The sequence below is a fragment of the Haliotis asinina genome, chromosome 10, assembly GCF_037392515.1.
Source record: "Haliotis asinina isolate JCU_RB_2024 chromosome 10, JCU_Hal_asi_v2, whole genome shotgun sequence".
NCBI classification, from domain to species: domain Eukaryota; kingdom Metazoa; phylum Mollusca; class Gastropoda; order Lepetellida; family Haliotidae; genus Haliotis; species Haliotis asinina.
Window position 1 is genome coordinate 16,873,258 of NC_090289.1, and position 63,302 is coordinate 16,936,559.

The 63,302-nt window shown below is 40.2% G+C and overlaps 3 protein-coding genes across 3 annotated transcripts; 2 read left to right on the forward strand and 1 right to left on the reverse strand.

Moving 5' to 3' along the window:
- Positions 1–23,712: 23,712 nt before the first annotated feature.
- On the forward strand, positions 23,713–41,115 carry LOC137298562 (chitinase-3-like protein 2). The gene is made up of 8 exons (XM_067830862.1): positions 23,713–23,770; positions 33,407–33,484; positions 34,056–34,498; positions 35,248–35,372; positions 35,825–35,948; positions 36,668–36,853; positions 38,335–38,457; positions 40,399–41,115. The coding sequence occupies exons 1-8, from the start codon at positions 23,752–23,754 to the stop codon at positions 41,113–41,115; spliced, it is 1,815 nt and encodes a 604-aa protein (XP_067686963.1). The 5' UTR covers positions 23,713–23,751.
- A 1,460-nt stretch (positions 41,116–42,575) lies between these two features.
- Positions 42,576–43,736, reverse strand: LOC137298846 (FMRFamide peptide receptor frpr-18-like). Its single transcript, XM_067831172.1, has one exon. It carries the CDS (start codon positions 43,734–43,736, stop codon positions 42,576–42,578), a length of 1,161 nt encoding a protein of 386 aa, XP_067687273.1.
- Positions 43,737–54,319: 10,583 nt separating this feature from the next.
- Positions 54,320–59,899, forward strand: LOC137299033 (uncharacterized). The gene is made up of 7 exons (XM_067831507.1): positions 54,320–54,488; positions 55,284–55,435; positions 56,130–56,199; positions 57,100–57,207; positions 57,550–57,669; positions 59,202–59,312; positions 59,620–59,899. Exons 1-7 carry the CDS (start codon positions 54,371–54,373, stop codon positions 59,832–59,834), a joined length of 894 nt encoding a protein of 297 aa, XP_067687608.1. The 5' UTR covers positions 54,320–54,370; the 3' UTR covers positions 59,835–59,899.
- The last annotated feature ends 3,403 nt before the right edge of the window (positions 59,900–63,302 follow it).

Sequence of the window (63,302 nt, forward strand, 5' to 3'; positions counted from 1 at the left end):
AAATACCGGTGGAAGACATTGCGTCGACATATTGTGAGTGTCGTCTAACACAGCGAATATAATGGAAGCAAAACGTAATTTAATCTGGAAGTACATTATAACTGTAAACGTTATTCTGTTTAGATAAAGGTCACTCTGCCAGGATGGAATAAAAATTGATTATTGTTCAACGCGGGCGATTCCCATCGGCGTCAAGACTCGTGACGCCATGACGTCTTGACGTCTTGACGTTTTCCATAGACCACTAGTTCAGTCATTGGTAATCGGTGTCATTGTTTCCTGAAAATCAGCTCACATCTTTTATACGGAAGGGTTCGGTTTGTCGTAATCTGACGATCAGGTTGGTCCTGAGGTGTTTAATAAGCCCCAGAAGCCAGGAGCTCGCCAACCGATGCCGTGTTTAACCTGTTCTTCCTGATGGTGGGACGTTGGATTGTTGAAGTAATAGGCTGCCCTATAAGAAGTCTCAAAACTGGACGCTGAACCTCGCCGTTAAATCGTTGTATTGTGAGATTAGTTGTCAGCAATACCAGTTTTAATGATCACACATATTCAGTCCATGTCACCATGCTGACACATTCTCCTGACAATCCGGGTTCGAATCCATCATCGGTAACCCATGCTTGTCGGAGAAGATGACTAACATGATCCGGTGGTCAAGCTCGCTGGCACATACTATCGTATCCCAATTGCGCAGATCGGCCATGGTGTTAATCACTGGATTATCTGGTCCAGGCTCGATTTCTTACAGACAGGAGCCATAAAACTAGAATATTGCTGAGTGCGGCGTAAAACTTATTTCATTCACTCCTTGTCACAGTCTCCTGGACAATAAACTGTTCGTTCTTCTGCAACCTACTCTCATCGACAACGTTATTCTCTGTCAATTGCTATTCTGCCATCAGTTTGTACTTTACGCTCACATGAGTTTGAGACGTCGATGTCTACTATCAATGAGATTCTCTGTAAAAGTCTACAGGACCAAATATAAGAGGGCGACGCAGTCGACTGGGTGATGTAAAAAGTCTCGCGAGGCCACTCGCCATTTCTCACAGTTCAGCCGATAAGGGTGGCGAAGGTCCTGTTCTGACTAACATAAAGCAGACAAATCGCTGTTTCATTTACATGTCCAGTCAGCCAAAAATAGCTCACCCACCTACCTAATACCCGAATTGTGTTAGACACAATAAATATCAATCCCTTAGTATTCATCATATGTGTGGCTGATCGTTGTAATGATATCCAAGTACTTGCATTGATTAATATGTGGAAATTTAGATGCATGTTTTCATTTTTCTTTTTATGATGGATTATGCGTGACGTATGAACCTGCTCCTGAAACCCGTGGTCAAATCAGAGCCTTCAACACATGGCTATTTCTAGAATCCTGGTCGATTATTCTGAGCTGTTTATATGTCCATGTATCTTAGGGACCGTTCATAATTTATCACCAGGGGGAGGCGATGAGGATTTTCGGAAGGGGGGCGGGTCATTCATTTTGTCCACATAATATAGGAATATAGAGGGGTCAGCTGTTTGTACAGACATCTTGGGGGTGGGGGGGGTGGTGGGGTCATGTGTTTTGTACGTAGAATGCGGGATGGGGGTGGGGGATTGCGGGGCTATTTGTTTTGTCACTATATTTCACAGGATATTTCACAGAACCCGACTAGAGGCAAATATTCTCGATTATTACTCAATAGGCATTCAACATCTAAACCCACTGGAGATCCAGTTTAGAACTGGTCTTCAGTAACCCATGCCTGTCGAAAGAGGCGAGTACTGGGATCGGGTAGTCAGACTCGCTGACTTGGTTGACACCTCATTGTATCCCAATTGTGTAGATTGATGCTCATGCTGTTGCTGTTGCTGTTGCTGTTGCTGTTGCTTATGTTGCTGTTTGGTCCAGACTCAATAATTTACACACCGCCGCCATATTGCCAGAATATTGCTGACATTGTTATTGGGAAACTAAGCGCACTCACTCACCCCTATTTCCAAGCCGAGTTTGAGATCATCATCGCAAAATTCTGAGCAGCAAGAGACACAACTCTGTACGGATACTTGCAATGGTTTGTACAAATGGGCCATCCGTGTTCCGTTGACGATAGACGGTTAAACAGTGATGAAGTTTTGTTTGGTATATTGTTTCATTGAGGTATCATAGACATCGAACAATTAATGTTCTAAACTGAGACAAGCTTTGAGCATACGGAAGTTCCATTCAGTAATTTTGTTGGGATTGTGTCAAACCACTTCGGTCTTTCATTAACCTATAACTACTCAGGCAGTACGCATGTTACGGAACTAGTAATGTAACTCTTGCATAGCAGACCTTAGAAAGCAAAAACGTTCTACTATAAATTTCATTTCTACATCGGCCGCGTTGTTACTGTGACCCTCACTTCAGTACAATGTTTACTCACCAAGTAATTAATCCAGTAGACAGGTCTGGATAATTACCCTTAAGTAAATTTCATAGATGAAGGTTGAACCTTTGCTAGATTTTGGGTAACGCGCTCTTTCTTGTACACGGTATCCTACATATGCAGACGTCGATGGTAAACATTGGGCCAACGCTGGGCCAATGTCTGAATGCTCCCTGGGTAAATGCAAACAAACCTTATCCCAGTCTCAGAGAAATGTCCGCCTATAACAGAGTACATTGTGACTCTCGGACGGTATCGTGTGATAATGAACCCAAACAAGCATGAAAACAGCAAACCATGAATGCTGGAAGGACGCTGAAAACATTAATGCTTCTTTGTAGACGGATTTCTTGACTGTATCCCTATTGTCAAACGAAGTCACACTCTACTTGGTCCAGGGATTTTGTTTGTCTAGTAGCCCCTTTGTACAAATTCCTCTTTAAGAAGCAAATATTGTTTGACTGGTATTTCCTAGAAGCAATTGGCAGATGACAATCTCGAATCATGTAAGTTGTTGCTTTCCATGATTATTTAGTTTACAATGGGAAGAATAGACACAGCGTTTAAACACAGACAGGATCTGATTAGATTTAAAAATGAATAGGGATGTGTTTATATCCTCAGGTGTTTAAATCACCTATGGAGTGTAAACACATCCAAGGATTTAAGTCTTTAAATTAACTATCGTCCCAACTTATATACATATGTTAAAGGTGACTAGAGAAACTGGCAATGAGCATTGCATTACATAAGACCTCCTGGTCATCCTTTGTATTGGCGAAACGATCAAGTCGGCCTCGTGTTTCTAATGAGGAGAAATAAAATTATCCAAATACGGAACAAAAGCAAATAAATCAAAATCTCCTGATTGAACACCCATTAATGTTCAAACAAAGTATCGATGATGTGCAGTGTCTAGAGCGTAACGTTGTCTCTTTCAAAATCCAAAGCATCAGTTACAACTACAAAATGTTACGGCATACCAGTTTCTCCCGCACCACCAGTTCAGACTGCAAAAAAAGTTTCTGCTAACTTAACCTTGATGGGAATGCCAACAAATCCTAAGCGAGTATCCCTTTAATTTTGTATATATTTCAAAAATCAACAACACGTTTGTTTAAGAAATTAACATTTTTAACTTACCAAGAAATAACACTAACCAGACAATGAAAATCCAGTATTTACCGTATTTACCAACTCATTCGATAATGTGTTCTAATAAGTCTGATTTCAGTACTGCACTACGTTTCAGAAACGAATGGGACTCATATTCGTATGACTACAAAAGTAGTACATTATCTGATACAGACGAGCGGACCAGGAATCCATGGCTTGAAATCATTGCCAATTACGACATGCTGCAAAGTAGGAGCATTCATTCCTGAAGGTGGCTGCCCATCCAGGATCATATTGCACTATGTATAACACTTTGAACAGGTGTGCATAAAGAGTACCACTAGTTAGAGCGTCCACCCGCAGAAGGTGAAGGTCGCTGCTTCGATCGCTGGTCGTGTACCAAAGACGCTAAACTATGGTACTTGTTGGTCCCTGCCTGGCGTTTGGCATAAATGGGGACAACAAGGACGAGTCGTCTCGGAGTTGGTATAATGTGTCTGAGTGGGGTATTCACTCTACACTGCCGCATGGTATCTCAGTGAGATAGCACTATAAAGCCAGCTTATGTCTGGTCTAGTGCAAGCAGCATGCACGTCGTCATATGAGCGAAATATTCTTAAATACGGCGTTATACCCCATTTCACCTCCCCTTAACGACTCAAAGCTTCCTCTGTCTTATCCGAGTATCGTATGCAAATGATACTGAATACACCCAAGGATTAGCACATGTAACATTGAATTGAAGTCAATCTCATGCTGACCCACAAGATGCTTTTGAAAATGAGAAGAACTTCATTTGACTAGACCAAAAGAATTGCTAGCTACATAAAGCTGAATGCATAGTTATGTTAAGTACTTGAATGCCACTTTTTAATTTTAATCTGATTTAATCCTGCAATACAATTTGGATCGGTAAGGATAAATGTTTAACGCATTGAACAGTAAGGTAGGCGTTCCAGTAGGCACCAAACGCAATTGTGCCAACCTTCTAGATGATTTGTTTCTTTTGCATATGAATCAGGATTATTGTACGGGTTGGTGAGAAATCCAAACTATAGAATCGGGCGAAGAGATGTGGCGAAGAATATTCCATGCACTTGCACAGACTGACTGAGTGACCAGTAAAACATGATGTCAGTTAGTCAGATGTTAGTGATTACCATAACTGATTAATGGGGACAAATGCAAAACGTGTTAGGACAGTGACGTCAATTTCCAGTCATTCCACGTACGAAAAAACTCTACAAGGCGAAAAAGGTCGCCTGGCTCCGATGGCATAGTTAATAAACATATCAAATATTCTGGAATACCTTTTTCAGACCATACGATACAATTATTTCTCATGATTTTCTACCAAATGTTTCAATTTTTGTATAATATTATCATGTAAGTGAAAGTAAACGTAAAGTTGACCTTTGTAACAACAGAGGTATTTCCCATCCCTGTACTGCATTACGTAAGTTGTCATTGAAATCTAAAGGCTTTCCTCAGTTTAGTTTTGATTTCGGAGGAGGACTGTAGGTCTGCGTCAGAAGCAACAACGTTTTGACTGTGTTTCATTTATTGGTCGTTTTATCTTACTTTGGAATACACGGAAAACCATTGCGATTTTTACGCACAATATATATCAACATGCTATCGTATGTAAGCATTGGTGGCGTTACGTCAAATATGTTTCATGTTGACGAAGGTGTTGGTCAAGGTAATATTCTGTCAGCATGACTATTTGTATCAATGACTTCAACTGTTGATTCAAGGTGTGTCTTATGTCTTCCTATTGTAATGGACCCCAAATAATCTTAACAGATGATACTACGTTCTGAAGTACCTAGCCTGAAGGATTATAGAGTCTGCATGCCACCAATACTAATGCGAGTAACACGTGACATTAGAAATACGTGTGGCACGCAGTTACATGACAGTAAAATGGGTGTAACACGCTCTAACGTGACTGTAAAAATACGTGCAACACACAATTACATGACAGTAAAAATACGTGTAACCCTCAGTTACATCACTCAGCAGCAAAAATACGCGTAACACGACTTAAAATGACAGTAAAATGGGTGTAACACGCAGAAATATGACACTGCAAATACGTGGAACACGCAGTTACATTACACCAAAAGTACGTGTAACACGAAGTAACATGACAATCAAAATGCGAGTTACACGCCGTAGCATGACAGTATATATGCATTTCTGTAGTTTGGTAATATGTACATATATTTTCATACAAGTATTACCTGAAAAAGAAAAACGAATTATGCCTAAATGCTTAGAAGCGTATCTAAGAAACCATAAGAACGTATCCGTTATTAAAGCGTATCTAAGAAACCATAAGAACATATCCATTATTAAAGCGTATCTAAGAAACCATAAGAACGTATCCGTTATTAAAGCGGAATATATCAAATGAAAAGTATATAAATGAAAAAGTAAATACATGTCAGGTTAGAGATTGTGATCTAATGGAATCGCAGATTCTACCAGTGGAGATTGCTATCGGAGTGTCTACTGGTAGAATTTCCGATCCTACTCGTAGAGATTGCAGTCGTAGTCTCTACTAGTGGAGACTCTGATTATATAGAATGACCTATACAATCACAATCTCTACCAACAGGAGCTCAAATCTGTCAGCGTAGAGACTGCAATTCTACTCTTAGGTAAGCAAGTGAATGTTTAAGAAAACAACATCTGTTTTCATACATTGTAAAATATAAACATAAAACAATATGTCACACCTTCTTACCATGCTGGTGTTAGTTGTAGGAAATCTGTAAATAAGTCCTCGGTAAAAAAGACCTTTTGTAGTAAAAACTGATTAATTAGTTATATTTACTTGGCAAGACTAATTGAAAAAACATGAAGAAAGCCCATTTAATGACAGATTACTTTTTAGGTTGTTGTTTGATCTTTTAGTTGCCAGTAAAAGCTTAGTTATTTACTTTACTTGGCGTCGCACGCACGATTAAGATATTTCGGTCACGGGGTAGTACACTTATTAAGAAGTGAGTTGAGTTGGGTTTTACGTCACATCGGCGTTATTCAAGCCATATAGTGATGAGATCAGGTTTGCATTTTTTACCATTCTAAGTTCATGGGCCAAAAGAATTCTGTTTGAAAACATATATTTGCATTTCACTATAATTTAAAAACAAAAAATGTCACAGCACCAAATACAAAGGCAAGCTTATCAAGAAATGAGGGGAGCAACAAATAGAAATTCTGAGTGGTGTTACTACTCAAAAAAAACCCCAGAAACGGACTATTCAGGAAAATTCAAACGCGAGGCCAAATGAAAAACTAAGTAAAGAAAATATTAAATAAGTAAAGCGTAACAGAGATTTGGAATTTAATATAAATGTAGTATATGATTACACAATGCCATTTAGAAACAATGATAACACCCATACCAAGTCGGGCAAAATAGCAATATTCACACCTTCATGGTATAGCCAACGTAACGAGTCATGATAACAAAATGGGGAACAACTATGCAGAAGTCTTCAGTTAAATGACGTCGGCTGGCCTGAAAAGTGAAACAAGGGCATTCTGTTTGTCAGTCAGTTCCCACACTTAACTGGCAGTGTGTGATTTTACGAAATATAGACTTTGCAATGGATATAAGGAGACTTCCAACACCTTGTGAATGGATTGACGTCCAGCACTAGCGGGGAAATATTCTGACACTGACATTGTTTTGGAGAGTATCCATATGCTCTGGAATGATCTTTGTGGGCTCAAATGGGCAGAGTATTGTGTGAGAAGTCCCATTCGCCGTCCGGGCTGCGTGTTGAGGGGTATCTGAGCTGATGATGAGCCTTACCAGCCTGACTGTGCCAGGACCACCTAACTTCTCTCAGGTACATTTAACTAACTCTGTAAGGCATAATAATACAAATAAGATAATAACAATACCCAAACAGCTTCTTGATCACAATATAACTCACACGTGTCATCACAGCAAAACTAACACGACAACAGCGACTGAGTGAGTTTATTTTACACCGCTTTTAGTAATATTCCAGAAATATCACGTCGGGGAGAGTCAGAAATGGTACCATGACGGAAACCGAACCAGGGTCTTCGGTTTGATGAGCGAACACTCCAAGCACTAGGTTATCCCACCACTCCTCATAACAACAATAGCACTTGCATACAGTCACGGTGGAAACAATTATAACAACCGTCGGCAATAACAGATCAAATATAACGTACTATGTCATGATAACAATTACATTTACGTCACTGTGTGATTAAACAATATGTGGTACAAAGAAACAAACATGTTCATCAAGTCCTGACAACAAGAACACTCACACGACGTCATAATAACAACAACATTCGCATCGTATTATGACAATAACAATAACACAGTTTGTCATGATAAGAACAAGTATACTCACACCATGTCGTAATAACAACATTCGCATCGTATTATGACAATAACAATAACACAGTTTGTCATGATAAGAACAAGTATACTCACACCATGTCATAATAACAACAACATTCGAACCGTATCATGACAGTAACAATAACACAGTTTGTCATGATAAGAACAAGTATACTCACACCATGCTAAGCCAAAACAATAAAGTGAACAAAAAAAACAGTAACACACTCACCATGTCATAATAAAAACACGAAACAGCACATCTTGTTATGATAAAAGCAATGACACCCAAATGTGCACGTTATAATAGAACAATAAGTAGTACACTTCGTGATGATAAAAACAATAACACTCACGACACGTCATGATAACAACAATAAATTCTACACCTCGTGGCGAGAAAAGCAATAATATTCAAATCACAGAAGAACAAAAAATAACTTAGCTATCTCGTAATGATATTAACATATAACGCTCACAACGTCATGATAACAACGATAACACAATAACACTTTCAAAGTTTACCACTACAATTGGTATTGTTGTCTTCGGAAAGTTTTACAACGTGCTCTAGCAAACAAATAACCTTTCGACAAAAAAAACTTTTGTTTCTTCAAGCGAAACTGATTTGTTATTGAATCCGAAGGTGTGTGCAACATCCTTAAGTGCAACCTCGATTTTATCTGACGCTGGTTAATATGTGTGTCTGCAACGCTTGAAAGATATTGAAAACAGGTTGAACTGCACCTGTTTTTAAGGACTTGCATCAGTTGAATGGAGTATGTGTAACTGATATCTGTCGATGAGAAGAAAACATGTTTCATGAATGATCCCATTGTCAGGCAATATGCACACATTTGGGTCGTTCCAGACGCTTACTGGGGAATGCATTCCCTTCACAGATACTGTCATTGTTTCATTGCAGCCCTAATACGGGTCACTACGTATATCTTGTGTAAAGTACCCCTGTGAAGAATTACTCGACCAAACATAACACGATCTGATTTGGGTTACGTCAGTGCAAACAAGCAGGGACTTTAAGGAATGCAGGTCTTCTTAACATATGCTACACATGCGTCTAACACATGTTAACATACTTGAAACGTACATACTATACTTAGATGGTCGTTATCCATGTTCAGTAAACCTAACGTGTGTCTACCAACTGGTGCGGAAACATATCATAGGGCGCTGATTGTTCTGCAATGAGAAATGATAACCCTATAAAACTATAGCCTCCATGGCAACACTGTTGGGGCGAGGTATGTACTTCAAAATACCCGCTCCACACTGCTCATTGCCGTGCGCGGTTAACTTGCAACCTTAGGGCGTTAATTGATACGACAAATGTCACATCGCCTGTGATACTTAGAAAGTGCTCTTTCTCACCACTAAGAACCTTTAAAACATAATAAAATAATAGTTAAAGATGAGTAGTCGCTGATGTAGTTTCCACAGTTTATTCTGGAACTTTTAACTTAACAATTAAACCCAACTACGTGCTTTTGTTAAACAATGGAATGAATGAATGGAGAACTATGAAACAATAATAATTAATTGAATTGGCGGTGGACTAGGTGAGCTATATTAATCACAAGCTGTTTACCTGGCAACTAGATGTTGTTACAAGAGATTAACGGATTAGCGTCTGCCAAGCTTGAAACTTATGACAATGAAAGTGGACAATATAAATATATACATAAATTATATTAAAATATTACAGTAAAATACTCTAAAATACTTGATATCAAAATATGAAAACGGTACCCATTTTGTCACTGGGACAATACCCGTATGAAACACATAATGATATAATAACCATTTCTGCCATCTTGCATTGTTAGTCACCATCAGAACATGGGTATACTTTCTTTTGTCAAGCAGTTTATTAAGGAAAGTTAATCAGAAACGAAGGCTAACAGATTACAGTGATGCTTTATCGATCATTTAAGTAGGAAAGAGCGAACATAAATAGAAGAAGAAGATGGTGAAGAGCGTTAACTCACAATTCCCTCGTTTCTGCTGATGACGATGGGGGATGAACAGATTCTAGGGACGCCTCTCCAGAAGAGTCTCATGGTCGCCCTTGTCCAGGTGGAAGAACCCCTTCTTGAATGCATACACCTATAGTTCCATTGTCCTTCAGCCACTTGAGTGGAGACGCTGTCGTTTGTTCCACGAACAGGTTTGCTTTCGGGCCTTCAACAAAATCAATGACTAACCCTTTAGACGTTGCTGCCCGTTCCAGGAACGGATTCAGGCATGAGCATCCATCTTGTTTTGGTAACTGAAACGAATACACGAAACTAATTCCGCATCTGTTACAGATTGCATTATCGCATAACACATATCTGCTAAATTAGAATCCACAGATTGTAAATGTCGTGTCCAGGACAGCCTATTGAAAGCGAAGGCAATCAACTTTTATATGCTTGTTCACACGACGGTATCACTAAAGCAGTAATACACTTGTGTGCTGTTGGGGAAACATATATAGATTTGCACTTAATGCATAAAATATGGCATGACAAATATCCATCAATGACTAAGGTTTGGGACTGCTTTCTAAACTTAGACAAGCGTGCTGTTCACATCAGTAGACAGGCGGTTCTGAAACATGCTTGGGTGACAAATTTACAAAGAATTTCTCTGATGTTATGAAATGGTCGTCTTTCACAAAAGCACAGTGAAAAGAACTATTATATAGGAATGTTTGTTTTCACTGTTATTCCAATCAATTCAGTAATATTACTTTGCTTGAATAGGATACTTCAAAGCTACCTTTTCCAACCATTTGTATAAATTAAAACCTTGTTTATCACACCTATATCCGTAACGCGTTTGTTCCTATTGCACGCGTCTTGAATAATGTCTCACATTCTTTCAAAACGTAGAAAATATGAAAGATCATCAGCAGCAGCAGCAGTAGCAGCAGCAGCATCAACATCACACGTTTTTTGTTTTAACTGTTGGGCTCTTTTAGTTTTTTTGGGGATTTTTTAAATTCATTGATTAAATGTTCTCATTAACACTGTTTATGTCTTTTGATTAGTGTCTGAAGCATTGTATTGCCTACATCATCATCGTCGTCGTCATCTTTATCATCATATGTTTGTTGTTTTAACTGTTGGACTAATTTTTGTTTTTGTTTGTTTGTTATCTCTTTATTTAGGGTTTAAATGTTCTACGTTCGAAAGCTGAGCAAGCTGAGCTAAGGTTTGTTCGTATATACCTTACATTGAAGTCTTTCATTCCAGTCTGGCCAGCGTGTAGCAGTGCCAGGAAGGTTCCAGTTGAAAAGGCTGATAAAGAACATAAAGCTGCAGCCAAAGTGATGAAGAGGCTCATCGCATCATAAAATACAAACCCACTTATTTCAACGCGGCAAACCCTCCCAGACCTTTCTCAATATGAAGATTTATGGGAAACAGTGGCACAAATCGTTGTTTCGTGCGGTATCCTATGAAATATCTTAGTGTGCCCAAAGCCTGTCTCCCAGGCCAGAGACAGTGTGTCTGGATGACTGTGTGATGACGGCGTTAGACATTACTCCCACGTTGATCTCTGGTTATCATTGCCCAGATTTGAATAATTACAGTATTACAGTTTAGAGCTGAAACGCTAAAAGTATACAAATAACAACTGGTCTACTACCAATACAATATCAAAGGTCCACAGAATATAAAATAAAATTAAAATAGGAAAATAGGAATAGAATTAAGGAAACAATTAAGTCTACAATGGAAAATGTTGGTCCAGGTGTATGAAGTCTATAATGGAAAATGTTGGTCCAGGTGTATGAAGTCTATAATGGAAAATGTTGGTCCAGGTGTATGCAGTCTATAATGCCAAATGTTGGTCCAGGTGTATGAAGTCTATAATGCCAAATGTTGGTCCAGGTGTATGAAGTCTATCATGCCAAATGTTGGTCCAGGTGTATGAAGTCTATAATGGAAAATGTTGGTCCAGGTGTATGAAGTCTATAATGGAAAATGTTGGTCCAGGTGTATGCAGTCTATAATGCCAAATGTTGGTCCAGGTGTATGAAGTCTATAATGCCAAATGTTGGTCCAGGTGTATGAAGTCTATAATGCCAAATGTTGGTCCAGGTGTATGAAGTCTATAATGGAAAATGTTGGTCCAGGTGTATGAAGTCTATCATGCCAAATCTTGGTCCAGGTGTATGAAGTCTATCATGCCAAATGTTGGTCCAGGTGTATGAAGTCTATAATGCCAAATGTTGGTCCAGGTGTATGAAGTCTATCATGCCAAATGTTGGTCCAGGTGTATGAAGTCTATAATGCCAAATGTTGGTCCAGGTGTATGAAGTCTATCATGCCAAATGTTGGTCCAGGTGTATGAAGTCTATCATGCCAAATGTTGGTCCAGGTGTATGAAGTCTATAATGCCAAATGTTGGTCCAGGTGTATGCAGTCTATCATGCCAAATATTGGTCCAGGTGTATGAAGTCTATCATGCCAAATGTTGGTCCAGGTGTATGAAGTCTATAATGCCAAATGTTGGTCCAGGTGTATGAAGTCTATAATGCCAAATATTGGTCCAGATGTATGCAGTCTATCATGCCAAATGTTGGTCCAGGTGTGTGAAGTCTATAATGCCAAATGTTGGTCCAGGTGTATGAAGTCTATCATGCCAAATGTTGGTCCAGGTGTATGAAGTCTATCATGCCAAATGTTGGTCCAGGTGTATGAAGTCTATCATGCCAAATGTTGGTCCAGGTGTATGCAGTCTATCATGCCAAATGTTGGTCCAGGTGTATGAAGTCTATAATGGAAAATGTTGGTCCAGGTGTATGAAGTCTATCATGCCAAATGTTGGTCCAGGTGTATGAAGTCTATCATGCCAAATGTTGGTCCAGGTGTATGAAGTCTATAATGCCAAATCTTGGTCCAGGTGTATGAAGTCTATAATGCCAAATGTTGGTCCAGGTGCATGCAGTCTATCATGCCAAATGTTGGTCCAGGTGTATGAAGTCTATAATGCCAAATGTTGCTCCAGGTGTATGAAGTCTATAATGCCAAATGTTGGTCCAGGTGTATGAGGTCTATAATGCCAAATATTGGTCCAGGTGTATGCAGTCTATCATGCCAAATGTTGGTCCAGGTGTATGAAGTCTATAATGCCAAATGTTGGTCCAGGTGTATGAAGTCTATCATGCCAAATGTTGGTCCAGGTGTATGAAGTCTATAATGCCAAATGTTGGTCCAGGTGTATGAAGTCTATAATGCCAAATGTTGGTCCAGGTGTATGAAGTCTATAATGCCAAATGTTGGTCCAGGTGTATGAAGTCTATAATGCCAAATGTTGGTCCAGGTGTATGAAGTCTATAATGCCAAGTGTTGGTCCAGGTGTATGAGGTCTATAATGCCAAATCTTGGTCCAGGTGTATGAAGTCTATCATGCCAAATGTTGGTCCAGGTGTATGAAGTCTATAATGGAAAATGTTGGTCCAGGTGTATGAAGTCTATAATGCCAAATGTTGGTCCAGGTGTATGAAGTCTATAATGCCAAGTGTTGGTCCAGGTGTATGAGGTCTATAATGCCAAATATTGGTCCAGGTGTATGAAGTCTATCATGCCAAATGTTGGTCCAGGTGTATGAAGTCTATCATGCCAAATGTTGGTCCAGGTGTATGAAGTCTATAATGCCAAATGTTGGTCCAGGTGTATGAAGTCTATAATGCCAAATGTTGGTCCAGGTGTATGAAGTCTATAATGCCAAGTGTTGGTCCAGGTGTATGAGGTCTATAATGCCAAGTATTGGTCCAGGTGTATGAAGTCTATCATGCCAAATGTTGGTCCAGGTGTATGAAGTCTATAATGCCAAATGTTGGTCCAGGTGTATGAAGTCTATAATGCCAAATATTGGTCCAGATGTATGCAGTCTATCATGCCAAATGTTGGTCCAGGTGTGTGAAGTCTATAATGCCAAATGTTGGTCCAGGTGTATGAAGTCTATCATGCCAAATGTTGGTCCAGGTGTATGAAGTCTATCATGCCAAATGTTGGTCCAGGTGTATGAAGTCTATCATGCCAAATGTTGGTCCAGGTGTATGCAGTCTATCATGCCAAATCTTGGTCCAGGTGTATGAAGTCTATCATGCCAAATGTTGGTCCAGGTGTATGAAGTCTATCATGCCAAATATTGGTCCAGATGTATGCAGTCCATCATGCCAAATATTGGTCCAGGTGTATGAAGTCTATCATGCCAAATGTTGGTCCAGGTGTGTGAAGTCTATCATGCCAAATGTTGGTCCAGGTGTATGAAGTCTATCATGCCAAATGTTGGTCCAGGTGTATGAAGTCTATAATGCCAAATGTTGGTCCAGGTGTATGAAGTCTATCATGCCAAATGTTGGTCCAGGTGTATGAAGTCTATAATGCCAAATGTTGGTCCAGGTGTATGAAGTCTATAATGCCAAATGTTGGTCCAGGTGTATGAAGTCTATCATGCCAAATGTTGGTCCAGGTGTATGAAGTCTATAATGCCAAATGTTGGCACTCTTAAATGAAGTCTTCAACTGTTGTTAGTGGTATATGAATTTAATGGCAACTGTTGGTACTGGTATATGAAATCTATAATGGCAACTGCTGCTTCTGGTATGCATCGTCTAAAATGACAACTTAATAAAATTTAAACGTGAACGACACGAGTGAAACACTCACAACATGGATGTAGCCTGCAACATTGCAGCACAGCCATCAGTTTTGTATACACCCTTAACAACATTCCTTGAACTGCAGAGTTTATGCGACGGATTAAAATGGCCCTTTGAGTCCCTAGATGACTGGTATAGCGGTCAAACTTTCCAAGTCAGCGGATAAAGGGCTCGGGTCTTCGTTTCATCCTTTTGAAAGTCGTTCGAACTGTGGAGAGCACAGGCTTCTCACCAAACGGTTGACTGCTATTCTATTCAGGGCCATTCATCCGACTCTTGTCCTCTCCACGCTTCTACTATTTTCCTTCACAAGGAATGATTAAACACAGGTTTGGAAGTCCGCAAGGTACAATGAGTGAGGCTGGTATTTCCCTGTATCGTCTTCTGTTAAGTGACTAACTATATGGTGTGATACAATGATACTCATTGACTCGTGGTTTCTTAATGGCTTTTTGTCTCATTGGGGTTCAACTAATTTTTGTATGGGTATCATTGTAAACGATTAATGTAGCCGGGTCACAACGGTTCCTGAGAAAAGAATACTCATGTGAGGAAACATTCCAGAACATTCCGGCGGAAATCACAACCTTGGAATAAATGACTGCTTAGACAATTTACCAAGGATATCTCTTCCCATGTACACAATCTGTCTACACAGCCAAATACATTTGCCCATTCAAATACACAAGGAGACTATATTCAAGCAATACTATGCCTGTTCGCCTAAGTTTGTACATTATTACATGTTGATTTATGGTAGTCCTTGGCTCCAATCTGGACAAGGCAATCCAGCTGTGTACAGAATGAGTAGAAATAACATCATAACATCTGTTATACCAGTGTATAAGTTATATCATACCATTATATCATTCAGACGACGTTATGGCAAGCACTGCCTGCTGAGAGGGGTTTTATTATTGCAGGCGGGATGTTTATCACCATTGATATCCAGAGATGATTTCTATTTCTATTGGTTATCTTGAATAATCGGATTTATGTTTAATCAATATGAATGTGTCATGTGTTATGTTTGGATGTGACATTGGTATGTAGAGCTTGTATGAAGCTTGTGTATATACAGTACTAAAATATTTCGCTGCAAAGGTGAAAGATAAAGATGCCCGTGAATATGCAGAGACGTATTGTGTGTGCGCTTCAGGGACTAATAGCTTAATGGGTAGTGAACGTTAGCGAGAAACTCCATGAGTGTTGATTTCACAGCTGGCATGTATTGTTTTAAGCTGTAAGATTAAAGCAATGTGAGAACTGAATGTGCCATAATGTAAACTGCATAATGTAAACTGGTTTTCAGTAACCCATGTATATTGTAGAAGGTGACTAACGGCATCAGGTGGTCAGGCTCGCTGATTTGACTGTTACATGTCATCGTATCTCAGTTGTGTAGATCGATGCTCATGTTGATCATCACTGGATTGTTTGGTCCAAAATCGGTTATTTACAAACGGGAGCCATACAGAATATAGCTGAGTGTCGCGTTAAACCACCAACCAACAAACAGTTTCTAAAACTTCTATATGAAGTCGGCATCACATTGTGACATCCTCTCAATGATCACTTCGTACATCGCCATGAACTCAAGTACTCTTGAAATAGTAAATCCAGTTCACTTAAACTAGTTTTCAAACACATTCGGTGCCGCTGTCAACTGTTCAGGAGTGCTTAACCCGGAAGCGTCAGCTTGACATATCAGTTCCGACAATCACCCTGACTGTCATACTGGGCCTATATTTTCGAAGCTCCTTTAGCGGTAAGAAAGTGGTAAGTGTCATACATTAACATAAACTTACGACTATCATAGCACTAAGAGAGCTTCGAAAATCTAGGCTCTGGTTGGTTACACACGCTGATCAGTGTCCACTGCCTGCGGGTTTATTCTCATAAAGTCACCAGCTTGGAAAAACGCTAATCCCTACTTGGTGACTTCGTGCGAATTTCGCTAAATAGTCCATTCATTCCAATTACTGGACACAATAGTCAGATTAAATTTTCTAATCCGGATTAGAACCGAAAGTGACTGGGGTCGACAGGTAATTGGAACTACGGGAAATGAGAAAACAGACAGACTTGCGTGTGACTTCGTGCGAATAGTGTTCACCCTACTGGTGACTTCATGAGAAGACGTGTGCCGACGTGTGAGTCCACAGCTGTAACAACAAATTCATGATGCGAGATCATTTAGTCGCCTGTACCGCATGGCCAAATCACTGGTTCCAGAATCATACATGTCAAAGTGATTTTCATTTTATTTGTGAAGAATAGTTTGTTATTGATGTATGTCAGTTCATAAGGCAGTGCTCGGGGTTGTTGGAAAATACGGAAAATCTGGGTTCAACAAAAGGTTAAAATGTTTACATCGTCACCCCACGGCTTGTTGTGGTTTAGTTCACACGTGTGGTCGATAACATCGTCAGATATCATCTGGACGCTAACATATATGTCTTGACCGCTAACGTATGTCAGGCCGCTTATCTGGAATCATGAATCTCACACTGGTTTTCTGATTTACATTACACTATGGGATTTGACTGTCACATTCCACATTGTGTGAGATGTAACGGTTGGAATTCCTTACGTATCCCCTACCTCGGTCAACGAAATGCTCACTGTGGTTAACATTGATATGTATGTAGCCCGGAAAAAGGCGGAGTACATAAATTCTTTCCGATGTACCTAAATGTCCCCAATGGAGAATCGTCATGACTGTTGCTTTTGATATGAGCGAGTTTATTTTTACGCCGCATTTAGCATTAGTCCAGCAATATCACAGCAGGGGACACCAGAAATGGGCTACACACATTGTACCCATCTAGGGAATCGAACCACGGTCTTCAGCGTGATGAGCGAACGCTTTAACCACTAGGCTGCCACAGCGCCCCGATTTTTATATGAGACGTATCAGCAGGGTCTTACTCACGAACGCAATGATGCCGCGGATGAGCTCGGGATTAATGTTGATGCTTATCGGTCTCACATTGACGTTTCCCTTTTAAGAAACAAATCCGTCAAAATTAACATACAAAACTTATAATAATGTTACCAATGCATCGATACATATTTTTTATACCAAAATAACCCAAATATTTTCAATAACTCCTTTTTCATAAATTCATTCTCTGAGAAATGTTCCACAGATTATTTTTCAAAAGAACTGAACAGAGCTCTGAGAACTAATCCGACGATTCTGTGCTATTTGAGTATATAGTTGGTTCACTCATGTAACTTTCGAATAAACCCGCACTTGGACAAAACAGTCCGGCTGTCTAATTTGCATTTGCATGTTAGTGGGGAACAGACGTGTGTTTTGTGTGTCAATGCTTTAGATAAATGATTGTTCATTCGCATTGATTTGACGTGTATTCACATACAAATACGTTCGTCCTCGTCGGTCAAGAGGGATGGAGTGGTGAACAGGTGACACCAAGTTTAAAGCGAGGAAGTGGACGTGGGTTTTCTTTGTGACAAGCCGACAGTTGTAATCTGAATTCTCACTACTACTGATTGAAAGCATTAGAAACTAAGAAACGACTGCACACAGCCGACACATGGTACATTCAAATCATGTATACTCACTCATCAGTGACTGTACTGATCCTACATGGGAATGTACTTTATTATGTGATGTATGCGCTATCAAAAAAGGACATGTCCATGCTGTTGATTATCATATATCTGGAATCTTGCTTTATGTGGCGTTAAACTAAACTCACTCACAAAGTCTAAAATAACCTGATGCAACGTGTGGCTTTCAAGTACATGTAGGTTTGTTCGATCGAACCCCACCCGTATGTTCCTGCGTCTCAAAGTATGCTATATACTGTTGTACGTGGTTAAAGTTGACGTAAACAAATCCATTCATACACTGACATTAGGAATGCTAGGAATGAATACTGCTCGTGCGAATAATATATTTATCATTCTCATTAACACTAAATCACAGGGACATATTCATACTGAAGATATCGACTGATCGAAGCAGACGTAAAAGTGTAGTTTACTGTCAGCAACAGTGACCCTGTAATGACCTCGTTCTCGATACACATGAACTGCAGGTATGTATCCAAGGTACATTTCTGCATACTGTCAATTGTGCATCACGAAAAGGTCGTTTTTGTGTATGCTCATTTCGTATATCTTACGTTGCCCATTCCTCATAACGAATAGTCAGTTCCGATAGAGAAAACGACACATTACAGAGTGGACCCATCCCATGGTACGTTTCTACATTCTGATTTCGGCTTGTAGTAACCGTGCCGACAAAGATAATTTCAACTACTGAATGTGTGTTGTTTTGATATGCATCGCTTTTTAGAAGCGATATAATGTGTGCCCCCTGCAGCTAAATGTTAACTAGTGTCATTCGGGGCTTCAGCGTTCCAAACGGACGCTCCAGGTTACCCCTCACCTAAATACAACGTAGAATGAAGGGTACAACAAATGACACAACATATTTGAAAAAATACATGGCGGCATTTGAATTTAAAACCGAGGCATAAAACATCTTCAGAAGAAAGGTCGGTGGGGTAGCCCAGTGGTTGAAGCCTTCGCTGGCCCCACAGAGGATTCTCCACATGGGTTTCCAAGTCGTGAGCGAGTGAGTTTAGTATTACGCCGCATTCAACAATATTCCAGCTATATGGCGACAGTCTGTAAATAATTGAGTCTGGACCAGATAATCTAATGATCACCTGTGTGGGCATCGATTTATGCAATTAGGAACCGATGACAGGTGTCAACCTAGTGGGCGAGCCTAACCACTCGATCCCGTTAGTTGCCTCTTACGACAAGCATGGATTACTGAAGATAACTTTTAACTCGAATCTTCGTAAAACAAAACTCGATGACTCATTCACTCTTCCGAAGAACAATGAAGTCGGTAAACTACAGAATCGTTTTACCTTGGTTCATTTAGGCTGACACTTTCACCCATCACAACAATATAAATCAGGACACGCTTATAAGTAATTTAGGCATGTCTGTGGTATACTTGTTCTTTCAAAATGAAGTATTTAGGTCAACATTTACCCTTGATGGTTGTTCGATCGTCGGGTTGGCGTAGGATGACAAACAACCCTGGAAACCTGTGAAGCGTCAGAAGGTTAACATTCATATGACTTATCCCACCGGGTATCCATTTTCTGCTTGATGAATAGAGGTAATTTTGAACCAACTCACTTGCTTAAGGTGAGACCATATATGGTGACACGTGAGCCTCGTCGTGGGGTAGAAGTTCTAGAAACTCTCAGGAGTCCAGCTGCCAAACACGGTCATCCACCCAAGTACCCCACACCCTACGTTGCTCAGCTTCACCTGATTGTGACCTGAGCTACATGCACAGGACCACACAGCAGTACGAGGACATACTGGACAATCTGGCTGAACCATCGATGTGCAGTTGTCGTACACGGGACAACGGATGTTAAACACATGCTGGTGATTTCAAAGTTTAATTATTTTCTCATGACCTTTCACCAAAGTACCTGCGCATATGTTGAAGGTCACGGTCACTCTTATACGGTTACGTTATTTATGCAAACAGGTCAAGGTCTAGGTCAGGTGTTAGATCAAGGCAACAACATCCAAGGCCTCAGTAAAACTCTTATAAAAGTGTTATGGTAGACCTGAGGAGGATATTTTCAAATCTGACACGTCAGTGTCAAGGATGATGTCTGGTGCAATTCCTTATTTTGACTTGTATTAAATGCAATTTTTAATTTTTCTTTTCATTTGAATAATTGACAAGCCTTAGTATTTGTTTATGACGGGTGGGACAAGTAGAGCAGGATTCGCTGAGCTTATCGAAGTCATGTACATGATGTAGTGGGAACCATTCAGTCGACCCGTTTTTCGGTTGAGATTAGGGTTTTATTGCAAAATACTTCATTGTTGTTCGGGGGTTTTTTTCAAACAAAAATCGATACCGATTCAAGTGAAACTACCGACAAATCAAAGAGGCATATAGAATTCCTCAAATCAGTTTGAGAGTATGTGGGTGTTCAAGTGCTGCAGTTTTTCGATCTATCCTTCTGTACCGTCGTATTTTAAGCGCTGAAAGTCTGATAAAAAACTTCAGTCTTTGGCTGAATTTGACTGAGTACTTGTTATTCGTGAAATATAGTACAACATCCTTGTGAATGAGGTACCCTTATGGGTACCATAGACGAACCATTTGTCTGGTCGTTATGAAGTGAAGTTTACAGCCAGAGGAGAGTGCGGCGTAAAACTAATCTCACTCAGTTATGCGAGAGGCATCCTCATCAAGGAACCCTCGTAAACTGCATTTGTTCAAGACAGTCCGTCGCGTATTTGCAATATTTCCGATGAGCCAAACACGAGCACGGTAATCAGTCATGAAGCTCAGTCATGAACCTCAGGCATGAACCTCAGGCATGATCGACTTTCGTCCGATCAGTGGACACTTCCTCATGTGGTCAAACTCCAGTGACGTCGAGCATGACGCCAAGTTAGTCGTGCTGTTTTGTGCTTGTTGTGGGGATAAGAACACACGCCTGATAGGACGTATAGCTCTACACCTGGCTGACGAGAACGGACAAACGACGGTGTGAAACCCTGTGTCAAAGCGCCACATGACGTGATTCTGAGAAGCCCTGTATCCTGGTGCGCCCAAAAGAATGACCAAAAATCCAAATCAAAGCAGTATATGATGGACAGTATTCATATCGAAAGCAAAATGTCATGTTTGTCTGGAATTAGGAACATAATACTCGTGAAGACAAGTGTTGATTAAGTGAAGAAATGCCGGGCAATGTCTCTTTTGTTCCACTATTATTCAGCTGGCATTTAGGAAATCATGCTACCAAATAAAGGCAAGAGTTGCACTCATACAATATGAAAACAAACAAAAAAAACAACAACAAAAAACAAAAAAAACCACGTCAAACACACGCACGAATTGCAAGCGAGCGACAATGTTATTAGATGACACTCCTCTCATTATCAACATAATTTGTAAAGTTCTTAACAATAACGTCATTCATAACAATTGCGTTATATATTTCTTAGTTATTAATTAGTTGTTATTTTAAGACAATTAATTTTTACCTTAAGTCTTGTCCATGAAATACATTTCATGTGTGAACACACCTGTTGGCAGTTTTAGTGCAGATAATCAGGCACACTGTTATCTAATCACACCTCGGGGTCTTGGAGGATGTAGTGTTTGAAACCCAAGTCGAAATTCATGAACTTTCACAGCTAGTTCCGTCTTAAAACACTGAGGCGGAAAACCCTATTAAAAATACGTGGTATATAGGAGTCCGCTGTAGTCCGCTGTAGTCCGCTGTAGTCCGCAGATCATAGGCAAAGCATCTCGATTACATGCACCAACGGTAAGTTGCTTCATGTGTTCGTTCTTTAACGCCACACCCAGCAATATGTAAGCAGTTTGTTCGTGGTGTTTAGATACTGTTGTTTGGACCCAGTGATTGATGTTATGAGCATCAATTCAAACCGTCTGTCTGTCAAACAATTACAGACCTCAGCGATCTGATTTTTATATCACGTCGAATAAGAAGCGGTTGGCGAGAATAATGAACTGAATGTCTGGCTCATCATTTTGAACATACACAACGACGATGCCTCTGATCTGTTATAACATATCTGATCGTGATATTGATAGAATATTGCTAAAGGCGCCGTAAAGCAACATTCACGCCCTGAATTACTTATGGACATTACATAATTTAACATGTATGTTCGAAACATATACTAGTATATGCGATATCAGAAAAATTAAATGACGAAGAATTTGCAAGCATTTGTAAAATATGTCTCTGAACAATGAGGAATCAATAGCGAAAATGTTCCATTATGGAATTCTGATTACATACTGTATAATTTCAATACTACATGGCTTATTTGTTTAATCCTTGACCAGACTTTTGTCTGATGAAACATTCTCCATCCAGTAATGAGTACTGCTAATACCAATGGTCAAGTCATATGGGAAACCACATCAATGGACTTCAAACCAATGTTTGTTCCAGAACAGGATTTCTGCACTGCCAACGGGAGTTTTAAGCTCTAGGGTTAACATACTTCCATAGGAACAGGGACATAATTTACGAATGATATATGATACGCCACGCGTTTTACAGACTTGACAAACAAACCCTGCATGCACAATGGTACGATTATATCTACACTTTTATTAAGAATGTTCTGAAACCAAAGGTAAACTTTGAAATTCATCATAATTTATTGTGCGTCGTTTTGAACGTAATATTTTACTCATTCCTCAAATTATGTAAAGGTATTATTCTATTAGAACAGGAACAAAGCTGCTGTTTCTGGTAATTAAACCATCTCATGTTGCGTTAATGTGCATGTTTTAGACGGAGACAGCTGTCTTATGAAAAAGCTAATTACGTTTATCATGTTACCATGCTTTACCTTGAGGAATCCTATTATCCCATCACAATTATAGAAGGCATGTATGTATGTACATTTTGAGCAAATAGCAATATTATTTATGCCGATTTCGGGATAAACAAGGTAAGTGAACATGCAGGGCTATTGTAAAGGTACTTAGAAAGGTGTTTCTGTATATTCTGTTTTCAAAAGATACATTAAACCACTACCTGGCATAGTTTCTTGCTTGAGACCTAATTAAGACTTCTATGGCAAATGCTATAGCATGTGTGTTTTTTTTTGTATTTTTTTTTAAAAAAAAACTAACGGCTGTCGATGTGTTACTGAAGTACATGCAGTGACCCTCTTGATACAAAAAGGAAGGGTCACAGGAGTTTGTTCTTCGTCAAAATACGCCAGGTTATTATTGTTAAGATAATCGGGAGACAGATTTCGTTTATGTGAATTAATCTCTTGTTTTCGCGACGATAGAAATATGTTCGAATGGTGTTTGTGAACACCCACTGTGAAATCAGAATTAATCAAGTTGTTTTATTTTTATATTTCTGTTGTTCAAAAACTGTTGTGGCTGTCAATGCAAATCCCCATTAATGTTTACAGAGTCAATAGGAGGGAGCAAATATACTGACAAAATCACTCCCCCTCAAAATGAAACAACAAGGTGTGAGGTGACAAAAAACGCACCTGACAAACGTGTTACGCTATGTGCCGAGTTGCGGATGTCCAGAGTTAAGCTGGGTATGTTTGCAAGAAGCTCTTTTAGCTTATTCGGCATGGGAAATTGGTGATGCTGGCCATTTGACAATGGATGGTGTTCCATTAGATAAATGTCGTTGTATTTAGCCTCTGTTCGGGAGCTTGATACAATGGGCGTAAGCACTAGTACACGGCCTTCTCGGTAATCCCCTTTCTTCTACTATTACGAAAGACAATGTCATTCCCACTGAGCGTTTAAAGCCCTTACACTTCCATTCTGCGTTTGCCGTTTGCACAAGACTTATATTTTCTTTATACTGGTTTGAAATCATTAAAAACATTCTTTAGACTTTCTAGCGCAATGCGTCATGTCAACAGAGTTAAGTTTTTTGAAAGGCCCAGGCGTGTTTCCATCTCTGTTTGCCGATTTACTGGCCTCGGTAGCATGCGGGCTACGTAAACGCCACGAACAGCTGGGGTTAGAAGTGACGAACTTCAAATAGTCTATCTTGCTTCAAACAATGTCAATCGGGATCCCAAGTGGCGTGCCGTGGTGACAAATACAGCGATCTGTCTCATAACGGACGTAGGGTTAGGCCAAGGTTATAGCTTCACTTCGTTCCTCTTTACGGAATTTAGAGGCAAATCCTTATTTTTCGGTTGATATAGGATGGGTCATGTTTCAACATACATGATCAGAATCTGAGGAGAAATCTTGTTCTGTGACAACTGATATGGACGTTTATTTGTGTTTACATAACGCCATTTCTATTCAGTGATCCCAAGGTAAGTGACCATCAATATTTAGTTTGTAGACGACATGTACATACATTTTACGAGGATGTGTTTATACTGTCAGAGGAGTTATATGTGGACTTAAGAAACAAATAGAAGACTTTCGGCAGCTTTTTTGGATCCATCGGGTAAATTTCTTGCCACGCAGTTACGTGTTCGCTTGAGACTATATATTGTTTATGTTGGTCTCATCATACTACGGAGGAACACACGTGTTCGCTTGAGACTATGTATTATTTATATTAGTCTCATCATACTACGGAGGAACACAATAAGACTGCAAACATATCAGCTTGCACACATGGTGATGTCACTATATTACAATGCAAAATCCATATCAAGTACGAATAGTCGTTATTATATATGAAACTACTTTTTGCCACTGAACTTGCACCTGACATTTCCCGGGGGGGGGCGTTCCTCCACAAAATGGACAAAGATAATTACAAATCATTATTTTATATTTGGAAACGGAAAGAGTCAGACAAAAGTGTTAAGAAGTTAAGAGATTTTATTGTGAAAACAGACATCCGTGGAAAAGAGTTACTTGCAGTAGTAATGGTTTGTATCCTTGTGTTATAAGCTGGACGCTTGTGTCAATGGTACAAATCATTACGTCAGGTACAGTATACATGTAGTGTCCCAGTGTCGTCAAATATTTCACTCACGACACGGACGTTCAAAGATAAGTTTATATCTGACCATTGCAATAATTGTGTCATACCTGAATAACTGGTATAGTGAAATATATAATAATATCTTTTAAAAATGACCTCATTGTCAGAAATATTGTTACATGCATGTTATCCACTAACTGTCCAACTAGCAGTATATTTTCGCAACATGTTTTATTACTGAAGATGGCAACTATATTTTTGTCTCCGATATCGTTTACTTTCCATCCTACAGGAACAGTACCTTTAAAGTCTCCAAGAATAGGTTTGATAATCTAATTACTGTTCTAAAATGATCATTATATTTATCATGCACCGAACATGTCGATAGTGTATCCTGAAGATCTGTTCACATCCAAACTAACCACATTGGCTCATAATGATACTTATCACCAAATAACTTTTAAGTATTTTTCTTGAGCGAAAACGAGTGAACAAAATCTCGGGTCTCCGTACAACATAACTACCTCGTTAACAGTTTTGCCTGTCAACCTCTCTGGCAACAAAATAAAATCAATACAACATCTTTAAAAATGCCTATGTGCTCCATATGGCTGAACAAAAAAATTGTACAATGACAAGTGCTATGTAAATTTTCTAAAATCATCTGTTCACATTCCAAGATGAATTACGTGTCTTAGACAAAATGTAACCTGAATATCATTTACTACTTTAAGACATGGGTCATGGTTTTCAGGGGACTCGTCACAGTTGCCAGGCTGGTGTCAATTAGATGTTGTTGGCTTGTCTTGTGATCGGTTAGGCTGGTGCGAGGCTTTTCCAGGCACATCTGTGTTGGTGTCACTCGTTGAAAAGACAAAAGGTCACTAACTGGTCACTGTTAAAATAGTCATCATTGTCTTGGTGACTGTGTTCGTTGTTTCAAACTGGCACCCATAGGCTCGTCGATTTTTGTAGTTTTTCGAAAGCAGGTGCTCGTGGTAGTCCAACTAGTTGCAAAACGTCATTATTTCTGTGCTATGTCTAATTCAGCTCAGACCTCTCTTTCTTTGAATACATTATTTGATGACCGTGAGCCACATGTAAGTACCTGTCATACCTAAAGAAAATTCGGAGTTTTTTTATTTACTGTTCTATCAACATCAACAGAGAAATACAATATGTTATTATTTGTTTGCGTGGAAATATAAAACATACAACAAGATATTATATACACTTTCCCAGTTTCACAATACAGAAGATATGCTCACCACCGAAATGGCTTAACTTATTCGTTTTAGGTCCTGTGATTGCGGTTATGTAAGAGTTCAGCTGTAAGTTGGAAATGTTTTAAGAAATGCAAATATTGTTCTATTTCTTCAGTGAAATCCTATTAAATGCATATTTTAATCCTAAAGAATTAGCTTGTCACACGTGGTAATATGTTGGGAACACGCGACATACTTCGGCGTTCTCAAGAAAGGGATGCTTGAAGTTCAACACATTGAGGAGTCAGCCACCGTGGCGTCTCGTATGTACATGCTAGCCGCGTGGTCCTGCATTTGAAACCACAGTGTATCTCTTAAGTCATGCATTTAGAAAAAAATGTGAAATGCCATTCCCCCTAAATTTCATTCAGTACCGATGCAGATAACCCACTTAGTGTCGCATGCACATTCAGCTGAGGCTGTGGTCTTCTCACCAAACTGATATGTAAACAGACATCTGAGATACTGATGCCAAGCGAGTCTTTAAAGCCAGTGCAGGCCTCTCGCGGAATAGAGTGATCTATATTAATCTAAAAGTGTACAAGTCATGAAGTTACGTACACACAATACTTTTAATGCATGTTCAATGTTATGGTTCTTTCTGTAGATCGTTTAGATTACACAAAATTACACCTGAAAAATAGATCGGAAACTTACGTTGTATCCAGTCCTGTGTTGATCGAATATTAATCAAACATGTCAAAACATAAACTAAAAGTAAAATATATGCCAGGATTTTTTTTTTTTTTTAAAAACCCAAACAAACCCAAACTCTTTCTAAATAACGTCGATCTATTTTCTTCCGAGGAGATATTTTGGACTCGACTCTAGCCATTTTGTTAAGTATAGACCATGTTAGGCGTGTGGCGGGAGTTTGTGGAAGACACACATTTCAACGCTGGGCATATGTATTTAACCTGATGCTACTGAGGTGAAAGCCTACACAGTTCAGGTGACTAAAACAGCTGACGGGAGAAGCCTGGTCTACGTGCAGTAGGAGGTGTACAGCGTATGACAGCGGGATATCTATGTTTGTTTTCTGAAAAATAGTTTGATTTTCCATGCCAGATGTAAGGTTAGGGAAGTATTGTGCCAGACAGTACGTTTACATACACAGCTGTTTGGGTAGAAACAGACCAAAAATATCATACATAAAATAAATATTACTTTATTTTAATCAAACAGATAACAGATACTTAAAAAGCATCGGGGGCAATTGGGGAAAAACTGAATTAGACTGTTAATCAGAGTAATACATATTGGTTTCTGTTTAAGTCTGATTATATATTAGTGGATATACTGACTAAGAAGAATTTCCAAGCAGGTCGAGACAAATGTCAAATTAGAGAGCTGAGTTTTACGCCACACTCAGCAATATTCCAGCTATATGGCAGCGTTGTGTAAATAATTGAGTCTAAACAATCTAGTGATCAACAGCATAAGCACCGATCTGCGCAATTGGGAACCGATGACATGCGACAACCAAGTCAGCGAGCCTGACCACCCGATCCCGCTAGTCACCTCTTACGACAAGGATAGTCGCCTTTCATGGCAAGCATGGGTTGCTGAAGACCTATTCTTCCCGGGATGTTCACTGGTCACTAATTGGGATGACAACACGACCAAACATTTATGGATTACCTGTTTCTTTCCCCGTCATTGGGAAACTTAAACGGGAATTAAAAACTGAATTAAAATACGAAAAATAACTTCCAGTTTGCTGAGTTACAGCTGTGGTGTCAGTGTCGATATGGGCAATGTGAAATCTCTGTGAACTGACAAATGTTATAAATTGTTGATTCGGGTTTGTTTTGAGATAGGAGACGAATAACATTTTTCAACATTCATAATCACACCGATGTAGCATCACTGACTTTAGTGTTTGAGACTCTGAATGATGCATTTAGAAATTTTCCTATTTTTATCCATAGTATATTCTTTTCCGTGTTCCGAGTCTGACCATGCACACTATCCACCGTGGGGACTGTTTTTTATTGTGATATTGCGCGATGACAAAATATATGCACCTGTTAGTTTTAGGATACACAAGACGGATTTCTCCGGAAGATTAAATGTTTGTAGCTTTTGATAGCACAACTTTAACCATCAGATTTGATATTAACGAATGTTGATTCTGTCCACATAAGAAGGATGTTTGCCATTGTTGTAATAGATATAGTAATGAGGTATTTGTTTTGAAATCAAAATGAATATTGTCAACCATATGTTCCAATTTTATGTTTACACAAGTATAACATTTCTGCATTAATTGTAGTAAAAACATTCGAATCAATTTGATACAGTTTGGTTTCTTTTGACAAACAGACCTCTGTTTTTACGCATTACCTGGGCATCCCGTTGAAACTATTGTGCATTCAATACATGTTTTATGATATGTTTTTCATTATTTTGTCCTCTAACTGAAATGAAGAATTATTTTTCAAAACTGATACTAAATTATGATCGGCATTGTTCTGTGATTGTTTAATGTATATGATGACGCCACGTGTTCAGAATATGTTCAAATGTCGATATCATCAGGAGTACGGGAATATTTATTGCCATAGCCACACCGTGTGATCGAATAAATGGTTTCACCCTGTACTTGAGAAACGTTTTTATCTTACATCCTTTGGGTCAAGGACAGCGGGAGTCTGACGTCTTAAATTCAAACGGACACATTCTTTAAAAACACACGTAACAGCTGTTGATAAAAGAACAGCAAAATGTTTAAAATAATAAAACACCAGTATTATTCAAAAGATTAAACAGATCATCACCTCTACAAATTCACTCGGAGTAAACTGTGAAGCGTCAAAAATCTACACGCTTTGTTGACGTCACGTGGGCTGTGGCGTCATTGGAAGGAAGGTTAGGTCGACTTGTTACAGATGTGTGAGGTGTTCGTGGTTTATTTTCCCGTTACGCGGGTACGCCCACTGTTCGTCTGAGTAAATAAAATTCATCCTCGTGCTCTTCCAAAATGTTTTTTCGGTGTATCAACGTCTGTAAATAGGCCTAATGAGTTTGACTGTGAGTGTTTAAGTGACATTTGAATGAAAAAGGAAGAAATACCCGGCGCTTGGTGGTTACCTGGTCATTAGGCTTGGAGAGCGAATACAAAGGTAAGCTGCACCCGAACCCAGTGCGTGGTTGCTAATTACTTATGCCAACTGTATTTTTTCTTCTTGACAAACACATTGTGTACGAGCTGAATCGAGTAAGCGTGTGGCCTTGTGTGAATGAGGTGAAGATCCAGGGTTCCGTGATACAGAATTAAAGAAAGTCAAAACTGGTCATATTGGTCCATTATTGGACCAACGCTTAGTCTCTGAATATATACTCTTTAAAAAAGTAGGGGAACTTCAGGGTTTTTTATTTACGATTAAAAATATTTAGGAGATTTATCGGTCTCGATCAATGTTGATATAATAATTTTGAATGTTTTGAAAGTGCATCACCATTTGCGCTTCCTTACAACCATAGATATTTGGAATGTAGTCGCTTTTGTAAGATGATTGGTGTATGTCATGTAATTTGCATGTGTGCGATTTTCATTTTAAGGCAAACGACTTCAATTAAATGTCCTACTTAAATGATAGTAACTTTGTATTTACTAAAACAACAGTTTTGAGTGATTTAACCATTGATAAACCAATGTGTGCATGTGTGTACATGTGTGATAGCTCTTACCAAATTATGCAGAAAAGTAACAAGTGAAAAGGATTGCATACGTTTGTACGAGTGTGCGTTGGGTTGGGAAAGTCCCCAAAGATCCTGGTAGTTCTGATCGTAGTGCTATCTTTGCCAACACTATATCCGTGCTCTTTGAATCAACAGTAGTTGCGAGCTGCATCGCTTCGCGCCATCCTTCCGCTTTACGCTGCCACGAGATAACTGGACTTAACTGTGTCATCAAAACACTCACTCATTAATACTATAAATATAGGCAAACTTAACCGTCATCATGAGACCACTGTTTTGTGTCAATCAAGGCAGACCCTGCATACTCATACATCTCACTGTTCGCGTTAACGCAGAAATCTGCGTTTTTCATACAAAAAGAATTAATAAAAACACGCCAAAAGTATTTGCGTGCGTGTTTTGGACGCTTAAATTAGGATGTGCTTATTTTCTGAAAGTACCTTAAAACAGAAACATATGCAAAACAAGATATTTTTTATTTTGAAATGATACTGGACTGTAATGAAAATGTCACGCGCAAAAGATTTGGACTACATGTTAATAATCTCTGCGCGCGCTCGCACAAAACCTAAAGCGAACACTGTCATCTTAAATACATGCAGGGCTTCACAGTCAGCAGGTAAAATAGTATACTGCATAACATCGATGTACATGTTGTTTCAAATGTTGACGTTATCAAGATTATTGTCTTTACCGTTTGAACATGTTTTGGCTCTGTCTGTTTGTATGTGTGTATACACAAAGTGCACATCGGGAAATTGTTTGTCTACACAATATCTTACATTAAACACGGCTTACTTTAACTTTAACTTTGTCTCATATGCATATTAGAAGTATTGGTTGCTGTATGTTACTTCGCGGCACGTTATGGCTTTGCAAGTGCAGAACCTTTCTCGTAGAATGACCAACTAATTTCGCACTGATTTTAACATACTAGATGTAATTTGTTCGTCGCTATTTGTAACAGTGGTCACATCTTCCGCTGCTTTCTAATTTGTTCGTTAGTTTTAATGCAATGACTTATTTTGAAGGCACGTGTTTTGGCGGTACCCCTCGTTCCGAACGCCTTCTGAAGTTAGTTTGTCAAACAATCTCTGGAGTCTCTGTTTTATTCCTGCGGGGTAACGGTTGTTGCCAGGGAGTCACACTTCTTCCCCATCATTGTATCCTACTCTTTGGTTTGTGTGCATGTCTGAATGCATGTGTTAACGCGACACTCTTTGGTCTGTGTGCATGTCTGAATGCATGTGTTAACGTGACATTCTTCGGTCTGTGTGCATGTCTGAATGCATGTGTTAACGTGACACTCTTTGGTGTGTGTGCATGTCTGAATGCATGTGTTAACGTGACACTCTTTGGTGTGTGTGCATGTCTGAATGCATGTGTTAACGTGACACTCTTTGGTGTGTGTGCATGTCTGAATGCATGTGTTAACGTGACACTCTTTGGTGTGTGTGCATGTCTGAATGCATGTGTTAACGTGACACTCTTTGGTATGTGTGCATGTCTGAATGCATGTGTTAACGTGACGCTCTTTGAGTTTCAACTGGCGTTTGCTATGGACATGTCTCCAATACGTTGTTTCAGATTGTAATCTTGATTTAAGAGCCACCCCTTCAATGTATGGCAATGATGGTGACCCCATATGATACTTGCATGATTGGAATATTATAATGTGCGATCCTTAAAATGACAGAGCTGCACCTTTTACCTCTTTTACAGAATCTAAAGTGTTAGTATTGGCAGGGTCAGCGACGCTAATTCCATTTCTCTTGCGTATTACAAATATCAGAGCATAAGTCTGAATATTAGGGACTCTTCTAGCTTGTTCAGCTAAGAAGTAAAACATGGATCTTGAAGAGCTTTCGTCGCTGCGAGAGACAGCTAGGAACATCATATGTAAACACCTGTGCTAATGTACAATCAATTATAGACAGGATCAAGCAGAACACCAAAGTGGGTTCTTTGCTAACATCAACAAGGGCAGTGTTTGACTGTCATTCCGCTGATAGTCCCTTGTCAACAGTAATGTCTTTGCTTTAATGCTTTACTTGTTAATGAACAGATAGTTGTCATGTTTCACCAATTGCTCGGTGTCCCTGGCTATATGCCAAACGAAAACATTGCCCACTTTTTACAAAAAATGCGTGTTATTTATTATTTGGTATTTTGAAATAAAAAGAAATATCACTAAGAGAGAGAATGCCGTAGTGTTAAAAAGTTTTGTGGGAAATGCATTCTGTTCTCGAAAAGCAAGGAGTGAAGCTAAGTAGAACAAAACTGACGACGAATTAACAAGTACATGGGTTAAGGATGCATTCATTTCAAGCATAAAAATGGTGTATACGAATACGCTTAACAGTTTAAAAAGACACGTTTGGCATAGCATACAGTTGAGCCGAGTCTCACTCCGTATCGGCATCATCCCAGCCATGTAGCCACGAGACCAATTTAGCTTACAAGGATATAACAATGGAGGGTTGTGATATGTGATAGAACAATATTAAGCCTCTGTGTGTTTTTGTACAACTTAATCTGTTAAATTACTGATTTCAGACTATAACCTAACCTTCGTCTTGGTTTCTCACACGTAAAGCAAAGTGGTGTTAAACACGTTCTTGTCCACTGACAAAAGTAAAGCAAGTGGTGTTCCATACATTATATAAATTATGTTTTTGTCCACTGACACAAGCAAAGCAAGTGGCGTTTCGCACATTACTTAAAACACGTTTTTGTCCACTGGCACATGTAAAGCAAGTGATGTTTCCTACATTATATAAAACACGTTTTTATCTACTGACACAACTTGAAGTAAAACAAATGGCGTTTCATACATTATGTAAGTTATGTTTTTGTCCACTGACACAAGTAAAACAAGTGGTGTTTCATACATTATATAAAACACGTTCTTGTCCACTGACAAAAGTAAAGCAAGTGGTATTCCATACATTATATAAAACATGTTTTTATCCACCGATACACGTAAAGCAAGTGGTGTTTCGTACATTATATAAAATATTTTTTTGTCTACTGACACAAGCAAAGCAAGTGGTGTTCCATACATTATATAAAATATGTTTTTTGTCTACTGACACAAGCAAAGCAAGTGGTGTTTCATACATTATATATATTTATAAAACACTTTTGTTTCCAATGACACAAGTAAAACAAGTAAAATAGTTTTTCAAAACTATGTTAACCGCTTAAAGAAGACAGATACTTGCAAGATATGCATCTTCTGCGAGATGTCTTCAGTGCGAAACACAAAGTTGTATGACCATGTTTCTTTTTTTTAGTGCCTGTCGTATCCATGTTGGTTCCAGGACGACTCCTGTGTATAGCATACGCGATCCTATGGGGATGGGTAGCATCAGGTATGCTGAAGGACACAATCGACTTTACCACTTCTCGGATATCACGTTCTGTCTGATGAATTAAGAAACATTTATTTTGCGTGAAACATAGCAACATTTGTGAAATTTTACTTTCACACTGGATGAAACAATTACTTTGTTTTGATAAGTTAAACTGATTACAAAGAAATTTGAAAAGGTGTGTATAGTAAAGCGTATGGTAAAATAAATGTAATTCTCTATGATAGATACTTGCGTGCTACCTAGAATTTATTTTCACCTCGGTTTGTAGGAAAACAAAGGCTGAGATCTAATGTTCTGCTAACGCAATGCACCTATATCGACACTGAGTTTCTTCCACATTAAAACGTGTGGACAGTATATGATTCTGTTAACGGTAGCATTTTAAAATCACCTACTTCGGCTTCTGAATTTAAGTTCTTTGTTCTTCGTTGCATCAGACCTTTGTATTTTGGATACAAAGACAATCAAGGAAACCGCTCTGTGGTGTCTGTAGTGAAACATGCATTGCTGTTATTACCCAGTGCTGTTTTGTGAGATGTGCATAACACTAGATTCTTTTTTTTTTCAGCATCCTCGTTCAAGAGAGTATGCTACTTCACAAACTGGTCGGGGGACCTTCTTATCCCTGAAGCCCATTTCAACCTAGAGGACATTGATGCCAGACTGTGTTCGCATCTAATATACGCATTTGCTAAAATCAACACGGAAACTCTCGAGCTTCTCCCTACGAGGCCTGATGACGAAGGTGAAAATGGAGAACTGGGACGTTATGTACTGTTCAACAACTTGAAGAAAGACCACCCCGGCTTGGTGACACTGTTGTCTGTTGGAGGCTCCCTGCAGGCCAATACAGGTTTCGGCAAAGTCGTGGAATCGATGGAAAAGAGGCGGAAATTTGCCAATAACTGTGTGGCATTCTTGAGACTATGGGGCTTCGATGGGCTGGACGTCGACTGGGAATATCCAGGAAATCCCCCAGAAACTAGAACAAATTTTACAATGCTGTTGTTGGTAGGTTGACATGGTATGAACATTGTTTCTGTGATTATCGCAGCTGTTTGTGGTTCTTATATCGACATCGGTCACCAAAGATATCTTATGATGCAGCTGTTTCTGGTGAGACAGGTGCTGGACGGAACCATCAAGTCAGAGATTTCATTTATTGACGAAATATTGGATGTGTATCTCTAGTATCAAGTATGTTGCTAAGGATGCTCAAATTAGATCTTAATAACGTTCCACTCAGTAACGATCTTACATACATGTATACGTGTATATTTATTTTCTTAAGACTCTCACCTTCACCACCATTACCACGTTACCAATAACATGTCAAATTAATATTGATTGCTTAATGAATGTTTTCAATTTAGTGGTCATACCTAAAATGACACTGGAATAAGTACCAATATTCAGGTTTGATTTGGAATATAAACATGGCTCAGATTGTAATGATACACTCTTTCATTTATGTAAGCTCCAATGGCCGCTATGATGTTGACATAATAAATTATGTCCAGTTGCTAGCGATCTACGCCCGTTTAATGTGGCATTGCCCTTTACAGTGATATGATTTTCATGTTAATTTGAAATGCTAAATCTGAGATATTCTACTTGATTTTATGATCCTTTGAAGGCGGATATTCATACTAGAACTCTTTTTATCATAAATGTATACATCACTCACTCATTCACAAGGTCTCTGTAGATGTGAATTTGTGAATTCACCAGTGTCCTGTGGTTTCTGTGGTTTATACCAGGAACTCCGAGCTGTCTTCGAAGAAGAGTCTGAGACGACTGGCAGAAAGCGATTGTTCCTATCAATGGCCGCCCCAGTGAGCGAAGACCTGATAACACAGGGGTATGAGATCAGCAAGGTTTCGAGGTCAGTACCGCTTTAAACCTCTGTCTCTGTGCTGCTTGCCTAATGAAACACACTGACGGACGCTGTCCTGCTCCGGCAAAGCTACCATAAAACCGTATACAATTGTATTCCTGGAACTGTATAGATTCAGGGTTTCTTCTTGTTATAATCTTTGGAGACGGCATGATTTTCCCTCCCAGAGCGAGGATTATGTACACTTTGTGCCCAGTAGCATCTACTGATCTGTACATCAACCCAATGATATTCTCATTAACGACTTTATGAAACTTCATTTCTATTGTGTTTGAATATGCCGCATTCGTACACCGTGTGTTTGGGAAACCTCTTTACAAAGACAATACGGTATGTATGTTTGTGTGATGATATATGATACATGGTAAAGTCGTGAAAATTAAATCGTCACGTCTCAACACAGGGAAAATCAAAAGTGACGATGAACAACTTTTTCACAGACTAGTTGACTTCATCAACCTGATGGCGTACGACTTCCACGGTGCCTGGAATCACATCAGCGGCTTCAACGCTCCTCTGTATTCCCGGAAAGGGGACTGGCAGTTCATGCCTGACCTCAATGTGGTACGGTTGTAGTGGATTTAATTGAAATATGCCCCCCTCCCCCCACCCCCTCCATCATGTCCCATGTGCCCCCAGTATGCCTCTGCGTTTAGCAATTCTCTCTAGTTTCATCCTTATGGTGAACGTCGACTTGCGATCCTTGCAGATTCGGTTACAAGTGGTCTTCAGCAACCAACGCTTGTCGTAGGCGGCGACTAACGAAATCGGGTGGTCAGGTTCGTTAACCTGACACATGGAGACAAACTAGATTTCTTTTCTTGGCACTTGATGCTGAAACATTTCTCACGTCCTAATAATATGTGATGTGTGTCCAAAAACGATATTCCAAAAGATGACATGTATGTTTCATTGCCGTTTCATGATGAATGCTTTTTCCACGAAACTGAAGTCGCAAGTATGGCACATTTGAAGGTCGAACGTGTTTTTCAGTCACTTCACACAGCTAAGAATATCAAGTAATGGTCTTCAGATTCAGTTCACTCGGGATTGTCTTTCTGCACACAAATCCGGAGATCCAGTATACATTCCTTAGTTTGCAGTTTGATTGCCTACCAGGTGTTTTTCTAGTTGAAGAGTGGTATAGAATCAGGAACTGTTTATTGAAACAAACACCAGTTCAGTACTTGAGTACTCTAAAGAGTGCATTTGCAAGGTACTTCAGTTAGCTATGTATATCAACCATATTACGTCTGCAGGACATGTTTGTTAACACATTATAGGAATGGGCCGTTGACACGTGGATCAAACGTGGAGCACCTGCCGAGAAGATAGTTGTTGGAATAGCCGGCTATGGAGCCTCGTATACACTTGCCGACGCGTCGAGTAATGGTGTCGGAGCCGAGGTGTCGGGGCCGGGAAAACCAGGCCCCTACAGAGTGATGGAGGGGCAGCTGGCGTTCTATGAGGTGACGTATGATGTGCAGCTGCCATGTTACGACAGTAATGATTCGTTCATTAATTACTGTCTCAGAACAGGAGGGTAGCGTGGTTCATATAATTGAACTCAATCACACCTTCTATCATATGGATAACGGTTTATGGCCGGGAAGGCTAAAATCCTGACGCTTCTCAGTCCAAAGAGCATAGCCTTCGCGGTACTTCCAATGCAATGTTATGGCTGAATGAACCTGACGCTCATCACTCGGAGGCTCAGAAAAGTTACAAAGAAAACAGGATTAACGTGGACACTCTTTGATTTTGGCACATATAACAATATAAATAAAGTTATAAACAAAATTTTCACCTGTATTCTTCATTATACATTTTATTAAATTTATCTATGGTAAATCACATTTCTGTGGGTCTCAAAAGTTTAGGACAATTTGAGAAGTTAAGACATAGTGCCACCTTGATGAACTTGTGGTCTCAGAAATTCCATCCCAAACTTTACGGTTTATGGTGAATTTGGTAGTCACATTAAATATAAGAATCATTGTCAACATGTTGTCCTTTTGGCATAAACTCGCATCTGCTAAGACGATCAAACTATCTCGTGTTATATACCAATACATAAGTCATGACTATGAACAACATCCTACGGCACACCCTTGGTTACACTCCATGAAACGAGTGTTTGACAGAATCGGCTTATCTGAAATATATATAAATCCCTCGGCATTTTCTGTTTAGATGGTGACTAATATAATTGGTGATGAATTCAATTATCCTTTTAAACGTATATGACTTTGACTGGGCCATTTTATCAACACTTAATGATCTTATGTCCCCTGTCAATTTTGAGCCTAGCGAATGGTTATCAGCATTTACCTCTCACTTGTGTCAATTGCTACACAAACATCGTCATGGCGCATTTTTATATTCATGTACATTGGTTAATATTGTATATTCTTTGCTCTTGTACCACCGATGGTGATTTATGAGAATAAAGAAGTTTAAGTTTAAGTTTAAAGTTTTTTGAGAAGCGAAGATTATAACTATGTTTTGAAAGACTTCTCTCTACTTCCGACATGGATTATGCTTCCCGGCACCTCATCTTTAGCTTTGGCGGTACTTCCGTAATTAGCTGTCCCAGGAAAACCGAACTATACACATTAGACTTCCCGGAACATCTGAAAAATAAACTTTAGCCTTCATGGTACGACACCTGGGTAACCAACCATTCGAAGGGTTTGGGATCGATCATCGTTACTAGAAAGTGAAATACGTTGTCTTTTCTTTGCTATATGTTGTGTTTGTGATTGGTTATAACGGGTGCCAACAGGATACAGGAACCAATTAGCGAAAACTTGCCAACAACAAAACTTAACAATGGAAGGTTAAATTACTATTCTCTTTCGTTATTTTGCTACCACGCAGTAATTCGATTAGTGATAGGTTAGGATATAATTTTCGTATGCTACTAAAATATGCCCTGTGTTTAATTTAGGTGTGTGAGATGCTCGATAAGGGAGAGGCTAGCTACGCCTGGGACGACCTTCAGAAAGTGCCCTACATCTACAACAACGACACCTGGGTCGGATATGATGACGAGAGAAGTGTCGCCGTCAAGGCGAGTGTTTACCTCCTTCTCTCTTACTGATACTATCGTGTATGCATAGTTACAAAAAATGTTATCATGATGTGGTGATAATTGCCGTAGTCAAGTTGACAATATTTGTTCGTCGTTTCATTTTTATTTCTTTTTTACAGTTACTTCTATTTTTCACGTTAGTACTAGTGTTAGTTTGTAATGCCTTTTCACTTGTTCATGTAACCAAGCGTATTGTGATAATACAGAAAGATTCGTTATAATGGTAGTATTCTTTTAGACATTACATTTCAAATTATTTAATTCATTTGATTGTCTGTTTCTTTTGAGCTTGCGAGTTACTACCGACAAACGGTTGGCACGGTCACTAAAATATTTCACAAAGGTACATTGTGGGAGATTATTGTATTAGTGCCGAGACACGGGTCGACCTCGCATGACTTCACAAATGACGAGACGGCTTATCGACAGCCTGTTACATCACTGTAGGTTGTCATAAATACCCGCGAGTTAAACTGTTGGTAAATACTGGACGTTTAACAACACACCCTGTCCCAGTGTTGTACGAAGGCGATATTAACCACCCTCCCATGGGAACTAATTTGCTCGGTCTCATTCAGTGCATAAAGTATCACTGTGTATAAAACAACGTTTCACAAAAGATATGTTTTACAACTACATTAGACAGTTCACGTCGCAAATGAGGAATCTCATAACCTCTACTGGTCATTATTTACAAAAAAATAATGTTGTGTAGTGTCAATAATCATTTGAACCCTATGATAATTTAACCCTGTTTATATAATGTTGGCATGATTGATATATTTATTGAGTTCATCATCGTATTGTCCTTGAGCATAAATTCAACATGGACAAAATATTCAAACGACAAATTGGAAGGGTAAAACCCATTTAGCTGTACATACATGTGTACTTTGCTTTGAATATCAATTTGGATCAAATAAGCTACGAGTTTATTCAAAAGATTCTACAAACTTACTTATAGTGCTACTAATGGTGTTTATATATGTCCAAAACATGGAAGTATATTGACATATCTGAAAAAAAGATATAAAAAAATTCCCTCATAAATAGATTTATTTCTCAACTACGTTATGAAAGATCAAGTCGGGCCCAAAATATACGTATACCTCGACTTTTCTTATATTTCAAGTCGAGACATGTTCACTTTCTTCAAGTTGAGCCAGACTGAGTGACCACTTGACTTCCTTTAACAAATAACGGCCTTGACCGTAGCCAGTGACCTCGTTGGTCAGTTACAGGGATCTGACGCGAATGTCAGCACGGCCTTGTGTACTCCGCTTCAGTACAGCAGGGGTCTCGTCTTAAGTATGTACCACGTCTCTTTACAGATTTGCCTCGCCAAATGGTTGTGGAATCAGACTTACAGTGCTTCCCAATTCACCCAATAAATTTATCGCTGGTAGATAGGACTTTTTAAGTTGGGAACGTACAGAATTAGGGAGATATGTTCATACTTGATGTTTTTGTCCTGACAAAATACAATCTCTGGTCACAGCTGCGTCCAAAAAGGACAGGTTTACCCGTGATGCATTACAGAAATGGTGCGTTTGAATCCCACATCGTACTGATGGTAATCACCAAGCACCGTTGACCGTCGGTTTCACCATAGCCTCTAAAACTGCGATCGTGAAGATCCAAGTTAGAATTGATCTTTAGTAGCCCATACTTGTAAGAGGAGACACAAACGGGATTGGGCGGTCAGGTTCTATGACTTGGTTGACACATGTCATCGTTTCCCAGTTCATGAACCTTGTCCGATCAGTTATACTGCCCTCGTGGGATACACTAATGTGGAAAAGGAAAAAATAGATGGTTCGTCTCCTGTGAAGTAATCTGAGGCACTGAAATTTAGTTTAAACACATCTAACGAGCTGATTCTATCTTACTCATTAAATCCTTTGCTCGTACTCCTTTCAGACCGAGTGGATGATTCAGAAGAACATGGGAGGTGTGATGCTGTGGTCCCTGGATTTGGACGACTTCAAAGGAACATATTGTAAGAAGGGAAAGTTTCCTTTGCTAACTTCAATAGTGAAAACCGTTGCCAGATACTTTGATGACATCACCGTTCCACCACCCAAAACCACAACAACTACAACGACAACTACTTCTACGACAACAACGACCACAACCACAACATCGACTACAACTCCTACCCCTACTACTACTACTACCACTTCGACAACAAGCACCACAACTCAAACGACAACGGTTGCAAGGAGTATATCAAGTAAACCTACAACTACTTCTCAACCAGTCACGGAGCGGTCTCGGCGTCCAGGTACTGCGACCACTTCAACACGTGGCAACGACGTTCTCACGACTTCACGACAGCCGCGCACCTCCACTGACAGCTGGGACGTCAACGACATTCCTAAATGGGTACGCACAGATTCAGGCATCAACAACAAGATTGACAATGACGAAAGCAACAACAACGATATTGCTAACATTGGGAAAGGAAAGGAGGGTGATAAAGGTGGTAATTCTATTGTCGATGATGTTGGTAATGCTGCCGCTAGTGGCGACATGGACACCAATGCTGGGATAACTGCGGCAAGTGCTGGTATTGGTCATTTTATGGGGTATATATTTGCATTTTTCAGTACAGTTGTCTTTAAATATGTATGGTAAAGGTGACAGTCGTATATTGTCAAATAAAATATTTTGTATAGAAATTATGTGTCTCATTTTGTTTGTTTGGTGTTTTACGCCACACACATTCAGGTCTGTAAATAATCACGTCTTGACCAGATAAACCAGTGGTCAACATCATGAGCATTGATCTAAATAATTGGACTACAATGACATGTGTCAATCAGTCAGAGGGTCTGACCACCCGATCCCTTTAGAGGCCTCTTACAGCTAGCATGGGTCTCCGAAGACCAATTCTCGATTCTATAACCTTTTGACGACACACACCTGTATGCTAGACCATGGTGTCGCGCCTCCTGAACATCAGAAGGCTTATTCTCTAGCAGATTCAAACTCATACACACAAAGATCAAAGTGATAAACTTCTGAGAGAGCATTGTTGTAACGAATCATTCTCTCTTTACACTTATGAGACTGCTGTTCGCGAAACGGATAGGCAGGCCCTACTCTGTCGTATTTGTGCACGTGAGTATTACACTGTACAGACAAAGACACACTGCGAATTTACAGGTGGTAAACGTTAGTCTCTCAGGATGTTAGAGAGAAAATTTCACAGTAGCGGTTGTGCCAGCGAGTCTGTGTGAACGAATGAAGCACACCACAAAGGTAGCTAGTAGGTACATTCTCAGAAGCTGAAGTAAAAAGGTAAACGCCACCTTTGGTTATCTGTTATGTCGTTTGAAAACCGTCATTTCGATCCACAATGTTCAAGTTAACATACCATAAACATCTTCTCGTAACCCCGTATGATCGGCAATACGTCACCTATATGGCGGCAGTCTGCAATAAATTGAATCTGGACCAGATGATGAAGTGATCAACACCATGAGCATCGATCTACGAAATTGTGATACGAGAGATGACCTGCATCAACCAAGTCAGCGTTCGTCGTCTCTTATGACAAGCATAGATTATTGACGATCAGTTCTAACCCGGATTTTCGTGAATATATGGTAGAATTTCTCTTGTTGTTCTATTGCGTTGACGTTTACATATTTTCATCTGAAATAATTCTTTTCCCCACCCTCCCAGGACGACTACAAGTGAGGCTTTAGCATCCATGCATCAAATTGGATTTGTACTTCTGCTGCTATCATGGATACCAGACATCTAAAGACAGACATCTAAAGTACATCTGGTACATGTCGTTAGATAAATTACTAAGAAATAAATACATAAGTGAATGTGTACGTACCACAAGGTTTTATTCGTAAAACAATATACCCACAGTTATGTTAAGATATTTAACAATTTATGACACTTTAATTATTCAAGAACATATTTACATCGTTTCTCTAAAACATAAAAAATACAATTTTTGTTCAACACACATTATGAAAACAATTGACAGAGAAAACAGATTGTAGATTCAGGAGTACTCAACTAAAGCATGAATGCTTTCTAAAAACAATTACAAATATACTCAACTACAGTTTGGTTCATAATTTGGAATTCTCACTCTGGGAGGGTTTAGTCGCGGAGATCGAGGTTTCTTTGGTGACACCTCCGGAAGAAGAAGCCTTACGTTTGAAAGATTTCCCGGAGGTCAGGTTCTTGCAGGAGCAGCACAGTAGGCGTTTCAGGGTTGCTGCGAACTTCTCACTGAGGGCGAAGTACAGGACGAAATTCCAAGCAGAATTTGTCGCCTCGGCCAGCTGACCAAATGCACTGACCAGATAAAAGACATTTTTCTCAAAGCCTCTTAGGTTGTATTCCGGATACAGAAAGACGAAAGCCTGGTGGATGCTAGCCGGGATGTTGAATATGACGTAAGATATGCATATTGTAAGCATCATCCTGGTGACTCTGGTCAACTTCTCATCTTTCGCCGAAGAAGTAGCCTTCTGGAAGGCAGCTGATTTCTTCAGGGCAATGATGATGGTGACTGATGTTGTGAAAATAAATACAACTGGAATGAACCTGAACATAATGGTGAGGAAGACACTCAAATACCAGTTCATTACTACAATGTTCTTTGTGTAGAACTCTGTTAAAGACACGTAAGCCATCGGGGCCTTGGTTATTGGGTGGGTTGTCCAGTTGAGTTTCATTGTGAAGAACGTCGGGAAAACCAGAGCCACGACCAGGACGATTAATGTACTTATCATAATCCACACCCTTTTTGTGGTGAACCAAATCCTAACCTTCATTGGTCTAGTCACCGCTACACACCGTTCTAGAGATATCAACATTGTGATGACCCCTGTCAAACGGCTGAAGATTATAGTTATCACTTTCATCTGCGGTAGAGTCACCATGTAGTAGTTCATTCCAAGGCGAGCGTCGAATTTCCCGAGGATGCATTGAACCCTACGGATGCCATTAGTGAGTAAGTTGCCTGTGTCTGACAGCGTCAGGACAAAGAGGAAGATGTTAGTTGAGTCATTCAGTCCCTGGATTATCAGGACGATGCAGCTGAAGATGTTTCCCGTCGTCCCCAGGACTGTGAGCACTGGAAGGAACCAGCAGTAAACTATGTCCTCTACCATGTCTCTAGTAGCTTTGTCTACCATAGGTTCTATCTTAGATTGGATCACTCTGTCCAGGTTCCCCTCTGTGGTGCTCTCGGTCCAGTTAGAAAGCAAGTCTGTGTTATTCATGGTCAGGTCTGTATGAAAAGAAGGATAATTATAGGTGACGTTATACAGTATGACCATACAAGCTTTTACATTGTGCATGTAAATTTCGCTAATCTCCAAATCGCCGTTACAGTTATACACCAGCTATATCGCAGTTATACCCTGTCTGTACCCTAGCTTAACCCCAGCTTGACCTGCGCTATATCCCAACTATACACAGCTATATCGCATCTATACCCTGTCTATACTCTAGATATATCCCATCTTGACCTTCACTATATCCCAACTATACACCAACTATATCCTATCTATATTCAAGTTCAACCCCTGCTACACCTCAGCAATATTCCAGCAGTACCCCAGTAATGCTTTATCTATACCAAACTTTAGATATAATGTAACGATATCCAAACCAGTCTTCTTCGTTGTTACACTTGTAAGTTTTGTATTCCTGACAATTAGATCACAATGGCAAATTTTACCAAAGACGAATCAACATGTAAAGTAAAGTACAAATTCTAGTACTTTTTTGGGTTGAGTCCCATCCGGGATTCGAACCCGCACCCTCAGAGTCAGACACCTAATCGCCAGCACACAAAGTCAGCCGCCTAGCCCGCTCAGCCAACTTTGTCACATGTTTGGATTTACACACCCTATCAAAAGTAACGTTAGATGATATTTCCGGTTAAAGCCGATCAAAGAGCATCTTAACATCTTTAACTCTACTTATATATCCGGTAGATCTGTCAGCTGAAAAACTAAACTTTACTTAAAAATGATGTCGGTACATTGAACGCATGTTCCTCAATGTTCCAAAACGTTCCGCTAATTTTCTGTAAGTATGTACATACTGTTGGCCCTATCTCAAGTCATTAACAAGTCTGGTAAAACGTTTCAATACAGAGCTAAAACATGACGTACCTGAAGTTGGAGTGTGGTTGTATTGGGCAGCACAGCAACTGAAAGGAACCGTGGGATATTAGGGAAATTGAAGTACATTTATGCATCATGAAGTGTGATGTTTACAGCTAACAGCTAACACATTAACACTTGTAGGATAGAACATTCTGATTAATTGTGCGCTTGTCTGGCGTCATAAACCAGAATGACGGCTACCTCGATACATTGCGCGACATGGAGGTATCAGAGTCAACACAAAAGTTATTCATTAGTATCTTGGTGTCGGTGTTTGACACCGTGTACATGTGGACTTTGATTAGTCATATATAAGGGGAGACACTTATTTGTAATGACGTGTTAATTATATCTGATGTAGAACCATGATGAGTTTTTTGGTCTAAACTCTGGGTAATTGCAAATCTGGATATTCATCTATAGGCGTTAGCAACACATTTCGCCCACTTTTTAATTACGGAAGCCACAAGGATCATAAGGAATTTTCTATCAATAGGTTTTCTCTCACTAAAATAGTTCAGTGAATATAAAGGCATACAAACATGTAGTTCGTCGCAATAACAAACAATTACAAGTTCTTACGTTATACTCTTTCACATAATTTTAAAACAGCAGTCACGCACGCACGCACGCACGCACGCACGCACGTACGCACACCCACATTTTACATACATATATGTATCAAGCTGGATGAATTTGGCCAGTCGTTCAAGTATGCCACACATTATTTAAGGCCATTCTTCCATGGTTGAAATCCTTTAATGATATTAGTGAGGTAAACCATGGCCTGCAGTGAGAGGGAGGGAGGGACACAACCAGTGCTCAACACTAAATATATGCATGATACCTGTGTATATATTTATCCCATCTTGTGTATCAACTCTGTGTTAATTTTCCTCATATTTTTTCAGCCGAGGGACATTGTAAGTTGTACATTTAAAGTATTTTGGGTAAATGTTCATCACACAAGAACCAACAAGACACCATGAACTAGATAAGCTGTTCATTGCTCATGAAACACAATCCCCAACGCGCGCAAACAGCACATTGCCAGAAATGTTCAAACGTTCAACAAATGATTTAAAGACATTGATGAACTCGGCCATGAAAGACAAACAAACGTTTCTGTCCATTATAAACAATTATTTGCAGCTGAAAACAAGTGTTTTGATTCGGATCAACGTAAATATGTATATTACACTTGAGAAACAAAGGACAGGGGTGTTTCAGGGGCAAAGTTCAAGTTTATCAGAAACTCTATATTGTTGCTGCATTTTCACTCGTCATTGTAATTGCATATTGAGGTGGACAAACACCTGAAGCTTGGCGTACAGGGATCTGTTCCATTCGATTTAGCAATTAAAATGATCCAGTTAACTAACACTGTTAAAGAAGTGGTTCGGTTTGTTTAAAAGTAGCTTTTCTCGAAAGACTGATAATTCGATTTATATTCTACAGTTTGTGTATACGGACAGAACGTAAATTATTTGTTGAAAAAACTAAGTCTAATAATTCTACGTTGTACTTTTTAACACTTTTCGGTTTCTTTATGTTTTGAACTGTCTAACAATATATATTTATCACACAGTCCTTAATGTTTAATTTGTCCATGCTATAGAAGAGGTCTAAATAATTAGAACTAGTTGTTATTAGTAGAGGGGTAGTATTTGACTGGGATATACACATATGAATGCAGAGATAGAGAGGAATGGAAAGGAGAGAGGAAAGCAAGCTGCAGACAGAGGAAAGAAGGGAGACAGTCCAGAACGAGAGAGAAGGAGGGACGGGGCCAGGAGGGAATAGATAACAGAGTTGGAGAGGGGCGTTGTCAAATTCATTGCATGAAAAACACTAATATGGATGGGTGACCTGGAGTATTTTGTACATGTGATACCACCCATGTTTGCCACTGTTGGTATCTGTTTCGTCCATTCGCAGAGGTACTCGTGTAACTCCCTTTGCAGGTTACGGAAAGGGCCGAATGCTGACGAAGGTGCTTCGTAGTTCCCGTTTCCGTAACACAACTCTATCTCTCTCTCTCTCTCTCTCTCTCTCTCTCTCTCTCTCTGTGTGTGTGTGTTTGTGTGAATGAGTGTCTTTATATGTGACTGCGTGTGTGTATATATGTGTGTGAGTGTGTATGAGTGTGTGTGTACATGTATATGTGTGTATATGTGTGTGAGTGTGAGTGTGTGCGTGCGTGCGTGTGCGTGCGTGCGCGCGCGCGCGTGTGTGTGTGTGTGTGTGTGTGTGTGAAACCTTTGCTTTGTACATCATTACTACTGGTCTGGTTACTAATTGTGTTGTATGACTTGTGATATGGGCCGGCTGCCTTATTTACTCCTGAATAAACCATTAGGCTTGGTCTGTTTGCCAGTGTGTTGGTGTCCCTGTGTGTTGTTGTTGTTGCTGTTGTTTAATTCTAAAGACATCTGTATTCTACTTTCAAGACGGCTGCCTTTATCTAATCATGCCATGAAGACAAGTCAGTGAATGACGTACTCTTTGTGGGATAGCAGAAGTGTTACAACTTCAGATATAAACCATTTTGCTAAATCGGTGTGGGTGCGGCGGGTTAAGGCATGCATATGATCCGACCACGGTATCGTTGTGTGCTAGATAGGCTACATGGTCCTGATTTAACAGGCGTGTCGGCTTGTCCCAGAATATAGGCAGAACAATCCTCAACACGGTATCTTTCTGGTCGACAAATCCATGAAATGTTTGGTCTTTACTAATAACGAGGTTTGTAGTTTTTGCCATTTACAAGATCTTGCGTGACGCATTCTCGATTACCTGTAAACGTATATTTACGGTGAACATCAAGCTGTGTTGTATGGAGGTCGAGCAACTCAATCATTGTTGTTTTTGAAAAGACAAGTTCCTTCATGGGCATGTGTGGCTGATAGGCGTGTCGATGTAGGATGTATATTTGTTGACCTTGTGGCTTGTCACAACTTATCACCATCCATCTATATAGTCAGGGAATCGAACCCAAATGCTCAGCGTGACGAGCGAACGCTTTAACCACTTTGTTATCTCGCCGACACTATGAGTAAAACGTCAGTGCGTCTGTGTCGGTTTCTCATCTGCGAACAAATGTAGAAAGAGCCGCGCAGGGTTCTGGTAGGGATTTGTGCTCCATTCAATGTTGTGCCTACAATACTGTTCTTAAAGAAGCAGTTCAAGACGTGATTTATTATATTCCACTATTGGTAGATCCTTGTGTGTCACGTACACTGTGACAATCCGACTCACAGTTTCGTAAATGGCAACGAATAAATTGTCAAAAAATCTACTACACTAATTACGATTTCGTTTGGCGCTTCAAGAATCCAGATTGAACAGACAGCTCGAAGTGGCTGCAATTCCTTCAGATTATCAAGATGTATTGACAAGTCTCAGTTTCGCTCTTGCAATGGTACTTTATTTATCGACACACCACCTTTGTAAAACCTCGTTCTTTTTTGTTTAGTTTTTCACACGTTTTATAAATGAAAGATACTGTTCAATGCGTCGTAAAACTACATTCAAGACAAAGCTGCATAGATGTGTCAGAAATGACAAGATACCGACCTGTAAGACTGACAGTGAACTACTTAGAAACACAATACATGTACATATGATGTCACGACTTTACACAAATGGCGCTTGGTGTCTTACATAATGGGCTATTATTATGTAGCGGCCACAAAATTTCCGAGTCCCGTGCTGGGATTCGAACGACGGACCCTCTGATCCGAAGTCGGACGCCTTGTCCACATGACCAAAGAGGTTAACCCCGTCAGCAAGCTGACAAGGTAAGGATGTCATCTGTGGGATGACTCCACGCCCTGCTACAATTAGATAATCTGACTGTATGAGGAGAGAATGGTTGAATACAGGAGAGAACAGACTAAATATGGGGGAAGAGAGAACTGCTGAAAAGAGGAGAGGACAGTCTGAATAAGGGAGAGTGGGTGAGTGATCACTCATCAATATTCCAGCTATATTGTGGCGGTCTGTAAATAATCGGATCTCAACCAGACAGGACAGTGATCAGCACCGTTGCAATCGATCTGCACAAATGGGAACCGATGACATGTGTCAGGTTAGCGAACCAGACCTCCGGATCCCGTTAGTCGCCTCTTACTACAAGCGTAGTCGCCTTTTATGGCAAGCATGAGGTGTTGAAGGTCTATTCTACCCCGGACCTTCACGGGCAGAATATGGAAGAAAAGAGGGTGACTGTATGAGGAGGGAATGACTGAATACAAGAGAACAGACTAGTTTATAGGGGCAAAAGACTACATATTGGAGAGAATAGGTGCACACACAGGAAGACAGGCAGGAGAGAAAAGATTGAATATAGGAGATAAAATACTGAATATAAGAGAGTTTATATCAAGCACATTTAACATTCCACGAGATCTATCCCTTTAACGCCAGGCGGAAGATTCTTATCACTGGGAAGACAAACTTTGACCACCTTTCAGGACTGAGCGTGCAGTAAGATCATATCAGGAAACTTGAAGTTACCGTCTTGTACGACTCTAAGGCCACGTGAAGTGCAGCATACGGTCAAGCGAGATGTTTGTGGCGGTCAGCCTTGTGTGTATTTCGTCCCTCGTGGTGTATGTACAAGGTGAGTTAACATCCATGCGACACGGGAACCAGCAGGTGGTGGTGAGCAAGGTAAGACTTGTCTTCGCGTTATTAAATATCACTTTAACTTTCCAAAATATACGCTGTGGGTGAGAGTGGGTGTTCCTTAATTGTTGTCTCTCGTCCGCGACATGCAGGCTCTGTGTCGATATTTAAAAGAAGATGCAGTTTGGTTTTGCATTCTTAATGTGTGATGAATCCCAGGTATGTTACAGTGAAGATTCATTTAAGTGTGAAACAAATCTTTTTTATCTTTGTGGTATTAGAACCGAAATTGTGAAACACACTTAGCATGTTTTTGTCACGTGGGTAGTTTTTGTAAGACAGAGCAGGTTCTCCAAAGTTCATTTCCTGGGCCTTCCGATGTGACGCGCTCTCGTATTTTTTCTTATACTCACTAATCGAACCTACTACTTCAACTGCAGGGTCGTTGAAGTGCTTGTGTGCAACTGTTCAACTCCAAGTTGCGTTTAGCAATGGCCCGTCATTGCTGCCAAAGAACGAATGTGCAGACATCGTTGACAATGTGAGAGGGGCACATGGTAGCGTTTGGTACATGGTCAAATATAACAATCAGGTATGGACACTGTGACGTACTTGCTGGAAGCGCCCAATTAATGTTCCAGTGCATTCTGCAAGAGCGTCTTACCTTCTAGTTCTTTTCAGTTAAACCCCAACAAGGAAGAATTGAGGCCACATGCAGCCAAAGAATCAAAAATAATTTAAACACTGATATCACTTATTCATGATATATAAGATGCATTAAAAAACAAGTACACAGAATTATAAGCGAATAGTCGCAAGTCAAAAGTACATTATTGTCTATTTGAGATAATCACCGTTGAAACGAATCGTGTTCTTTTTCAGAAAGGCTGGATACAAGCAAATAACAACATGATGTCGGTGTTACCTTGCAGATACATAAGTAAGGATAGAACTTATATATAACGGTCGAACTACTGATGCTGTTCACAGACTGGGCAGTGTTATACCATGTTTAAAACTTCATGATCAATATACCGGTGAAAGCACTGTCAATGCTAGTTGTTGCCATTGTGTTGTCCTGTCAATATATTCTCGTACTTATATTTTGGTAAAATTGAATAATTCTTGACGTTAACAGAATTGAAGATCAGTGTTATCAAGACGCATTGTTCACATTATCGACCACGGTTGAACATGATCCTGTCACAATACCATGTCAAGGAAAGCGTATTTTGGTGTGTATATCTTTTCACATCTTCCGACGATTATGAACTGTCCATCTCAATCTGATGAAATGACGAAATTCACGTTACACGAAAGAGTAGTTTTGCCAATAGCGTCTGGTTAATGTCAGCTGGTGTCTTGAATGTAACAATATAACAAAGAAAACGTTTGGGCAGTAAGCTGATGAGGCAAGTGATTTGGACAAAGGAAAGACATGGAAGTCCATGAATAGTGTTTATACAGTAATTGGACTTGGAAAAGGAGTGCATCACAGGCGAATGGAATGAAGTATCCTTGATCTCGGTTGATGGTGGGCTTGTGTCGTGGATGGCTTCGGTGAGCTTGTGTTTAGTGAAGTTTGTTTGAGTGTTAGCAAGAATTGTGATGTCAGACCACTGTATATAATGACTGAGGTTTGCTTTGATGCGATCAGAGTTTGCTTATTTTCTGTCGGAATTGTTAACAGAGGTCTGATGTTATTCATTTTATTTTATTATTACAGGATATTTAAATAGCGCACATATCCATGCACCTAGTGCTTGCTCAAGGCGCTGGTATATGGTTCCCTCGATCATTGGATGTCTGTCTGAACGTCACATCGTATTATCAGTCTCAACTCCCTGGGGAGTATACAACTATTGCTGCCACTGGGCGCACCTAGTTTTGTTGTGGCATTCTCATCCTAAAGAGGTACCCATTCACAATTGGATGGACTGGGACAGATAGTCACAGTACTTTCTCCATGTTTAGTGCACGTTGCTGTACCGACAACTAGGAGTATGCACGTATTCGTGTGGCCACCATCTGGTCATATACCAAGGGATTCGTGGGTTCTTTTAAGTGCACAAGGTTGTGTACTGTACACTAGGGGTTGTAATAACGCTGAAACAGTCTGCTGCACACAATGATGGCTCCAAGGTTTTTACACCCGGTCACAGGTGGGGTCGATCCCGCCACCTCACTCTCGCTGGATCACTAGCATGGCACTTTAGCCAGCTTGCCTCCCGCGTGTTCTTATATTCGGGTGTTGATGGGTCGGAGCGTTTCGCCTGTGTAACTCTGTCCACAATCACAGTTAATTGTGTAGAAGGTACACACTTTGGGTCTCAGGAATGAAAGAAGTTGTTATCCATTAAGTTTGTTCCACATTGTACTTCCCAAGTTCTAAAATTCCAAGAACTTGGGAAGTCGTAAGTCTATATCAAAGTATGGGAAATACGATTATCTTAGCACCACGACTATCGTAAATCTATGTTAAAATATGGGAGTTACAGCACCTTGACAGTAAAATCACTTTATGGAACGGGGTCCTCTACATTAATGACCTCCTGTGCTGAAAAACATTCTTTCATGGATAACGTTCAAAATTCAGTTTGGACCTTTTTAGATCCAATTCCCAACCAAAGTTTATTTGTCTGTTTATCAACAGTTCTCCCTTCCACGTTTGGCAAAGAGGAGCACGTGTAATTGTTTGAATGTTTTTAGTCATGATCGAGAAAAATGTTCAGTCCTATATATACATAGGGAAATAAGTTAAGCACCCCCAGGAGAAATCACTAGTAGATAAATTGTCATGTAAGCAATTGAAATATCACCGACTATTTATACAAGAATAGTCTTTGGGCAGTATTTGACCTGGGCCCCGTTTCACAAAACTCTCGTAGCCTAAGATCTCGTAAGTTTTCTCGTAGCCATTTTACCTCCTATACTGTAACACAGGAGCTACTGATGCTACGAGAAAAGTTACGAGATCTTAGGCTACGAGAGCTTTGTGAAACGGGCCCCTGGATGTTCATGGAAGCCATGAGACCCATGAATCAGTTTCAACGCCTTGTTATGGGTATGGGTCGGAGAAGAGAGGCTGTCATCAGTGAAAATGGAGGATACACACGTTATTGACTGTAATTTGTTGTAGACACCAAATGTGAGTTTGTTGACAAATGCCATCATCACATGGTCACCAATGGATATGCCAGTTCCATAGTTTCAGCCCGCTTTCACTTTGATGACGTTAATTGCTATGACCTATAAGCAATAAAAGGACTGTAAAGCAATCAGTTCAGGTGTTCCTGTATTCGCAAATGTCTGCTCTTTCATTGCCTGTTTGGGTCTCCTACGTTTCAAATACCATATTCACTCAATAGGCGTTAATATCCTCTTCAACACCTGAAGCACTAGGGGGTGCTTAACGTTTTTCCCTATGTATATTAACGCAGACCTGTTTCTTTCTTGAAGACATGATGAATGTTTCAGAAGTAATGTTCTGTCTTCAGATGTATCCACGACAACTCCAACGACTACTTTACCGACGACTACGTCAACTACGACTTCCTCTCCGTGCACCGACAAGCCACGCTATGATTGCAACTGGCTCGACAGCACCAATAACTTCTGTAGTGATAAAGCATCTGCCCAAGAGTTTTGTGCTAAATATTGTAAAATATGTAATGCAGAATATACTATACCATTTGGACGGTAATATTTAATGTATTCGGAAAATAATTATTATTTTTGCAATACGAATTTACAATATGATGGGCATACAACATGCCATCTGCCTTTTAGGACTGACTGAATGTTTTAATAATGTAATGCAGTTTACCGTCAATTCATTATTTGTGTTTGTTTGTACAATGGCAGTTCTGAAAATGTGTTTCATATTTCTAAAGAGACGTTAGACACATCTGAATAATATGAGCGAGTGACTTATGTTTTACGCCACTTGCAGCAATATCTCAGACATTGTACCAGTCAGGGGAATCGAATCTGTGTCTTCGTACTGACGAGCAAAATTCTTAACCGCTAGATTCCCTACCGCTCGTTAACCACGAGAGTCTGACATGAACGGAGTGTTTCGGGAGACACCGTTCCTTTGGCAATGCTGTGTCCGTCGTTATCTGCATCGTTACCACGGCGGGAGACGCAAGAATTAGCTTCGATCATGGAATCCAAGCTATCGAACATGTGTTCTTGATGAGCTAGGCCGCCTTAGTGATTTTGTGGTTAGAACGTCTGACCGGAGAACGGGGGGATCCCTGTTCGATCCCTGGCAGGATCATTGCAAAAGACGTTAAAATATGGTACTTGTTGGTGACTGCCTGGTTCACAGCATTACTTGGTACAACAAAGTCGGGTCGGCTCGGAGTCAGCATAATGTGTCTGAGTGGAGTATGCATGCCTAACTAAAGTCAGGGCTAGTACAAGCAGCCACATAATATACACGTGTGCACGTCGTCACGAGCGAAATAATCTTAAGTGCGCCGTTAAACCCATGTCATCTCGTGATGAGCAGTTTTTTATAAATCTGTGGCCACCAAATAAATACGACTTGAACTATGGATAGAACCACAAGTAACTAAACTAGAACAACAGGTCATTGTTTGATTTTTAAACTCATAATATAATCTTCAGATAGTCAGGAGAGACACTGGAACGCATGCTTGTCGCAAGAGGATTGTCTGGTCCAGACTCGATTATTACAGACGGCCACCATAGACCTGGAATATTACTGAGTGTGGTGCAAAACTAAAGCCACTCACTAATCTTGGGCAAACATGATTTGAACGAGTTAGGTAATTGTGTTTGGCTACCAAATATCAGAAACTATACAAACATACATGGCAAATCAGGAACTATACATCCAACATGATCACTGTTCTTGCTTGAGCTGCATACTGCCACGGTTCTGTTAAATTACACTGCCAACAGATTACAAGACAAACATGGTTATCAAGGAACAGAAATGTGTAACAAGAACCAGGTCGTCATAATGTGACCCTTTTAGTTGTATTCTACTATTTTTATCACATCCACGCCTACACATGATTCCTACATTTGCAGAAAGAGAGCACTAGACCAGATCGCCCACGACATGGATACATGAAAACATGAATAAGGATGTGGTGTCTGTACACGGAATGATTTATAAATCAACTGTGTATCGCAGAATATTTATTACAATGCTAATATTTGTTTACTTAGTTCTTGGTATTTTGCCTGCTCAAGGTACGTATTGTCAGTATGTTCATACTGCCACGGGCGGATCCGGAGTGTTTAAATGTATCAGGATGCAGATTTCTTCTAACTGTTGACGGACAGTATTTTGGTGGTTCATTTCAAATAGAATCCATTTATAATTTTGTCGGATTCCAAAAGATTAACTCCCATCCTATAACTGCGACTAATGTTAAAGCAAACAGGTCATAGTGTATTCATATTTCGTTTCATTTTTGTAAAATTGTCAATTCTCCTTTTTTACATAATTATGCATTTGGAAGTTTGTATTTATAGGATAATTAGACCCTTGTAAGAAATGAGTAATAGTTATGTCGTATCCAAATCTTTACAGGCATATAGACGATATATAGATAATAGGACATACGTCTCTACACCCGTAGATCACAATGTTTATCCTATGTTTATAAGCATATATATGGTTGTGTACAATTTATTGGACTAGGTCATAGAGCAATGTGTGAGTGAACCCTTATCTAGCCTCACCTTGTGCGCACAGTGTCACTGTGAATATCAATGAAAAAAACAGTTGTCATGGAAACGAGAATGTTCACAATATGTTTCACGCAAAGTTTTCATTTTCCACTAATTCCACTAATCTTAAATAATGAATATTACCCCAAACAACAGAACGACAAGACATTGGTGCATTGTGACTGAATATTCACTATATGCATCTTCCGTATACCCGGAAATGTAGTGTACTACAGTAGGAGCAGTTAGTGGAACATACAAAGGACTAGGATGCGCTAAATGAGTGAGACTAATGATGAACATTATTCACAGGAGCGGTAGACTGTTTGTGTGCTAAACAGGACATTAGTGTCACAACAGACGCAGGGCAGTTGACGATAGCCAGAGATGAGTGCACGGGGATTGAGGACAAGGTTCGAGACAGTCACTACGTTGTGTGGTTCCAGGTGAAAGACAGCAATCAGGTTGGCCACGATCCCTTGAACTATTGTCTTAATTTGACTGTAGGAAGGTAGACTTGACTTTCCTCGTAATTTCTGTTGGCAGCTGAAAGTCTCCCGGAGCTTATCCCTGTGTGTTATGCCCTCCGCTTGAATTCCTCTGTCCGATTCTTACCATGTGTGCATGAATCAGCAACATCGTATGAATAATGGATTGAAAATTCTCGTGGAGATTAAAATACTACATATACGGATGATGTAGAAAAAGTATCGTATTGTGTTACATCAACAAATTAGGTCGGTTAGGCTGAAATGCCACAGATATTATCCTGCTACAATTATTGTAGGTGAGGATGCCCTTACGCTGCTTTTAGTCATATTCCAGTAATATCACCGTGGGGATCACCGGAAATGGGCTTAACACATTGTGCCCATGTGGGGAATCAAGCTAGATAATCAGCGTGAGGAGCGGACGCTTTAACCACTAGGCTACCCAATCACCCTTGCTACAATTAATAGACGAAGGGATTGAACACTCTCATTTAGTGTACTATCATATGTAGTTTGTGTATACTGTAAACTCGCAAGAGGGCCATATTATCACAGTTGGGAGGACGTTTAAGAACTTTCTTTAACCATGTAGTTGTGGTTGTACACAATCATGTTGTTCTTGTTTCCTAATGACATTCAGTGTTATATAATGACTTGTGTGTTTCAGGCCGGCTGGATTAAAGAAGATGCTGATATAATGTCTATACTTCCATGCTGGAATGTAACGAACAAATTAGGTAAGTAAAGATCTACTTTGGCTGAGTACATACATCCGTTTAATTGTTTTGTTGTTAAACGCCGAACTCAGCGATATTCTAGCTATATGACCGTGACCGGTAAACACTTGAGTTTGGACCAGACAATTCAGTGACTGGCAACATGAGCTTCCAAAAGGAGATTCGAATACGATGATACAACCCGATAATGTTAGTCGCCTCTTACGACAAGCATGGGTTGCTAAACAGAAATTCTGCTACCTGACTATACAGCGCGAAATGAAACAATGCGGATCCTAGCAAAAGTGACCAGCAACAGAGTAGCATCAGTAGTAGTAGCAAGAAGTAGTGATAGTGGCAGTAGCTGCCGGCTTTATAGAGCTAGTTACGTAAGCTGCCTTGGTACATCACAACATGCACAGCCCACTCAAAGTTTGTTGACTTCAAGTCAAACAGCTTTTGAATCTATGCATAGACCAGAGAAAGTAGTACTCGTAGTAGCAGAAGCAACGGCAGCAGCAGCCGTAATAGTAGTAGTAGTGGTGGTAGCAGAAGCAGCAGCAGCAGTAGTAGTAGTAGTAGCAGCAGCAGTAGTAGTAGTAGTAGTAGTGGTGGTAGTAGTAGTAGTAGCAGCAGCAGCAGCAGCAGTAGTAGTAGTAGTGGTGGTAGTAGTAGTAGCAGCAGCAGCAGCAGCAGTAGTAGTAGTAGTAGTAGCAGCAGTAGCAGTAGTAGCAGCAGCAGCAGCAGTAGTCTATGTTGTTATACTAGTAATAGAAGAAATGTTTTAAAATTCCGTTAAAAGACTGACCAGTGCTGGATAATGTTTGGAGGTACACGAGTTGCTCAATTTCTTTCAAAGATTTATGAAAAGAGTTCAATACCGTCGTCAAAATCCCCTTTGTGACTTATATTTTATGTCAGAGCCAGCATGCAAAGATGTATCCACCGAGTGTGCCGTATACGATAATGTCTGTGTCAAAAATACGTACTGGGCACACCAAAACTGCAAGAAATACTGCAATGTCTGTGGTGAGTATTACACCAATCATCTTACCATATTTCAGTCTTTAACGTTCCCTACTATAGAAATTACAACAATATAACATATTGTCATAAAGATGTTTGACGCATAATACGCGAATGAAACCCCAGCAGATACTTAATGATAATTACGAACAAAAGACACTATTAGAAAAATGACTGCATTCAATCCACATGACTTCAAAATAATTAACAATGCAACTATTGTATTTCAATACTGAAACTAAACAAACCAGTTGCTTTGCATACCGGTATATAGAAATCTGTGGAAGACCAACGTAAGACCTGTGTTTCAGTAGGGATAATCTACATCAATCTCCCTGGTTTCAGGTACAAAGCTCACCATGTGCGGTGACGAGGAACCAAACTGTTACCAGTACGGCAAGTCAGTATGCACTGAGTACGTGGCGTGGGCACGGGACAAATGCAAGCAGTATTGCGGTTTCTGTGGTATGTGGAATACACAGCTGAGTTGCAGACATGGACACTTTGAGAAGGTTGTCTTTGATTACACGATGCCATTTAGAAAGTGGTCAAATGCAACATATGTCATATTTGGGATTTCACTTTCTTAGTAAAGTACAAATTCTAGTACTTTTTTCGGTTGAGTCCCATCCGGGATTCGAACCCGCACCCTCAGAGTCAGGCACCTAATCGCCAGCACACAAAGTCAGCCGCCTAGCCCGCTCAGCCACCGCGACTTCCACAAAATGAATGTCGGACAACTGGTAGTCTAGACTGCGTACTTTGTGTACCCCTCTGATGAGTGTAAATTGGCACGGCTCCCACGGCCGAAAGCTATGATTACACGATGCCATTTAGAAAGTGGTCAAATGCAACATATGTCATATTTGGGATTTCACTTTCTTAGTAAAGTACAAATTCTAGTACTTTTTTCGGTTGAGTCCCATCCGGGATTCGAACCCGCACCCTCAGAGTCAGGCACCTAATCGCCAGCACACAAAGTCAGTCGCCTAGCCCGCTCAGCCACCGCGACTTCCGTGTCAGCCTAGCCCGCTCAGCCACCGCGACTTCCGTGTCAGCCTAGCCCGCTCAGCCTACTCAAGTCAGAGCAATAGAAGGGGGACCACAAATATCAACCCCCCCACCCCATCCCCCCCACCACACACACACACACACACACACACACACATTGCAAAGCTATATCTGCTCGCAACCAATCACGAATCTTGAACACCTGCACCACGAAAGGGCCGTATTAGTAGAGGGTTACCTGGGAAGATATGACATGAGTAATCTCTGCGGGAGGAGATCAAAATTCTGATGACAGACGTTGCTCTCTTACTACCACAACAGAAGCTGGACGAGTTCTTAATGCTATATTCCATATTAGCAGAGGTAATTATGAGAAATTTTATTCAAAATGTTCTGAACATGTTTTTAAACATCAACAGATCAGTAGTAATAGGACTATATGATGTGCAAACTGAAATCCCACACTGAGTATTAACAACCCGGGTGAGGTTGTACAAAGCGATCTTAGCACTAAGATGGCCTGATCCCAAACCTTAAGATAGACTAGAGTTTGTCATAGCACTGGGGTTGTTTTGTACAACACCCACTGGTTGTCTTGTGGCAATATGAATGGTTATACCTTTATTGTAAAATGGTAAAGCAATCCTGCTTGGTGCTGAAAAAAGTTAGGATAGGGTAAAGAAGTTTACTTCGCTTTTGAATAAAATAGATAAACCAAGAACTCGTTGCACAAAATCATGACATGTGTCAACCAGGTCAGCGAGACTGATCACCCGATCTCGTTAGGCGCCTCTTCCGACAAGCATAGTCGCCATGTATGGCAAGCATGGGTTGCTGAAGGCCTATTTACTTCACGGGTCAAGTAAAGAAAAAGGAAGGCAGGAAACTAAAGGAAACAAAGGGACGGAAACCAAAAAGTTCCACTGAACGGTACAACGTGCGTCAAAATATTTTCAGTTACGCTTTGCTTTCTTGTTTTGTTTCAGGTGAATATTGTTTGGATACTCTAAAGGATTGTTCATCTTACGGCAAATCCGTATGTACCCAGTATGCTTCATGGGCCTTGACTCATTGTCAGAACTTCTGCGATTTATGCAGTAAGTACACCTTATCGATACCAGATAAGATAACCTGGTGATACTTTGATTAATGCTTAAAAGGTTGGTCGTCTTGACCAGATCGACGGGTCTGTGTTGACCAGCGCCCCCTCAAGCGTGCATCCGATACAGATAATAGTTCCATGTGAAGGAAAGCCCAAAGGACCAAAATTATGGAAACATATGCATTTCTTTTAAAAGTCATATTTTTAAATGAGAAGACCGGTTGACCATTGGGAAATTCCAGCGGTCAAATGCATACTCACCAACTCAACAAGTGTTATATCTGATTCCTCTTTACTTTCAGATGTCACAACATCCACAACAGCTACAACTACGACTACAACGAGGACGACAACTGTCACAACAACGTTTTCAGCATGCAAAGATGAACACGGCATCAGTTGCAAGTGGCTCAATGATTCGTATGGCATATGCTCCGACGAGGCTTCGGCGTATCAGTCCTGCCCAAAATTCTGTAACCTCTGTGGAGAAGGGAAGGCATGGTTTGTTGGTCGCTAACATGTGAAGTCATACTGTTCAACAACACAAGCATCACTTAAACTATTTACCTGCTCTTATTTATACAACCGTGTTCCACTGTTTCTTCTCTGATCGTTCAGTGTTAACGATCAACCCTGTGGGATTCTTGTTCATATTGCAAACTGCAGCGGTAGGGTTCGCTCATCACGCCGAAGAATAGGGGGTCGACTCCCAACATGAGTGCAGTGTGTGAAGCCCATTTCTGATGTTACCTGTCGTGATATCGCTGGAATATTGCTAAAAGCGGCGTAAAGTCTAATTCACTTACACTCATGACAGGCTTTCGGTCAAAACAAACTCGCAAGATGCTACTTAACTTTAATTCGTTGTTCGATATAAGCTCGTGCGTAATAAATATCCTCAGGAACCTCAGCTTGTAGCAAGGCGACTTCGTGGATTGAATGACAAGGTGTGGTGTTTTGGCTGATAACGTTTCACTGTAAGACCGGGCGGGACAACTTAGGAATGGCCAGCGAGTCCTAACTTGACATACAGAAGGGAGGAAGCTACAAAGACATATTTTATATCATTGGAAAGATCTCGAGGAGATGAACACGAAAAGTTCATTTGCCAGTGTGTTCACGTGTTAATAAGCTCACAAATTGGCTCTGAAAATGCATTTCTGCAGAAATTTCTGGCAGAATTTTTTTTTCCGCAGAAATTTTTTTCACGCAGAACTTTCTGGCAGAATTTTTTTATTTCACTGCCAGAATTATCTTAATTTAACAAAATTAGAGAGTATAAGTAATGATACTGCTGCATGAGTGGTAGTTTCATGCCATTTAGAAAGTGGTCAAATGCAACATATGTCATATTTGGGATTTCACTTTCTTAGTAAAGTACAAATTCTAGTACTTTTTTCGGTTGAGTCCCATCCGGGATTCGAACCCGCACCCTCAGAGTCAGGCACCTAATCGCCAGCACACAAAGTCAGCCGCCTAGCCCGCTCAGCCACCGCGACTTCCACAAAATGAATGTCGGACAACTGGTAGTCTAGACTGCGTACTTTGTGTACCCCTCTGATGAGTGTAAATTGGCACGGCTCCCACGGCCGAAAGCTATGATTACACGATGCCATTTAGAAAGTGGTCAAATGCAACATATGTCATATTTGGGATTTCACTTTCTTAGTAAAGTACAAATTCTAGTACTTTTTTCGGTTGAGTCCCATCCGGGATTCGAACCCGCACCCTCAGAGTCAGGCACCTAATCGCCAGCACACAAAGTCAGTCGCCTAGCCCGCTCAGCCACCGCGACTTCCGTGTCAGCCTAGCCCGCTCAGCCACCGCGACTTCCGTGTCAGCCTAGCCCGCTCAGCCTACTCAAGTCAGAGCAATAGAAGGGGGACCACAAATATCAACCCCCCCACCCCATCCCCCCCACCACACACACACACACACACACACACACACATTGCAAAGCTATATCTGCTCGCAACCAATCACGAATCTTGAACACCTGCACCACGAAAGGGCCGTATTAGTAGAGGGTTACCTGGGAAGATATGACATGAGTAATCTCTGCGGGAGGAGATCAAAATTCTGATGACAGACGTTGCTCTCTTACTACCACAACAGAAGCTGGACGAGTTCTTAATGCTATATTCCATATTAGCAGAGGTAATTATGAGAAATTTTATTCAAAATGTTCTGAACATGTTTTTAAACATCAACAGATCAGTAGTAATAGGACTATATGATGTGCAAACTGAAATCCCACACTGAGTATTAACAACCCGGGTGAGGTTGTACAAAGCGATCTTAGCACTAAGATGGCCTGATCCCAAACCTTAAGATAGACTAGAGTTTGTCATAGCACTGGGGTTGTTTTGTACAACACCCACTGGTTGTCTTGTGGCAATATGAATGGTTATACCTTTATTGTAAAATGGTAAAGCAATCCTGCTTGGTGCTGAAAAAAGTTAGGATAGGGTAAAGAAGTTTACTTCGCTTTTGAATAAAATAGATAAACCAAGAACTCGTTGCACAAAATCATGACATGTGTCAACCAGGTCAGCGAGACTGATCACCCGATCTCGTTAGGCGCCTCTTCCGACAAGCATAGTCGCCATGTATGGCAAGCATGGGTTGCTGAAGGCCTATTTACTTCACGGGTCAAGTAAAGAAAAAGGAAGGCAGGAAACTAAAGGAAACAAAGGGACGGAAACCAAAAAGTTCCACTGAACGGTACAACGTGCGTCAAAATATTTTCAGTTACGCTTTGCTTTCTTGTTTTGTTTCAGGTGAATATTGTTTGGATACTCTAAAGGATTGTTCATCTTACGGCAAATCCGTATGTACCCAGTATGCTTCATGGGCCTTGACTCATTGTCAGAACTTCTGCGATTTATGCAGTAAGTACACCTTATCGATACCAGATAAGATAACCTGGTGATACTTTGATTAATGCTTAAAAGGTTGGTCGTCTTGACCAGATCGACGGGTCTGTGTTGACCAGCGCCCCCTCAAGCGTGCATCCGATACAGATAATAGTTCCATGTGAAGGAAAGCCCAAAGGACCAAAATTATGGAAACATATGCATTTCTTTTAAAAGTCATATTTTTAAATGAGAAGACCGGTTGACCATTGGGAAATTCCAGCGGTCAAATGCATACTCACCAACTCAACAAGTGTTATATCTGATTCCTCTTTACTTTCAGATGTCACAACATCCACAACAGCTACAACTACGACTACAACGAGGACGACAACTGTCACAACAACGTTTTCAGCATGCAAAGATGAACACGGCATCAGTTGCAAGTGGCTCAATGATTCGTATGGCATATGCTCCGACGAGGCTTCGGCGTATCAGTCCTGCCCAAAATTCTGTAACCTCTGTGGAGAAGGGAAGGCATGGTTTGTTGGTCGCTAACATGTGAAGTCATACTGTTCAACAACACAAGCATCACTTAAACTATTTACCTGCTCTTATTTATACAACCGTGTTCCACTGTTTCTTCTCTGATCGTTCAGTGTTAACGATCAACCCTGTGGGATTCTTGTTCATATTGCAAACTGCAGCGGTAGGGTTCGCTCATCACGCCGAAGAATAGGGGGTCGACTCCCAACATGAGTGCAGTGTGTGAAGCCCATTTCTGATGTTACCTGTCGTGATATCGCTGGAATATTGCTAAAAGCGGCGTAAAGTCTAATTCACTTACACTCATGACAGGCTTTCGGTCAAAACAAACTCGCAAGATGCTACTTAACTTTAATTCGTTGTTCGATATAAGCTCGTGCGTAATAAATATCCTCAGGAACCTCAGCTTGTAGCAAGGCGACTTCGTGGATTGAATGACAAGGTGTGGTGTTTTGGCTGATAACGTTTCACTGTAAGACCGGGCGGGACAACTTAGGAATGGCCAGCGAGTCCTAACTTGACATACAGAAGGGAGGAAGCTACAAAGACATATTTTATATCATTGGAAAGATCTCGAGGAGATG

Bases quoted from the DNA above. Each gene is read 5' to 3' on its own strand.
- LOC137299033 (XM_067831507.1), top strand. From the start codon at position 54,371: ATGAATAAGGATGTGGTGTCTGTACACGGAATGATTTATAAATCAACT. The intron at 55,436-56,129 runs GTTGGCCACGAT...TGTGTGTTTCAG, and splicing joins AGGTGAAAGACAGCAATCAG to GCCGGCTGGATTAAAGAAGA. The intron at 56,200-57,099 runs GTAAGTAAAGAT...ATTTTATGTCAG, and splicing joins GAATGTAACGAACAAATTAG to AGCCAGCATGCAAAGATGTA.
- LOC137298562 (XM_067830862.1), top strand. The intron at 33,485-34,055 runs GTATGCTGAAGG...TTTTTTTTTCAG, and splicing joins ATGGGGATGGGTAGCATCAG to CATCCTCGTTCAAGAGAGTA. The intron at 35,373-35,824 runs GTCAGTACCGCT...ACTTTTTCACAG, and splicing joins GAGATCAGCAAGGTTTCGAG to ACTAGTTGACTTCATCAACC.
- LOC137298846 (XM_067831172.1), bottom strand. From the start codon at position 43,736: ATGAATAACACAGACTTGCTTTCTAACTGGACCGAGAGCACCACAGAG.